This window comes from Lithobates pipiens, unplaced genomic scaffold, assembly GCF_037356315.1.
Source record: "Lithobates pipiens isolate NorthernLeopardFrog02 unplaced genomic scaffold, aLitPip1_a1.2 Scaffold_13, whole genome shotgun sequence".
NCBI classification, from domain to species: Eukaryota; Metazoa; Chordata; class Amphibia; order Anura; family Ranidae; genus Lithobates; species Lithobates pipiens.
Genome location: NW_027507718.1, coordinates 317204198 through 317276286, shown reverse-complemented (window position 1 = coordinate 317276286; position 72089 = coordinate 317204198).

The window sequence follows — 72089 nt, the reverse complement described above, 5'->3', positions numbered from 1 at the left end:
TAGCCTTTACACTTTCTTATTATTTTTTATTTTGCGTTTGTTTAGAAAAGGATGGGGCCAGTAAATTATATATTTACTAGTCCCTTCTCTCATTTTCCAGACTTGAACGAATCCCCCTGTGCACCCACAGCATATGCCAGCGGGAGGGAGAGGAGGAGAAGCCAGAAGTGCTGGGGGGACACACAGAGGGGTCAGGAAGCAAAGGGAAGGACATGATAATTGGAGCAGCAGAGAATGGGGGGAAATACTAGAATGGATCCCCTGCAGTAGCTGAAAGATGGCAGCAGAGAATGGGGGGACATACTAGAATGGATCCCCTACAGTAGCTGAAAGATGGCAAAAGAGGAGGGAAGCCTGCACTGGTAATGCTGGGGGGGGGGCACAGAGGGGGGCTGAGCAGAAGGAGGGATCAGATGCCGGACAGAAGGGGGTGATCGGTGCAGCAGGGGGGTCAATTATAATATTCAATCTCCTGTGTGTCTCTCCCTGCAGCTGAAAACTAGCGAGAGAAAGTGAAGGAGAAGCCCCCACCCAGCTGCACTGCTCACCCCCTCCTGTTCACCATCTGATTCTTCCTGCTGCCCAGCCCCCCTATGTGCCTCCCCCCCAGCACTGTGGGTTTCCCTCCTCTCCTCTTTCACTAGCTTCTGCAAGGGGATCAGTTCCAGTGTTCCCCCCTCCCCCTGCCGTATCAATCACCCCCTCCTGTCCACCATACGATTCTTCCTGTCGCCACCCTTATCTGTGGCCCTGCAGGCTTTTTATGCACTGTCAGGCCAGGACACATGGCACCACTTTCTTCTCTTCTCCACTGCCTGTCACATGGAGTACAGAGCAGTTTGGTCAGTTGCCTCCAGTTTATGTGCAGAGCTATGCAGAAAACTGAAGACATGCTGCATAATTCCACACAACTCTGCACCACACAACACATCTGCATTTTGGTGTGAACGAGACACATAAAAAACAATCGTCACATGGAAAACAATTGTTTTCTATTTGTCTTGCAGCATTTGTATTTTCCTAGTGCAGAAAAACGCAGATCTCTGCAGGTAGTGTGAGGGAGCCCTAAAGGTGCTTGTATCTTGGCAGTTCTTTCCATCAGCCAATACTGTATAAGCAAGCTGAGACCTCTGTTTTTTCTTTTATATATTAGAAAAAAGCATTTAGCTGTTGAGAAGGATTTCTGTCCATTCTGAGCTAGACCACTTTAAATCTTTATAAATATATTGCATGCATTTTATTAGTAGCACTTGAATCCTTTAAGAATTTTCAACAGGAGCTTACAGATAAATTGGTCTGCTACTTTCTGTTATGTAGCCTTGTTATGTTGCTTTCTGTTATTGTAGCCTTGAGCCAGTCCTATTAGCAACAGGCTCATTCAGTGCCATAAATATGCATTTAACTGTTCCTAATGTGGCATAATCAAACACTTCTTTTACGTATATAGTACGTGAGTTGAACTACACCTGACACAATGCTTGCATTGTAATTCCAACATTCATTGTATCATAATCTAGAGGATCATAAGTGTGAGAAGTGATAATATTTCAATGTTGGTATTTCACCATTTATCCCTAATATAGTCATATTTAACATATTGTGGCATTCAATTCAAGGTTAAAATCATTACATTACCCACAGATGGGGAACTCATCTCTTCTCTAAAGGATTGTGAAAGTACATTTTGTGCCATGTTGACCTGACCTGACAGTGCATAAAAAGCCTACTTTCCTTTTCAGTTTCCTCTAGAGAAAATCTTTTCTTTTATTAGACTTTCCTGCTGTTAGTTTGATAGAGAAGAAGATTACTTTGAAGTAAACCAATGACTTTCAAAATGGTTTCTATTAAAAATAAATGAGATCATTGATTATATTAATGCATAGATTGTCATTGGTTACCACTGCATTTTTCACATGACAGTTAAATATTTCAAGCAATCTAGTTCTTTTTTTTTTTTTTACAAAGGAAAATGAATGCATCTCAACAGAATTCTTAACATGAGCAATCAGAAGAAATCCTTCTGGTTGAGTAAACAACATACATTTTACTCAGCTCAAGCATTTATGAAATAGAATGTGTTACCAATGATTTACTATTGTGGTATTTGGGACCAAATGAAAAACACAACATGACTTAAAATAATTTATCAACTTGTTATGCATTCATATTTGCATTCATTTGTAACATAGCATTTAGTGCGTCCAAATGAAATTTAATGAATAAATAATACAGATCACCTATTTTCACAGTTCTAAATAACTGGTAAATGATTGCTTATTAACAGGAGCTGACATTAGAACTAGCTATTAATCAGGAAAAAAGACATAGCAAAATAAATCATTTATTTCTTTTGGTCTATTTAGAAGTTCTACAATGTCTAGAAGAAGTTCAGATCTACATAAACAAACAAATAAAATATATTCAGACTCCAGATATGTGTTTCTTTCATTTTTTTCCAAATAACTTTTTATTCAAAGTTTTGCAATGTTTACAAAAAAGAAAAAGAAAAAAATACAAAAAAATACAAAACAGAACACAATATACAGTACTTTGATGGTCATACATTTCTCTAGTATTATTACATATACTTGTTAGCACTATACAACAGGGATGTGCGGTGAGGTTAGTGGCTGGTGAGGCACTGACTAGTATCAGAGCCAGATACACACAAGGTATCATATTCACAACTTATGTGTTTGATTCTCATTATGTAGACAATTGCAGTTCTACTAGTTATACTCATTTAACACAAATATTTACAAAAGCTGTCCCTAAGATGTAATGTTTGGGGGTTCTGAGTAATTTTCTAGCAAAAACATGATGATTTTTTACATGTAGTAGAAAAGTGTCAGAATTGGCCTGGGTGTTAAGTGGTTAATTATCATAAGTAAGTAATATACAAATAATTATTATATATTGTTTTTAAAGTAATTTACTATATTTTCAAAAACTGTACTCAAGCAGGTGACAGGTCACATATTATTGAAGTTTGGAGTTATAACTTCAAACCAGTAATTTCACAGTAAATACTACATAAATAATAAATTATTTCTGTTATCCTATGGAATGCCCTACCCCAATCTGTCCGCCTATCTCCTACTTTATTCGCTTTTAGACGATCCCTGAAAACCCTTCTCTTCAGAGAAGCCTACCCTACCCTCACCTAACAACTGTATTTTCATTTTCTCCATCAGCTCATCCATCACAGGTATTACCTTTTGTTTCAACTTGACCCTCCCTTCTAGATTGTAAGCTCTAAGGAACAGGGCCCTCTAGTCCCTCCTGTATTGATTTGTATTGTAAGTGTACTGTCTGCCCTCATGTTGTAAAGCGCGGCACAAACTGTTGGCACTATATAAATCCTGTATAATAATAATAGTAATAATAATATAACATATAACATATAGCATAATAATATATTATTTAGTTTGATTGAAAAAGTACTTTTTCAGCAGCAGCAGCAGATTCTCCCTCATAACTGCATGGGAAAAACATGGGATTATGGGTAAACCTATTTTTTCCTTGTAGTTAAGAGGGCTAGGCTGGAAAGGAACATGTGTCTTTCCTGTTGAAAATCCCCCTCCTCATTGCAGATCTTGCGCACCTTGAGGAATTGGCCAACTAGTATGCCTGGTGTCCCATGACCTGAGTGCCCAGAGTCTGTACGTAGGAGGAGAGGTATGATGTGTTCTAGGTTTCTTGATAGGAGTTATCAGCCCAATTTTATAAATAGGGCAATCAAGATAGCAGAATCTACCCTTAGGGAGAAGTTGTTATGAGACAAGAGACGTGAACAAACATCAATGAGTACCCCTATTTTTTCAACTTCATACAGTTTGGAATACAATAAGATTAGAAATATAGTAGAACAATATGTACCAATCCTGTACGAAGATTGCTATGATAAAATCTTGTCTGGGGGGATAAAATCTGTGTCACAGCAGGCACCGACATTGGCAAATTCTTTTTTCCTTAGTGAGTTTAGTTCAAGTAAGCAAACTCGAACATGACTGGATTTTGTCGGCATGTATAAGTGTGGTGCCTATCTTTGTCCATGCTGTTCTCGGGTTATAAAAAGTGACCAATTTTGCTCAACAGTAAATGGTAGAAGTTTTAAAATTAAGAGTTTCATCAATTGAAACACTAGGAAGTGATCTATCTGATCACTTGTAAAATGTGTGTAGTATGTGATTCGCACAACTACAAGGTTACGGTATTGCCTACATGATCATGTTTATGACACAGAAAAGGAACACGATACTAGCGTTGCTAGACACGTTAATGAGTTATATGGAGGTGACACCACCTATTACAAAGTTGAGAAGGTAGTCATCCTCAGGAGAGGTAGAGACAACTTCAGAATTCTCGGTAAAAGGGAAGTCTTTTGGATATATTCCCTTCAAACGAGGATTCCAGGAGGTTTAACCACTTCGCGCCCAGGCCAATTCTGACATTTCTCTCCTACATGTAAATTTCCTTGCTAGAAAATTACATAGAACCCCCAAACATTATATATGTTTTTTTTTTAGCAAAGACCCTAGAGAATACAATGGTGGTCGTTGCAACTTTTTATCTCGCACGGTATTTGCGCAGCAATTTTTCGAACACGTTTTTTTCAGAAAAAAAAACTGTTTCATGCTTAAAAAAAAACTGTAAAGTTAGCCCAATTTTTTTGCATTATGTGAAAGAGCAGGATATGCAGAGTAAATAGATAACCAACATGTCACGCTTCAAAATTGCACGCGCTCGTGAAATGGCGCCAAACTTTGGTATTTAAAAATCCCCATAGGTGACGCTTTAAATTTTTTTATTGGTTACATGTTTTGGGTTACATATGTGGGTGGGACTTATGTATGCGTTTGCTTCTGTGTACGAACTTACCGGGACAGGGGCGCTTTACATTTTTTTTTTGTTAATTTTATTTTTATTTTTTTAGTTTGACACTTAAAAAAAAAAAAAAAAAATTGATGACTTTTATTCCTATTAAAAGTAATATAAACATACCTTGTAATAGGAATATGGCACGATCGGACATATTTACAGTGAGATATGGGGTCAATAAGACCCCCTATCTCACCTCTAGGCTGGTAAGAATAAAATAAAAAAAACAAAAAAACGATCCTGGCTTCCTAGCCAGATCGGCATCGTTAATTTGAATACAGAGGCCGGGCATGACGTCATAACATTGCGCCCAGCTTCCGAACGATCATAGAGACTCCGGGGACGATCTGGTCCACCGTAAATCTCTATGGTAACTTGTGGGGGGACGGCAGATCCTGTGACCGACTCCCGCCGCCTGTAAGAACACAGACAGTAAAGTAAAATGATAATATATATCTCTATTATAGGGGATTTTTTTTATGAGTATACATACATTTTTTGCTGTACTGAAAACGTAGAGGGTACTGTCTTTACTAAATATTTTGTTTCATTGGTGTGTAGGTTCCTAGAAATAAGACAAAAAATTTAGTTTTCACCTCTACTTGTCTTTATTTATATTTTGGAAGAATAAAAAAATCTTTATATGCATAACTGTATATATATTTCTGTGGGATATGCATATGGTTCTGCTTTGTGCGGGACACACAAACCACCCCCCACCCCTTTTTTTTTGTTTTATTTTATATTTTGAAATATATGTTGCATAATTTATTTATTAATTTATTGATTTTTGTTATTATCTTTCAGTTTTCATCATTTTTGGTTTTCTCCTCACGTTCAAGTGGGAACAGCTGATTCATGTTATCAGACTTCACTGCCCTCATTAGCTACACCTGTGTAACTATGAGATATTGTGTATATATGTGTGTATGGTTTTGACAAATTTTGCAGCCGTTCAAATCTTCTTTCTCTACATGGTGCAGTAGTCTACTTAGCTTGTGCTGAGAGCATATGATGAAGCTGAAGGAAGTGAAAGAATATCTGAGAGGGTATATCAAATCACTGCTGTAAATCTTGAAATGATTTCAGTTGACCATTGGTATATAATTGGTAAAGGAATTGAACCCATCTGGAATACTATCCCTCAAAGCCCTATAACTTCTGCACTTCTTGCAAATGCCCCTTCTCCCAGATAGGCTAATACCGTGTAATCCCATCACATCTCATATCTGCCTCATCTCATCTCATATGTTGGATATAAGAATTAATGTGGGATAATGGGTATCTTCTCAAAATCCCCCTGGCTCTAGTTGAGTCATCAAAGAGTATTTACTGTACATGATATAGATACCAAAATGGCCTGATTGGGGTCTTTATCATTTGCAACGCCCCAACCCCACAAAGTTATGCAGTTGAGCTGCTAGAAAATATAGTTTCACAGAGGGGAACAGAGAGGCTCCTTTCATCTTTGGGCAATTGCAGAATAGGTAAGTGAATTCTAGGATTTTTACCTTTCCAGATTAAGACTCTAAAAAATAAATCGTTTTTTTTAAACTATTGCACAATAATCCATTCTGGTGAATTATGCATGATGTAGAGCAATTGTGGGTTGTAAATTATTTTAATTTATACGTTGGTACTTTGAAGGAGCATATCGTTGTTATAGCAGCAGCTAGCTGCCATAGCCCTGGTATCCTCTTCTTCAGTGAGCGGTCCAGTTTAAGATAAAAGTGGTCTCTGCAGTGGATTCACCGCAAGATCACTTTTATTAGCGGCGGGAGAGGGCCACCCCTCTGCCGCTTACTGGAGCCATCGGCAGCAGTGGAGGTGATCAGGTCTGGCCCCCACGCATCTCCATATCACTGCAGGGTGGAAGCAATGTCAAAACTCACTTCCGACCATAGCTCTTAAAGGGAATTTTTTTGTATGACAATTTTTTTTTGTTATTGCATTTTTTTGTAAATAAGAGATCTGAGGTCTTTTTGACCCCAGATATCATATTTAAGAGGTCATGTCATGTTTTTTTCTATTACAAGGGATTTTTACATTCCTTGTAATTGGAATAAAAGTGACAAAGTGATTTTTAAAAAAAAAACTGTGTAAAAATGTAAAAAAAAAGGTAAAATAAATAAGACTTTTTTTTAAACGTGCCTTGTCCCGACGAGCTCATGCACAGAAGTGAACACATACGTGACTAGCGCCCACATATGAAAACGGTGTTTAAACCACACATGTGAGGTATCGCCACGATCAGTAGAGCGAGAGCAATAATTATATCCCTAGACCTTCTCCGTAACTTAAAACATCCAACCTGTAGAATTTTTTAAACCTCTCATATGGAAATTTTTAAGGGTAAAAGTTTGTCGCCATTCCACGAGCAGGCACAATTTTGGGTATCAATTTACTCAGTGCAACATTCTATTTCCCAAAAAAAATTGGCTAACTTTACAGTTGTCTTATTTTTTAATTCAAAAAAGTGTATGTTTTTCCAAAAAAAATGTGCTTGTAAGACCGATGCACAAATGCGATGTGAAAGAAAGTATTGCAACAACCGCCATTTTATTCTCTAGGGTATTAGAAAAAAAAATTATAATGTTTGGGGGTTCTAAGTAATTTTCTGGCAAAAAAAACTGTTTTTAACTTGTAAACAACAAATCTCAGAAAGATGCTCTGTTTTTAAGTGGTTAAAGGAACAACATCTTTATTTAATTTTTTGGGGTTAACGAACGTTTAAATTTATCCAGGTTTTAAGTTAAATTGTAAATAATCCTCCACTTTAAGATGAACCCAGACTCCTAAATATTTAAAGGACGACGCAATTTTAATCTGACTAGCACAATGGGGAAGTAATGCAAGCTGAGTGTTTAGTGGAAGAAGAACTGATTTACAGTATCCCAGTTGATCACAAATCTAGAAAAGGACCCAAACATGTTGATAGTGGACATAACAGTGGAGAGGGACAAAACTGTATCACACATAAATAACAACACGTCATTAGCGTAAAGAGCTAATTTGTCCTCCCTATCTCTCCTTTGAAAGCAAATAATGGACTCCGATTAACAAATAGCCACAGCAAGTGGCTCAATCACCAATGCAAACAGGAAAGGTGAGAGGGTCACCCCTAAATATGTGTTTCTAGTTTTCACTAGAGAAGAAGAATATCAAAACATCTATTTTTTTGCAGTCTGTGTTTCCATTTTATTCCAATTGTGTCCTTATGACTGTATAGAGGGGATAGGGCTTTAGTGTGGAAGTAATTTAGAGGATGCCTTTATTTAACCTGACAAAACCTGACAGAAGTTATAAAGTTGATCATAAACTATACAAAATGAGTGTACAATGTCCTTTAGATTTACCATCAACTATGAAGAGCAATAACCTGCCTGATTTAAAACAAATTAAATCTAGCATCTTTTTTTAAGGTTGGGAAATCCAAGTACTGAACGAATGCAAACACAAACAAAAAGCACACTAAATTGGTGCAATACGAGAATACAAGAAGATATCTTTATTAAAAAGAATAATCTATAAAATGCACTTGCAAAATAAATGGAACAGCATGCCTGTCAGCAGTCTATCCAGTAGAGATGGTACATGAAAAAGCCTACTGTGCTCCTATGATGTGAAGTTAAACATCCAGAGCACTGCTCTTTGGCTTTCCTGGAAAATTAGCTTGAAGTGCATAGTGGCAGTGCTCTGGTGGCTAGGATACGGTGCTGTCCAGTCGTGCACACATTATTGTCACATGTAGCTTTGTTATGTGACTAATGTCAGTGCCGAGTGCAAGTGGGAGATCAGTCTGTAACTGCCCATGAAAACTCTAGCAGCTTTTGGAGTAGGTGTCTTCAAATTACACAATTTTATTCAATCCACAGCTAGGGACAGTGGCTACTCATACTCAGTTCACAGAGAGATGCTTCAGATCAGTTAGTCTTCACTTGCCCCCCCCCCCCAAAAAAAAAAAAACCTCCACAGTCTCCAGCACAGGACCTCCTTCTCTCACCACTGCACTGTATCACTGGCTACTAGAAAAAATGTTATGGAAGTGCCACGCCACTGCTAGGAGGTCCATATACAACTTTAGTTCAATACAATTTAGGGATACAATCCAAAAAGTAACCAATTTGTTTTGGGGATCCAAGAGCACCCCCTACATCAGGGCTTTACTGACAACAATGTGAGCAAACCAGAAGTGAACTGAACCTAGAATGTTTATTTTATTTTATTTACAAGCACAGGTCTTGTCAGCAGCTTGTTTGACTGCCAGGGTAATGCGATGGGGACCCTGATGTGTGAGGGGTGCTCTGATGTGATAGTGGGCTTCTGATGTGAAAGTGTGACTATGATGTTGATCCTAATATAAGAGAGAATCTGTTGTGTAAGAAGGGCTCTGATGTGATGGGGTCTTCTGATGTAAAAAGGGGGCTTTGACGTGAAGGGGGATCTGATGTAAATGCAGCTCTGATGTGATAGGGGCTTCTGAGGTGAAGGGGGGCTCTGATGTGAAAGGGGTAACTTCTGATGTGATGGGGAGCTTCAGATTGTAAGGATATTTCTTGGAGTGAGTTTATTCATGCCTTTATTTTATTCAGTCATTTATTAACCACTTGCCTAATGCCTACCAGGTACTAACACCCCCTTCCTGTCCAAGCCATTTTCAGCTTTCAGTGCTGTCGCACTTTAAATGACAATTGCGCGGTCATGCTACATTGTACCCAAACAACTTTTTTATAATTTGCTTCACACAAATAGAGTTTTATTTTGGAAGTATTTAATCACTGCTGTTTTTTTTTTTTTTTACAAAAAAAACCCCAAAAATGTTGGGAAAAAAATGTTTTTTTTTTACTTTTTTCTGTCAGTAAATTTTGTAACTATGTAATTTTTTCGCCTTCACTGATGTGCACTGATGATGCAGCACCGATGAGCACTGATAGGCTGAACTGGTGGGCATTCATGAGGTGGCACTTATGGGCACTGATGAGGAGGCACTAATATGCTGCACCTATGGGCACTGATAGGTGGCACTGATATGTGGCACTGATAAGCACTGATAGGCGGCACTGATGGGCACTGTTAGGTGGCACTGATGGACACTAAAAGGTTGCACTGGTGGGCTCTGATAGGCGGCTGTGGTGGGCACTGATAGGCAGCACTGGTGGGCACGGATAGGCGGCATGGATAGGTGATACAGATGGGCACTAATGGGCATTGATGGGTGGCACTGATGGACGACACTGATGGACATTAATGGACAGCAGTGATGGGCATTGATGGGCAGCACTGATAGGTGGCACTGATTGACAGCACTGACTGGCATGGCTAATGGGCACTGATTTGTGGCACTTGTTGCTGCCAATGGTGGGCACTGTATGCTGGCATTGGTGGGCACTGTATGCTGGCATTGGTGGACTCTGTATTGTTAATCTGTATTTGTTTATTGTAATTTGTAATCAGGGCACTTATCAAAAAAGGCTGATATACTGTAGGTTGTAATAATGTCTCTATAGTAAAATGGTTCAGTACTTTTACAAATTCTTTAAAAGGTAAAATTATAAACAGAATATTCTTTTGTTAAAGACATTGACATTATAAATACACAATTTACTAATTTGGTTTTGATTCCTTATATCCAGGAAAAAAGTGTTCCTTGCTGCAAAAAAAAGAAAAAAATATGAAGCATGTAAGCTTAATAGCTGCACAATACTGCAGAATTACATTTTGTTGTGAATGCTGTTGGGAAAATTGACTCATTAAAGTGGTTACTTTCCTTCAATGAAGAAGAAACAATTGAAAGAAGAAAATGAGATAATTGAGGTAGCTCTAAATGAAAGTGTCCTTGATTTAAAAGTCATTTGGAATCTCTCGTCTCACAATAAAGCTCCTTTGGTACATTTGGAACACAATGAAAAGGAAAGAAGAACATTCAAGTACAAAAGCTAATGGATACTATTCACTAGAATACAGCATTAGAAATTCTATTATTCAATAGGTAAAATCTGGATAATTGTAAAAGGAAAATTAATCCTGTTATTGCCATAGTAAATAAGCAGAAAAAATGGCATTTAAACAAATATTGCATGTTTCTTGTTAATAATACGGGGCATAGGATCAAGAAAATCAGAAAACAGTTTAATCTCTGTCTTCAACATGATTAATTCTACAAAGACTAACATTGCTAAATTCTAAGAGAGTAAGAGCTCACTCACACTAAAACACATATGGCAACACATGTTTAGTCAACAAGCTTTGCATTTTTATATGCATTGAATTGAATTTGTGAAGGATACAGTTTAATTTACTTAAATAAAAATGAGCAGGTCAACACACTGAACTGCAGTATGTGGGTCTATTTTCCAATTCTGCAACACAGCTTAGTGATAATAGTTGAGCATACAGAAAACAATGGCTTTCCGCTGTGCTTGCATCCTCCTGAATTAGAAATCGCAACAAAATATATAACAATTTTCCAAATAGAAATATGCCATAATATATATTGAACATGTTGTGTTTTTTATTATATTATGTAATTGTAGAATGTGCAAACTACAGTATACTAGAATTTGTTTTTATTTTTTTAAATTGTTCTGCTTAAAACTCACTCTGATAATACAGCTGGAAGATATCATAGGTTGACAGTGCGATCTTTGAGAATATAGCTACTCTTGCCCAGTGCCAGATTTATAAGAGGCAAAGGAGGAAATTGCCCTGCACCCCCCCCCCCCCCCCTGCCAGAGGGAGCCCCTGATCCCAGACATACTTTATAAAAAAAGTCCTAATTATAAAATGAGTTTGATTATTAAAAAAATAACAAAGTATGTGTGAGTGTCAAGATACAGAACAGTTACTGTAAGCTTGACTTCAGAAGCAAAGAAAGTGAAAAGGCTCTGTCGGCAGAAGGAGGGTAAAGATGGTACGCTTTGCTCAAGCTATAGGCCAATAGCCTTATTGAACGCAGACACTAAACTATATGCTAAAGTACTAGCGACCAGATTGACAGAGCGGATGACTGATTTTGTACACCCTGACCAGGAGTTGTTTATCCCAGGGAGAGAAGGGAGGGACAACGGGGTGAGAAAGTTGCTCCTCCTCCGGACTATAAAAACAAGTAAGTCCCCAGGTCTATTCCTGTCGATTGATGCTGAAAAAGCAATTGACAGGGTAGACTTGAGACTTATGATAAAAATGTTGGAAGTCTTGAGCCTGGTCCCAAGAATGATCCAATGGATCAAAGTACTGTACAACTACCCATCTGCCTTTGTAAAAGTGAATGGCGTATCATCCTATTCCTTTGAAATGGAAGATGGAACTAGACAAGGGTGTCCTCTGTCACCACTCTTGTGCTGACCACCTCCTTGCTTCTATTCATAATAACCCAAATATAAAAGGAATCAAGAGTGGGGAGGAAAAGCATAAGTTGGCAGCTTTTGCTGATGATGTGTGGTTCTATATTTCAAAATTTATTGAGGATATTAAAGCAGTATAGAGAAATATCAAACTTTCAAATTAATCTTAGTAAATCTGAGATCCTAAATATAAATATAAGCAGACAGGAAGAAGCGAACCTGCAAAAAAAAAAAATTCATTTTACATGGGGGAAGGATTTAAAATATCTGGGAATAAGATTAATCACCTCCCTCCGGAAAAAAATATATTTAACAAACTTTATCCCTTTGTTAGATGAAATTAAAAATGAAATTTAAAAAATATCAGCAAGAACCCTATCATGGCTAGGGCGTATTAACCCAGTAAAGATGGTATTGGCCCCGAAAATGTTATACAAGTTCCAAATGCTGCCATTATTACTTCCGCAAACATACTTCAAAGCTTTAAAAACTATAATAATGAAGTTAATTTGGCAAAATAAAAAAACGAGAATAGCATCCTTTGTATTAGGAAGGGGGGAAAAAAACAAGGGGGCTTAGCTGTTCCAGATTTTAAAAAGTACTATAACGCAGTGGCACTAACACGAGTGGTGGAATGGATGAAGGAAAAAAATGAAAAAAGGTGGGTCAATTTAGAAAATGAAATGAGCAGTACAGGCATACCCCACTTTAAAGTACACAATGGGGTTTATTTATTTACTAAAGCTGAAAAGTGCAAAATCAGGCTCATTTCTGCATAGACACCAATGAGCTTCTAACCCCAGCTTGTTCAATCAAGCTTTGGTAATAAAACCTGGTTTCTATGCAGAAGTGAGCCTGATTTTACACTTTCCAGCTTTAGTAAATAAACCCCATTGCATACTTAAAAGTGGGGTATGCCTGTGCACAATTAAGAAGTATAATATGGATTCCTCCACAATACAGGGCAATGGGTGTGAACACGCAACAAAATTACACAAAATGCACTAAAAATTTGGGATTGGATTCACAAACAAAATAATTGGGTATATAATTCCCCTTTGATTTTATTAAAGGAAAATTATTATTTTGCACCAGGGAAAAGGTCAATATGGGGGGAATTGGATAAAAAAAAGAAAATGCACAATTAAAAGACATAATAAATACGGGGAAAATAAGCACTTTTCAAGAGTTAAGATTTAACACTGATTTAATGGTGATTAATAGATGGTGATAAATTACCTCAACCAATAAGATCTGGGGAAAATCTAAGGCTGCTGGAATGGCTTTGTATGATGGATAAAGCAAGAAATAATATATCCCGGATATATAGAAAATAATATCAGCAAAGGAGGAGCTGGAGGTCCCACCATATATTAAAAAATGGGAAATAGAATTGGGGTCAAGAAGCAATAAGTACACTATTGGAAAGATTTTGAAATTAACACATAGTTCTGCTGTAGATATAAAGACAGCCGAGATGGACTACACATGTCCTGCAAGGTGGTATGCAATCCCAGATAAAACAAGTAAATGCCAATCAGGGAGTGTTGGAGGGGATGTAATGTAGTAGGAACAATAGCCCACTTGTGGTGGGATTGCCCTATAATTAAAAAGTATTAGAAGGAGGTCTTACAACTAATAAAATAAATCACCAATAAAACAATACCTGAAGATCCATGGACATGTTTGTTCCATGGTGTGGACGGTTCAGTCAAACAATATAGAGCATCAGTAATCCCCCTCTTAATCAATGCAGAAAAAAAGTCTTATACCTAAAAAATGGCAGGAATTAGAAAGCCCCAAAATCCAAGACTGGATACTTAGTATAGATGAAATATATAATTACGAGAGTTTTAATTATAGTGGGGAAGAGGAAGATGAGAACCGAAAGGATAAATGGGAAAGCCGGAAAGTGTTTAAAAAGACAAGGAGATATGTTGAGGTAATAAGATAATAAAAGAAGGTGGCAAATGTCGAAATGGGTGAAAATAAAAGTTTAACTGACTGTTTCTCAAAGTGCGAGGTAGGTTCGGGAAGGTAGGGGGTGGGAGGGGGTAGGGGGAGCGGGTTATATGGTAAAATGTCATATAGAATTATAGATGTTAGTAAATATGCATTTTGTATTACTGTATGATGGCATTTTTTATAAAAAAAAAAAAAGAATAAAAAAAAAAAAGAAAGTGATGAGGGCTTCTGGCAGATGTTTTACAATTGAACGTCTCATTATTTTATGATTTGAGATGTTTGTTTTAACATGACTGTTGCAGAATGGATTGCCTTGTTTTTGAGAGATGAGTGGTTGGGATAAGTAAACAATAAAAAAAAAAATACATGTTGTAAAGTGCCTGGAAACAGTCCCAACCCCATCATGAGGGAGTGAAGTTAATGACCAGCATTGATTTATTTCAGCCAGAAACATGAGAGAGAAGCTTACTTCCCTGCTTGACCTTGATTGATTCAAGGGGCAAATCCAACACTCCGCAATCTCAAATAGGGTAAAACTTTGTTAGCAAAATTTACTTGAAATTACAGGATTGGTTGAATTTAAGACAGGCATGGCCCTGGATCAGAATTCAGCCATAATGACATAGCAGAGTGTCAGACAAAATCAGCAGAAAGTAGAGGATGTTCCTTATGTGTCTTGCAAAGAGTGTAGCAGTTAAGTCAACTCCTGACCAGTTTCTTTATTTTATTTTACTGTATCTTTCTACAAGACTTCCCACAAGTGATTTTCCGTTTCCCCAATGGATCTGTACATGACACCGCCCTGTAGGACTGTCAATGCCGTCCACTCAGCAAAGAGAGAGGGAACTTGTGTTAAGCAAGGTTTTACAGAAAGGTATCAATGCTCAATGGTGCTCAATTTCTCATGTCGGGAATACTGTACATTGTTAAGTCTCTGTAGACTTGCAAACACGTCAACTCTACTCCTTAGGTTAGAATAAATGTATGTTATTTTCTCAGTCCTCAATCCCACTCCATCATTGGCAATTCCTTCCCATTATATAGACTGATTAAACATTGTTCGATCATCAAGACAATGTAGCTCGTTTAAGCACACCATCTCCATCTCATCAGGCAGTTTTATTGCAAGAGGGGTTTGCTGAAACCTTTCCAGGTGTTAATGTAGCTCATAGAATATATGTGAGCATGATGGTCACTAGTTGTTCAGGAAAAAGGTCATTCAGCAAATTGTCACTGATAAATAATTATCTGGGAACCACATAAAAGACTAAGTACTCTGTGCCTACTGGCTGCAGGGAGCAGTGTTCTCAAGATTATATAGTTTAGTTCAAGATGATATAGTTAGTTTGTACAGTCAATAAAATTGAGAATTTTTTTTAGAACAAATATGGTTTATCATTAATTTCAGTTCACTTTTTCATTGGCCATATAATTTAATATCTATGTTGAGGGCCCCCCCCCCCCCCCAAACTTAAAGTGCTCTGGGCCCTCAAAGGTCTAAATCCAGCACTACTCTTGCCATAGTGTCCACATATGTAGACCCAACATTCTCATTCAGCCTCTTTAACATCTCTCTGATGTGAGTATCTTCTACTACCTCCGACTGACTGTGCTGAGATATCTATTTCCTTAAAGCAGAACTTCGGGCAAATTTTTTTTTACATGTCCTTGTTGCTGATCTCCTACCTTCACCTACTATGTCACCCATGTTATTGTGAGCTCTGTAGTTCCTCTATAACAGGCTGCTCATCTTGATGAAAACACGGTATTGCCTGGTGACTTCCTGTTTGGCTGCTAGTCCTCCTGTATCCTCAGCCAGCAGTCTGACATGCCCAATTATAGTCCTCTGAAAGGGAGCAGGGAGACAGAGGATATGTAGTGGGCAGAAGGGGTCTCATAGCCCCGGTCTGGGCCGTCCATGGAGGAGGTGTCCTCCTTCCCCTCTATCCTACCTCTTTTGCTCCTGCCAGTCACAGCCCCTTCAATCCATCCCCACCGCACTGTCCCCCCGCCCCCACTTGCCCACCTGCTATCTCTGTGAAAACAGGGATTATTATCAGAAATCACTTGAATGACACAGCGGGGTTCTCCCACTGTGTCAGGTATTGTATATGAGAACACCGATTTCTGATGCCCTGCCTCCTGCCAGTTTTGGAACAATGGCTGTCAATCACAATACCAGCGAGAGGTGGACATCAGCGATCAGTGATTGTATCATATACAATACCTGACACAGTGGGAGATACCCGCTGTGTCATACAAGTGATTTCTGATAATAATCTACACTCTACACTGGTGGGACAGACATGTGCCACTGGTGGTCCATGACATGCAGCACTAGTGGTCCCTGACATCCTGGACAGGTGGTCTCTGACATGCAGCAATGGTGGTCCCTGACATTTGGCACTGGTGGTCCCTGACATGTGACACTGGTGGTCCCTGACATGCAGCTCTGGTGGTCTCTGACATGAAGCACTGGTGGTCCCTGACATGCGGGACTGGTGGTCCCTGATAGTCGGTACCGGTGGTCCCTGATAGTCGGTACCGGTGGTCCCTGACATTCGGCACTGGTGGTCCCTGACATTCGGCACAGGTGGTCCTTGACATTCGGCAGTGGTAGTCCCTGACATGCGGCACTGGTGGTCCCTGGGTACTGATGGTCCCTGACATGCAGCACTTGTGGTCAATGACATGCAGCACTGGTGGTCCCTGACATTTGGCACTTTTGGTCCTTGACATTCCGCACTGGTGGTCCCTGACATTGGGAACTGGTGGTCCCTGACATGCGGCACTGGTGGTCCCTGACACATTGCACTGGTTTGCATTTATATTAAATGCATTAAATTAATATTATATTAATATGTATTTATGTTAAAATGCTTTGCATTTATACGACTGTAACCTATAATACTGTGTGTTACTGAGCAGCATGGCTTGATGGCTGCAGAATGAGGGATGTGATTTATGTTAAAGTGGGCGAGTTCACATTTACATGTACAAGCCTAGTGTACCCTCCCACATTCACACCCATCCCAAGAATTCATGGGAAATGTAGTCTGATTACAGTTTAGAGAGAGAGAGAGACAAGTATATGATGCAATCCCTATTCTAACACCTCCTCCTTGCCAGAATACAGGCTGCATTTTTTGAATCACAGAGCCGACTTCCTGAAAATCAAATCAATCGTCTCTCTTAAATGGTAAGAAATTTCACAGCTGTAATAAATGTTTAGTGTCTTGTGTGGGTTTTTTTTTTTTTTTAAATCCTGGAGTTCTGCTTTAAAGCTGAAGTTTAGGTATGTTTTTTTTTTTTTAATCAACAACGAAGTTTATTGAAGAACATGACAACATTCCAAGGTACAAATATTCCAGTACATAGCATAGCATGATAATGCTATGAATAGCAAAATACAGAAAGAATCCTTGAAAAGCAAACACATGTAGTTTCAATTATACTTTCCCACACAGTTGTATAATAATATACACTCCTGCCTACTCCTGCCTACTCCTGCTTACTCAATGAACCTCCAACCACTAACCCATACAGTTAAAGCATTGTTAAACAGGATCTAATGGCTCATGATAGTAATCTATGCATCCCCAGATCTACAGGTTCTAACCGATGGGTGTTCAACCATCCACTCTGCACCTTCTCATATTTAGTTGGGCAGCCCTGAAGACTACCTTCCAGGTGTGTGTATCTTGAACTACATCATCTATGATATCTAAGACACATTGTTTGAGATTTAGTGCAATCTCAGCTTGGTTAATGGTGGTGTCAATGGTCTCCCAGTATCTATGAAGCTTGGGAAAGCGCCATGTCATTTGCATTAGGTCCCAATGTCCTTACAGCATTTGTTGCAGGTCAGGTCCTGTCTCTGGGCCATGGTGTACAGTTCAAGAGGAGTATGGTGTACACTTAGCAGAATGTGTAATTGGAAGAGCCGCTGTTATATGTTTAAAGGCCAAGAGTGCAATGACTTCAAAGCCGTCTCCCATTGGTCCCCATAATAGTGGATACATCCGCCTCCCATTTCTCCAAAGCTGTACAAAGGAAATTTTCCAAATAATTAAAAAGCAGCATAGTATAGCATCTAGAACTAGAACCTTTAGTGGAGGGGGATATTGCATTCAATTAAAGATGGGAGTGGGAGATAAATGCATAGGGACTAAGGTCTTTGAGCCTTTACTGTATTTTGGAGTTGCATGCAGATAGTAGAAATACATATTAGATGGTAAAGCAAACAGGGATTGTAGTTAAGCAAATGGGAGTAGTCTACCTCCAAAAAAATTTCAATTTGGATATCTCAGAGTAATGCCGCGTACACACGACCAGACTTTTCAACGGACTAGGTCTGACGGTCTTCCCGACTGACTTTTGGCAGAGTTCCGATGGACTTTCCGAACAAACGGACTTGGCCACACACAAGCACACCAAAGTCCGACGGATTCGAACGTGATGATGTACGACTGGACTAGAATAAGGAAGTTCATAGCCAGTAGCCAATAGCTGCCCTAGTGTCGGTTTTTGTCCGTCAGACTAGCATACAGACGAACATATTTTTCGACTTCAGTCTGTCGGAAAGATTTGAAACATGTTTTTTTTCTAGGTCCGTCTGACTTTTGGGAAAAAAAGTCTGCTGCAGCCCATGCACGATCGTAATATCCGACTGATTCATTCTGTCAGACCTAGTCCGTCGAAAAGTCCAGCCGTGGGTATACGGCATTAGAATGATTTCCCCAGATAGTGGGGTAAGCCTTTTTTAGGTTTATAGAAATGCTGTTCTTCTAATTCTTCTAGAAGAGATTGAAATTTTGTAAAATTAAGAATAACTGACAATTCAGAATCCAGAGCAACCCTTTTGCCCTCACCTGGGCAAGTCCTCCCCCCATATGCTAAAGTTGAGTTGAGCCAGATAGTACAACCAAGGATTTTGGAACGCCATACCCCCACTATATTTTGCATGTTGAAGATGCTGGATCCTGGATGATTATTTCTCCATATCATGGTTTGAAATATCAAGTTAACTAGTCTGAATATTTTGAGTGGTATACCAGCACATTGTGTAAGAAATATAAAACTCGGGGCAACAGGAACATCTTAACTAAGTCAGCCCTGCCAACCATGGATAGCCACAGCCTGTTCCAAAGCTTAACTTTCTCCCTGTACCTTGAAAGCAGTGGGCATAAATTCAGGTGACAATAATCAATCAAAATAGGGGAAATCATTATGTACAACTGGCACCGGACAAAAATATGCCAAGGGAAAGTTAATCATCTCATCAAGACGCATCAGACAGATTTCAACCAGGGCTTTTTTCTGCCGGTACATGGCGGAATGGCGTTCCACCACCTCTGGCAGCCCTGTCCTCTCCCCAGTCACTGAACACAGAAGGTGGTAGAGGAGGTTTTTGCATTACTTTCTTCCCCCACCGGCTTCTGTGTCCTATTGTCCGGACATGCGTATGTCAGTTAGTGGCCTGAATCCACCACACCACAATTGCTGCTTTTTTTTTTTTCTTTTTTTTTTTTTGAGGAGCATTGGGAGTTGGAGCTCCCAGCCGACCTTGCCCCACAACTCCCGTCCCACCCTGCCCCGTGGCTCCCATCCCACTCTGCTGTGCCTCCTTGTAGCTGAGAGCCGAGTGAAGTGATCGGCTGGAAAAAACGTGCATGCTCTATACGAACCAATGATAGCTGCACCGCAAGCTATGGAGAGGAGGTGAGTGCACTAAAAACTATGAAGGGAAGGGGGGATGGCATCTACAGGGGAGGTGACAGCTGTGGACCGCAGTGGGGGTGAATTTTGAAGAGGGATGGTGAAGAGGTTAAAGCTGGAAAGAGGAAGCGGTTGTGGAAAGTGAGAGCTGAGTAGTGGGGATGAGAGGCAGGTGATACAGTGAAAAGAGCTTGTAGGGGAGGCTGGTAGATTTTTTAAAGGTATAGTTGTGGACTGGGAGTGTAAGCTGTAGATGTGGGGGCTGCAGAGTTGAGTTATTGACAGGTGGTATAAAGGTGAGTTATGAGGGGTGCTAAGATGACATGTGGACAGGGGTGCAGAATTGAGGAGGGACAGGGGAAAGAAGAGGAGTGTTGCGGATGGAGGGAGTAGCGTATTAGGAGAAGAAGTGGTGGGTAGCAAATGGGGGAGAGAAGTGGTGAGCTACATACAGGAGAGGGAGAGAAGTGGTGATCTACGGGGGGAAGAAGAGGTGATCTGTGGACTGAGGGAAGAAGAGGTGAGCTGTGGACAGGTGGAAAGAAGAGGTGAGCTACGGGGGAAGAAAAGGTGAGCTGTGGACTGAGGAAGAAGAGGTGAGCTGTGGACAGGATGGAAGAAGAGGTGAGCCGTGGACATGAGAGAAGAAGAGGTGAGCCATGGACAGGAGGAAAAAAGAGGCGAGCCGCGGACAGGAGGGAGGAAGAGATGAGCTGTGGACAGGAGGTTGGAAGAGATGAGCTGTGGACAGGAGGTTGGAAGAGGTGAGCTGTAGATAGGGTAAAGAAGAAGTGAGCTGCAGAGGGGGGAAGAAGTGAGTTGCAGACGGACGGAAGAAGAGGTGAGCTGTGGACACTGGAAAGAGGTGAGCTGTGGACAGGGGAAAGAGGTGAGCTGTGGACAGGGGAAAGAGGTGAGCTGTGGACAGGGTAAAAAGAGGTGAGCTGTGGACAAGGTAAAAAATAGGTGAGCTGTGGACAGGGTAAAAAGAGGTGAGCTGTGGACAAGGTAAAAAAGAGGTGGGCTGTGGATAGGGTAAAGAAGAAGTGAGCTGCAGACGGGGGAAGAAGTGAGTTGCAGACAGGGGGAAGAAGAGGTGAGCTGTGGACACTGGAAAGAGGTGAGCTGTGGACAGGGGAAAGAGGTGAGCTGTGGACAAGGTAAAAAAGAGGTGAGCTGTGGACAGGGTAAAAAGAGGTGAGCTGTGGACAAGGTAAAAAAGAGGTGAGCTGTAGACAAAGGAAAGAGGTGAGCTGTGGACAGGGGAAAGAAGAGGTGAACTGTGGATGGGGGAATAAGAAGTGAGCTCCAGAGGGGGGAAGAAGAGGTGAGCTGTGAAAGGGGGGCATAGGTCATCTGTGGACAAGGTTTGCAGAGGTGAGGTTTGAATGGGGGGCTCAGAGGTGAGCAATAGTTGGTAACATAGGGGGAAATATGCAAGAACTGTCCACTGATTTTTTTTTTCTGTGCCCTGTGTGATACACACACCTAATCACTGCAGAGTACACTTTCCTGAGCCCTGTGTGTTATGCACTCCTAAGTGCTGCACTCTGTGCCTTTTGGGCCTACGTGGATTTGGTGCTGCTTCACTTCTCTCCCCGTGGAATGACAGGATTGGGGGGTGGAGAGTTGGCTGGGGAAGGTGAGTTAATGCACCTATTTTCTGGAAAAAAAGGTTTGATTTCAACCAATTAATTGTCAAACCAGAATATGTGTCAAATTTAGAGATAGTTAACATTGCTGCTTTCAAGGAGGAATCTGTATCGCCCAGGAGTATGAGCATGTCATCAGTGTACAATCTCATTTTTTCATGCATATTTGCATCCCTAAAGCCAGCAATATCTTCACTGGACTGTATTAACACTTACAGGGGTTTAATGGCCAGGGCAAACATAATGGGTGACAACAGGCATCACTACCTGCCCAACTGAAAGGGCACTGATATCCTTCCTTCCCCTCCTACGGTGGCCCAAGGTGAATAATACAAGAGATGTATCCAGAAAATAAACACCTTCTCAAAACCAAAACTTTCAAGCATTGCCCACAGGTATTCCCACCCCATCCTGTAAAATATGTTGTTACTGTCAAGGGACATCAAGGCACATGACCCTGCATTATCAAAATGCATCAGCACATTAACAATTTTCCTACAACACTATAGCCGAAAGATGGCTACAGAGTGGCTCTCCAGTTCTGAGAAGGCGTCCATGGAAGTTTCTGTGATTGCTGTGTGCTTTGGACACATTGCATCATAGATAGGGGTAAAGGGACAATCACAGTGGCCTTTACCACGTGATCATTGTGCCCAATCATTGTGCCCAATCACAAGCGATCATAAATGTAAACACAAAAGGTAATTGAGGGTTTGACAGCTTACCTATCCCTCACATAGAGACTGAGTGTGAAGAAAGGAGAGCAGATCTGTTTCTGAATAGTGAGTCATACCATTTTACAGTGTTTTACAGTGCTAAAGTGCCACTTATCAGTGTCCTGGTCATCAGTGCAGCCTAAATAGTGACTGTCAGTCCCCATCAGTGCCTATCAGTGCACAGTAGGGCCCATCAATGTTGCACCATCAGTGGAGCCTCATCATTGCCGCTTATCAGTGCCCATCAATGCCACTTCATAAGCGTCCATCAGTGCCACATGATAAGAGCTTATCAGTGCCGCCTTATCAGTGCCCATCAGTGCCCATCAGTGCAGCCCGATCAGTGCAGTCTTCTCATTGAGCTTCATTAGTATGCATCAGTGCAGCCTCATTGGTGCACACCAGAGCAGCCTCATTAGTGCACATCAGTGCTCATTGCAGCCTCATCAGTGCCCATCATTTCATCCTCAGTACTAGTGCCCATCAGTGCAGCATCATTAGTGCATATCAGAACATATAAGTACAGCCGCATCACCACCCATCAGAGTGGCCTCATTAGTGCATGTCAGTACTCATAGTGCAGCCTCATTGGTGCCCATCAGTGCAGCTTCATCAGTGCATATCAGCACACATAAGTGCAGCCTCATTACCACCCACCAGTGCAGCCTCATCAGTAAATATCAGCGCACATCAGTGCAGCCTCATCAGTGCCAATCAGTGCAGCCTCATCAGCGTCCATCAGTGCATCCAGTGTCACCATCACAGCAGTGTGTCACCACAGCCAGCATGCAAGAGACAGGCTATTTAAGGATGATTCTGCTGAAGCTTAAAGAGGAAGTAAACCCTGATGAGTTTACTTCCTCTTTCATTCCCTGCAAAGGTAAAGCAAAATGGACTACTATGCATCGCATAGTAGTCCATTATATGTCACTTACCTGACACAGGAGCCAGCGATGTCACCGCTGTCCCCTGTAGTCTGGTGCATCCATCTTCTCGGTGGGTCTCGCTGCTCCACTGCTGTCATTTGGCGAAGCCGTGATGACTTTACCCGTGCACGCGCATGCGCATGGGAGCCGCTACGCACGGCATATTCGCCGTTGGGCGCATGCACCGTATATAGCGGTGCCTGTCTTTCGGCAAATATCTCCTAAACCGTGTAGGTTTAGGAGATATTTCTTGGACCTACAGGCAAGCCTTAATCTAGGCTTACCTATAGGTCAAAGTGTGTTGACTGGTCTTTTAGCTATTCCCTGCTTCATGCCACTACTCTGCTCATTCTGGTTGTCCCCAGGGCTGGACTGGGACAAAAATGTGGCCCTGGACTTCATCCAGACTGGCCCACTTTAATTTTGAAAACATGCAAAAAAACAGTTTATAAACTATAGAAAATAAAAAAGAGGCGAGATTGACATGGACTTCTCCAACCATAAATGACCATATATTGCCCAGTGGAATCGAGGACTGTCTTGATACCCAGAAATATGAACAGAATCTAAATTGCAAAAAGATTTTTTTATTAATTTAGGAAAATGTGTTATATTAAAAACAGTTGTAGAAACTAAACCATCTTACAGTTATTGTACTTAATAACAACAAACGGATGGTACCCGGCTTCCTAAAGAAGGGAGGCTGAGGGTATGACAGCTGTACAGGACGCCAAGGTTGGGTCCTGGACGGGTACTATGTGGCGCCTATATTCGGGATGTGGTCCCTTTAAGGGAATCATGGTAGGCCTCAGGGGGTCACCCAAAAATGGGTGACAGATTCCGGGTATAGTTTTCGGGAGAAGACTGATTTGCGGTCCTCTCTATATTTTAAGAGAGGTAGTTGGGACCCGGAATTTGGGAGGCTCTAAAGTGACATTTGGGTGGGAAAGAGCCTCCCTCCCTGACCACAGGGGGTTAACGGCCTCCAGGAAGACTGACAGCCTATAAGACAGGAAGTAGACAGAGAGGTGGTGGTGAGGAGGAGAAGGAGATGAACACCTGTCTGAGGAGCTGTCTGGCTGTGTTGTTATATTTGCTGTTTGCTGTTTTGGAGGCTGCAAAAAGATCTCTGCAAGGACTCTTTTTGGTGAAGACCTATCTACAGAACTGTAGGTGCTTTTCTTTTTGTATTATTTTGTGCTTAAGATAAGCGGACTTTAATTTACGGTTTTTACATGCTGAAGAAAAGCTTTATTTTTTATTTAATTATAAATAAATATATTTTGGTTTCACCTGACAACGGTTTATGCACTTAATCCCGCAGAGCTAGTATCCCCAAACTTCACACAGCTTATGTCCAAGTTGATGAAATGTCTCTACTAGTTTCGTGACAAATGTCCCTTCTTCGGGAGATCTCTTGGTACATATCTAAAATTGAATACATATATTTGCATCATTAACATAGTACATCAATCAATACCTTGGGGTGATTCATAAACTAGTAAAATCATGGCTATGGAGTATTTTTACAAATTTTAATTATTACAGAAATGTGGCTCACCACTGGAGTCCCCAAGAAGAGGGCCAGAAATAGGCACGGGTGGCTCCCAGCATTGGGGTCTATCACCCCCGGTGTGGACACGGGAGGCACATTATACAGAGCAGGCTATAAAGAATGAATATAAGAATATATAAGTGAATTAATAAAATGGATAAAAAAAGGGGGGAGGGGGGCATATATAATCCACCTACCTCGAAAAGAAAATTACAATGGGTAGCTATCGATGGGTAGTGGTGTCAGCCACGGACCACTGTATCACACCGCAATACTTACTTGAAATTGATAATTTACGGAGTCTGGTATAATAGCCTATGGTCAATAGGGCAAGTTTGGTCAGCTGCTGCGTCTAGCCTCCAGGGAATCTAGTGGTATCACAAGATGCTACATCAATTTTTTTGTAATTTATATTCTGTTCATATTTCTGGGTATCAAGACAGTCCTCGATTCCACTGGGCGATATATGGTCATTTATGGTTGGAGTAGTCCATGTCAATCTCGCCTCTTTTTTGTTTTCTATACTAAGTAATGAGGATGAGGATGCCAATTACCCCTCTCTTTAAGACTATAAGGCACTACATCTTTTTTAAGTTTGTAAACTATACTCAATTGCGCAAAAAAATAAGTAAAAACATTTCACTTGAAGTAAATTCCTTCTGTGACCAATACTCTCCCACTTTACCCTTTCATGAAAAAGTCCCATTCCTTCTCCTGCAAAAAAGTCCAGGCATATTCTTTATTCTTACCCTCCACCCCCGCCATCAAAAATAAATTCTCCTCCTCCCAGAACAGCCCCCCCCCAAAAACAAATCTTCTTCCACTTTCCACAGCACAAGTCTCCCTCCACTATCCCCTAAATCCCCAGTCCCAACACAATCCTCCTTCTTGCTCATTCCAGCACTTAAGCCTCGTACACATGATCGGATTGTTGACCAAAAAAACTGTGGAATTTTGTCCAAAGGGCGTTGGCCCAAACTTGTCTTGCACACACAGCACACAATTGTTAGCCAACAATTACAAAGGTAGTGATGTACTAGACCTACTACGAGCCGATAAAAAGGAAGTTCAATAGTCCTGCTTCACCCTTTGGGCTCCCTCTGCTAAGCTTGTATTAGTAGAAGTTTGGTGAGTGTCGATATGCGATATTCAGCTCATGCTTTTCAGTTTGTTTCTGTTTTTCAGGTCATGCTTGTCAGTTCATTTCTGTTTTTCAGGTCGTGCTTGTCAGGTCATTTCTGATTTTTAGTGCGTGCTTGTCAGGTCGTTTCTGATTTCAAGTGCTGGCTTGTCAGTTTGTCTACTAGACATGTATCGTTCTTTTTGGAGGGAGGAGGAGGAGTTTTTGGACTAAGAATTGGTTGCCTAATCATGACCAATTCTGTCATATGCCTTTGCTTCGGAAGCTCCAGGAAAATTATTCTGATGATTTCAGGAATTATCTCCGGAAGACGGACCCCTGCTTTCACCCTCTATTGGAATTGCTGACTCCCTATATTAGTAAGCAGGACACATGCATGTGTCCTATGAGGAACCTCACCCCAGAGCAGAGGATCTGCAATTACAGGCTCTCTCATGCCAGAAGGGTTGTGCAAAACTGCCAGAAGGGTATGTGGAAATTGGCATACAATCCAGTCAGTTCAGGCTGTTTCTAACATCAAGTAACCTGGCCGAATACAAGATCAACCATGTCGTGTTGTGCTGCTGCATACTGCACAATTAATTACGGAGGAATGCAAGCAGCTACCTTGCCTCACTTCAAAGCGAGGTTGACTTTTCAGTGTCAGGTCCGGCTGATCCTGGTGTGATGACGGCTCTGGAAAGTGGTCGTGCTAAGTTTCCCTCCCAAACTGCCCGAGATGCCTGGCAACAATATATGGACTACTGTGGATAGAGGGGCAGTGGCTTTGCAGCAAAATGTTGCTGATCAGGAATAAATCTTTGATTTGATTCTAAACTCCTATTTCATTTGAACTATTGTTTGTGTTTCTTATCTGTCTCCTAGGTTCTCAAATGGCCTTAATTGTGGCCATTTTCTAGAATAGTGCAAATGTACCTTATTTTATCCATGAGGTGCAAATATCTTCTTCAGCTAACTATTATGTTGTGCTGTGGGTCTGATACACACATACAATGTTATTTTTGTTAATGTATCTAATGCATTAATGTTAAAAATTGTTGTCCTTTTCAACTCCTTTACTTTCAAAATATTTTATTTTCGAATACAGCATAGGAAACAAGATACAGGCCCACATGGCCAACAGATGACTTAATACAGCACTAGAACAATGCATAAAAATACAATTAAACAAAACAACCATATGCCTAGGTGAGTCGGATCCACCCATCAAAGGGTAAGTGAGGTCTAGTAGTCCTACCCAAACCAGTACTCCTTAAAGGGAGAGCACTGATCAAGGAAGGGCGAAAGTCGGAGATGTCCCCTGAAGATCCCTGAACATGTGGTCTGGGAAGAGCCCCAGCGGTCCCTGGGTCACTCGGCACCCCTCGCGGGATCATGCTGTGCCGAGTGAGGGACCTAACCAGAGAGCCTCCGCTCATGGGAGACCATCCCTTCCGCCCCTACAATCGCCTAACGGATCACTTCTGTCACTACAATGTATACATGTGAAAAATTTGAGGTCAACTGTCGGCCATCCGAGCCAAGCCTGAAAGTAAAGAGGGGAAAAGAAGGAGGAAGAAGGGGTAGAGAGGGGTAAAGAGGAAAGAAAGGGGGATCCAGTAGAGTGCGCCATATTTAAAACAAAGTTCCGTGCCATCTACCTAAGTGTTACTGATCTAGAGACAATTGCGAGTGATCATCGCCCCAATGGGGCATGATTCAAGGAGATGCCCATATAAAGAGCCCATGGTTCCCAAACAATGTCAAATTTAGAGCGGGAGTCAGAGATTATGCTAGCCATTTTCTCTTGTGCCATTATCCAGGAGATTTTTCTCTGAGCAGCCTTGACAGAAACAGAAGGTTGTTTCCAAGCTTTTGCAATGGTGAGTTTGGCTCCTATCAGAATAAATCGTATCAGTTTCATAGTATGTCTGGAGGTCTTGACAATTGGAGCATTAAGGAGAGCGATGGTAGGGGACCTGGGGGCTCGGAACCCAGTGATCCCATCAATAATTTTAAAGATTTTTCACCAAAAGGGGCGCAACCTGGGGCACTCCCACCATATGTGGGCCAGAGTGCCCGTGAGGCGACAACCCCTGAAGCACAGCGGGTCAGTAGAGGGGTACATGCTGGCCTGCCTAGCTGGGGTGTAGTACCAACGTAGCATAACTTTTAGACTGGCCTCTGCTAGAGACGTGTTAAGGATTCCTTTGTAGGATAATGAGATCGCCGTGTGCCAGGGCCCCAGGTCCCAATTAAACTGCAAGTCCTCCTCCCATTTGAGCATAATTGAAGTCTTAGATTTGGGCTGCGCCAGTGAAGAGTAAATGCAAGAGATACCTCCCCTCTGCTCCGGACCCTGACTACACCATGTCTCATACTCTGTGAAGCTAGGAGGGAGAGGTTTTTCGGTCCAAATGGAGTGTAGAAAGTGAGAAATTTGATGGAATCTGAATCTCTCCGTCAGTGGTAGATCTAGATTCTTAATAAAGTGTTTAAGAGGGAAGGGTCCTGACCTAGAGAAGAAATGCCCAATCCGGTACAGCCCTTTGTCCAACCACCATTTCAAAGCTGAAATATTTTGACCTGGGGGGAAAGCTGGGTTATTAAACAGGTGTGCTAACGGTGTGACCGGAGACGAGATGGAGTTCAAATTGCAAGTCTTATCCCAGAGGGCTAGAGAGTGTGATAGTGTAGGTGCTAGTATCGGGGGTCTCTCCTTTGGAGAAGACCACATTAGGAAGTCTAGAGTGTGGCGTGGAGCGGCATGTCTCTCAATCCCAACCCAGTCCGGTTTTTCAAACATAGAGTAAATGATCGAGATCTGCGATAGCCTGGCTGCTACGAAGTAGTGTTGGAGGTTGGGAAGACCGAGTCCTCCCTTCTTCCTGTGATGATATAAGATGCCTTGGGGGATCCTGTACCCCTTCTTGCCCCAAACAAACTGAAGCAGCTTACTCTGGAATGACTTCATATGCTTTCTGATGATAGGAATGGGTAGGGAACGAAATAAGTACAAGAGTCTGGGCAGGAGGGTCATTTTAATAGAATTAATCTTCCCTAACAATGAGAGATTGTGACTGGCCCAAGTGTGAAGATCTGAGGCTAACTTGGAGAACATAGGGGGGTAATTGGTGCTGTACAAGGATTCGATTTTCGGTGTTAAGTACACCCCTAGATATTTGATGGCTGTGTCATTCCATTCAAAGGGAAAGGACTGACGCAGTTGGTCAACCATTTGCGGTGGCAGAGAGATGTTCATAGCCAGGGATTTGTTATAATTCACTTGAAGTCCAGAGATCTTAGAGAAATCTCCAAGGGTTTGGAGAAGATTCGGAAGGGAGGTGATAGGGGAGGTGATGAATAAAAGGATATCATCCACATATAGCCCACATTTATGTATTTGCGGCCCACAGTTTACCCCTTTTATATTATGGTTTTCCCTCAGAGCGATGGCAAGAGTTTCAATAGCCAGGGCGAAAATCAGCGGGGAGAGAGGACACCCCTGTCTGGTCCCTCTCGCAATCTGTATAGGCTCAGAGTAATGACCCTGAAGCCTTATTCTGGCTTGGGGGGTGGAATATAGGGATTTGATCAGCCCCATGAACCTATCTCCAAAACCCCATCTTTCCATGAGCAGAAGGAGGTAGTTCCAAGAAACTGAATCAAAGGCTTTTTTTAAATCTAACGAAAGGAGCATACCTTCTTGTTTAGGACCACCGTCCCAATTTGATTGTAAGATCGAAATAATATCGATGGCCCTTCGGATTTGGTCTGGCCCTTGCCTTCCGGGGATGAATCCCACCTGATTTTTATTGACATATAGGGAAATGAAGGAAGCCAGTCTGTTTGCTAGCATTTTAGTTAGGATCTTAAGATCACAATTAATAAGGGAGATCGGGCGATAATTGTCTACAATTTCTGGGTTCTTGTCTGGTTTGGGGATCACAGAGATAAAAGCTGAGTTAAGGAGTGGGTCAAGCGGGTCCCCTTTGGTCTTGTGATTATAAAATTTGGCCAAGTGCGGGGCTAAAGTGTTTGCAAACTTTTTGTAGTAGGTGTTAGATAACCCATCTGGCCCAGGAGCTGAGTTCCCTTTTAACCCCTTAATAGTATCAAGTACTTCCTCTTCCGTAAAGGGGGCCTCAAGGACGTCCCTGTGTGCATTAGAAATACGAGGGATAGGTAGCGTATCTAAAAAGGAGTTGATGTCGTCCTGATTATCAGACTTGGGAGCAGAATAGAGATTAGCATAAAAGTTTTGGAAGGCTTCCAGGATTTTTGCTGGATTTGACGATAGGCCTGTCCCTGGAAGTCTTATATGGGGCATAAAGTGAGATCTCGGTTTGGGGGACAGTTTGGAGGCGAGCATAGTACCTATTGTATTCTTTTGAGTGTAGAATTTATTACCACTCCATCTAATACTTTTTTCTGCCCGGGTCGTGAGAACCAGGTTGAGTTCCAGCTTTATTTTATCTAATTGAGGGATGTTTTCCCTTAGAGGGTTTTTTTTTTATGTTTCGCTCTGAGATCTGCGTATTCTTTTTCTAGTCTAGCTATGTCGGAGGTTCTTTCCTTTTTCAATTGTGTGGCCAACTTTATAAATTCACCCCTAATAACGGTCTTATGCGCCGCCCAGACTGTCTCCATAGACGTGTCTTTAGTAGTGTTGAGTTTGAAGTATTCCTGTAGGGCTGATTCTATACTGGGGATTCTGCTAGGATCCGTAAGGAGGGATTCGTTAAGTCTCCAGGTTTTGAAGCCCGGGACTGGTTTGTGAGGTGTAAGTACAGTATCACTATCGCGTGATCTGAGAGGACAGTATCTTTAATCAGTGAGCGCTCAGCGGAGGGAAGTGAGTGACTTTGAATGAGAAGGTGGTCTATCCTGGCATATGTGTTATGAGGAGCCGAGTAATGCGTGTAGTCCCTGGTGGTCGGGTTCAGTTCCCTCCATGCATCCGTCAAGCCCTGAGAGTGCAACAGTTTTGCTATTCTATGGCTGACTTTGCGCGGGCGAATGAGCTGTTGTCCTGGAGGTTTAGTTCTGTCTAGTTCCTGTTCAAAAGCAACGTTAGAATCCCCTCCAAAAATCACTTTACCTTCAAGCATGGGGTTAAGGGTGTGGAAGAGTTTTGCAAAAAACTTATCTTGCCCCTTGTTCGGGGCATAGTATGACACCAAAGAGTACAATTGCCCTTCCACTAGGCCTTTCACCAAGATAAACCTGCCATCAATGTCCCTGAAAACAGAAGTCAGAGAGAAGTCGCAGTCCCTAGCAAGGAGAACCGCTACCCCTCTTGTCTTGTTCTCGGCATTCGCGAGGAAAAAATTAGGATAGTGAGCGTGCAGGAAAGATGGGCTGTACCGGATCGGGAAGTGCGTCTCCTGAAGTAATACAATATCTAATCTAAGGGATTTATACAGGCTGAACAGTTTCTTGCGTTTAAGGGGAGAATTTAGCCCTTGCGCATTATGAGAAGCCAGCTTCAATAACTTAGGAATGGTGTTAGCCATGGGAGCAGAGGATCAGATCGCAGACACATACATCTTCACTTACCATTGGTAGAAAATTTTTGGGACCGGTGGAACACCTCCCTGACTCGGAGGGAATCGGGCTGTAAGCATCTCTAGTGGAGGAGCATCTGAAAAGAACATAACAATTAATGATGGCAGTATAGCAAGCGTATAGCACTCTACCTGAGGGGGGGGGGGGGGGGAGGAGTAGAGAAAAGTCTCCCATGAAAAGCACCAACCACCGGAGGGGAGAGAGAAGCTCCGGGGTCGGATATCTCCGAAAAGGATAGAGAAATCACCGAGAGAGGACTCTCGGAAGTCCTAGCCCCTGAAAGCCCGAAGGATTACAGGGGATAGGCAAAGGCACATGTGTACCGCCCTGGACCAAGGGGCTCCTGAAAACGAAATAAGCATGGTACTAAAACGGCATGAAGAAACTAAACTTATAAAGTCCACCAGGAACAAACATAGAACAATTGGAAAAACATTGAATTGCGGCTTAAGCAATTAGCTAAGAGAGTTGCTATATATAAAAAAAAGAGAAAAAAGAGAAAAAAAAAAGTAAGAGAAAGTACACTCTCTGCTTGCACGAGGACCATAATGAATATCCAGCGTGCACAGACTTCTTTAGCTAACAGACATGAGCAGCGTAGACATATACCTTGAACCTTGTAGAAGAAAAAAAAAAAAAAAAAAATCAAAAAGAAAAAGAAAAAAAAAAAGGAGTCCCGGTGGTAGAGACGGGGACACAGGCCCCCTTCAAAAACGAGAAGCCTGTAAGGTGAGGCTACCCATGGGAAGTCAACATGAGGTGGGTCGGGTTATGCGACCATCTCCGATCAAGAATGTTGAAGAAAAAGGTCTTGTCCAGGGAACTTCAGGTGTGACCATTGTCTCCAGAGTGTCTCGATTTGGATTTGGACCAAAGCGGGATTGATGGGCTGACTGGGGGAGGTCTTTTTGCAGAGCTTGGTGGAGCCGCTGATGTATCCATTCCGGCGTCTTGGGAGATAATCTTCAAGCGAAGAAGGATTTGTTCTCCAGAGGAAAAATTTGCAAATGAGTAGTTTTGCCCCTTATGTGTGAACTTAACCGCGAAAGGAAATGCCCATTTATATTTGATGTCCTTCTGTATTAGAGCATTCAAAAGTGGTTTCAAGGCACGTCTGCGTTGAATGGTTGAAGGGGCCAGATCTGCAAATACTTGAATCGCATGGCCTTGGCATGACACCTGAGGAGCCAAACGGGCCTGCTTCATCACTTCCTCCTTAACTGCATAGTGATGCGGTTTGACTATTATGTCTCTGGGGAGGCCATCCTTCCTGGGGGGCCCCAGGGCCCTATGAGCTCTATCAAGTTCCAGACATTGAGGGTCAATATTGGGCAATAGCGATTTGATCAGGTCCTGAGTTGCAGCAGTCACGTCCGTGATTGATTCAGGGAGCCCTCTGATTCTGAAGTTATATCGTCTCGACCTGTTCTCAAGGTCGTCAATACGCGAAAGAGCAGTGTCCAACTGGTCCTGCATCGAATGGATCAAATCAGAGTTCTGATTGGCGACTGCGGCTGTAACGTCTAGCTTAGATTCTATAGCTTCAATTCTATGGCCAATGTTCTGTAGTTCTGTTCTGTTTTCGCTGCTGTAGAGGCCAGACCCCTTTCCAGTAACATAGAAAGTTTAACAAAAAGGTCCGCTGTGGATAGGTCTTGCTCCTGGGGGAACTGTTCTGTTGTGAGGGGACCCTGGAATGAAGGCCTGAAGGCCTCCGTGGGAGACAAGGCCTGGTCTGCCATGGACAGTCCTATCAGGGACTCCGTAGAGGCCGGTGATGGGGTTCCTAGCTGGGGGAAGTTCCCATGGAGGATAGGATTATACTTCAGGATGGCCGGGGATATCACTTGCCTGAGGTCAGTGGTGTGTTCAGTGCTGTGGGCTGGAGGCTGTCTGTGTGCTTCGGCCGCGGCGGCCATCTTGGTACACCCCGCTCGAGAAGCCGCTTCAAATTGCGGCACTAAATCGCGCCTAGTCGCGGCGGCAGACATTCAGGGGGATTCCCTGGGTGTTCGGGAGACAGGGGCCTCGGTGTGTCACCTTCCCAGTGCGCTGTTAGCTGCTCTGAGAGCTCCGTTGGTCCGGTGTGGTGCGGAGGATCAGGCGCTGGCGGCCATCTTGGATCCCTCGCGCATGCGCACTCCCCTTTTCAACTCCTTTAATTCATTTCTTTGAGGCCCTACAATTGCCTGAGTTTGCTCCATGTTAGAGCACATTGTCACTGTAACTACACCAATGTAAAAAATACACTGGTATTGAGCATTGAAATAAGAAGCCACACATTGTTTAGTATAAAAACATTTTACTCCAAGCCCATTCACATGTGTGTTTTAAAATATTTTTGAACAAACCAACATCTCGGTGTATAACATGTATGTTTACCATTATTTTGCCTTTTTTGGGGCTAAACAGGCATGTTTAAAAACATAAGATACACATCCCCAACTCAGGAACTTACAAAGTTCGACTTTGCTAAAGTGAAGGCCATATGAGACATAAGTATCCCAAAACTTTGTTGATGTTGCCTTCCCCAGATGGGGTGATCTCACTCCTCTAAAAGCCACATACACATAGAGGCATAACTGTTAAACTTAATTGTCCCTTATGATCCCCTGTCTAAAATGTGTGTAGGTACAAACAGGTTATTTTCTAAAGCCCTAAAACACACAATGTGTCAACATGTGAAATCGTCCATCATGGGATATCAATGTATGCGTTTTGGGGGTGCAACCTCTTCCTCAAAACTAAAGTAGGTGAGAGAAAGGGGTTGCACCTCCGAAACACGTCCATTGATACCCCATGATGGGAGCTAGCACATGTTGACACACTGGGGGTTATTTATGAAAGGAAAATCCACTTTGCACTACAAGAGCACTGGAAGTGCACTTTCAAGTACACTGGAAGTGCACTTTCAACTTGTAGTGCAAAGTGGATTGTCCTTTTGGAAATAACCCCCACTGTGTGTTTTGTGGCTTTAGCAAAGTAGATGTAGGGAAAGACACACTTTTTAGGCATGGGATCACGAGGGAAATCAGAATTTTGTGGGCCAATTTGTGTGCATCTTTAATTTTTGGCTTTGCGATTCATAAAAACACATAAAGATTACAATAAAAACATTACTTAGGTCAGTGTTTCACAACTCTCCTTCTCCAGATGCATTTCCAGGTCAGGTTTTCTAAAATTTTTGCTTTTGGCACAGGTGGTGATGTCTTTTTTTGAGGTAAGTAATTCACACATTTGTTTTTATCCTGCGGAAAATGAAGAAAACAGGACCTGATGTTGCACCTAGAGAAGTGGAGTGGCTAAACACTGACCTCATAAAGCCTCGGTTCACATTGGAGCGATTTGTCATGCAATGTGATAGATAAAATTGCGTGACAAGTCGAAGCCTATTTGAGGCAATGGCACTGTTCCAGTAGGTCCGACACTTTGCATAAGTAGTTCCTGCGCTACTTTTTCCAGTTTCGGGTGCGATTTCAAGACATCTGTGCATGAAGCCACACAATGCCTATCAAGTAGCACCTGAAATTGCACTGACCTTGCTCAAGTGAAGTAGTGTGATTTCAAAGTAGCATCAATGTGTTTTTTTTTTTTAATGGATATCATTACGGCTATAACAGACCATAGATATACCACCCTTGACCAATTATATTCCCATTTATCAGCTATAGATTTTTCTGTCCTGGTGAAACTAAATGGAAAAATATGCCATAATCTTTGCGATGGTGGGATAGGTTCTTTCTAGAAAAGTACATAGAAACAAAAATCTCTCCCAGGGGGCTATGAGTCATGAAAAACCCTCCCTCCTTTTTAAATGATATGGGGAAAAAAGAATGGGTGGGGGTGGCGGAGTTTTGCACAACAAAATGGATGGGGGTACTTATCTCCCACAGGACCGAGAAATACAACCAATTGAATCTACAGATTCAAAAAATTGCTGAGGAAATTTTAGGTCACTCAGTAAAAATTCCAGCACTCTGGTTAGATACCTTAAAGAAAAACACCAGGAAACAAGAGGACGATCTTATTAGCACTAAGATAGGTAAATTCAAATGAGACTTAGACGATTACAATATGAATCGCATCTTCTCTTGGAATCACAAAACCGGCCATCAGCAACCAGTACTCAACGCTCTTGAATCTGGCCCCCCCACTTCTCAATCTGCAATATTGACAACTAATGGTAAGAATAATCCAATCCCCAAAAAATCCTCGCTTTTTAAACAAGCTCCCCCTGCAGTTATGAGTATCAATCCATTCAGTCCAATTATTCCTTTCAAACCCCATAACCATTTGCCAAAAACTTTTAGTTCAGGCCCCAACCAATCTCAAATTATTGAGAAGCAGAATAAGACTGAAATAAAAACCTGGAGAGAATGAATGGACTAATAAAATCCATCAATCAGTTTTATAATAGACCCTCAGAGATCCTAAGAAAAAGACCAGACGCTAGTGGAGTTAGGGGAGTACAATCCCCGACCCTGGGACTAGAACCCCCCTATAATAATAATAATAATAATAAAAACAAAAATTCTCACAATGAGAATAAAACTCCACTAACCATTGCTGACCCCAAAACAAAAAATTCTATTATTTTGGAATCCTATGACACTCTACCCTCAATGAGTTATAATTCAGAAATTGTACCCTTGAGGCTAGACTGTACCACGCCGTCTTTTTTTAGCGAAAAGTCCTCCTCCGACCTCAAACCCCCGAAAAAGAAAGCTCACAGAAGAGGCTGTAGAGGAGGACGAACCAATAACCTATGCAAACATATTGAAACACTAAAAATGATAAAGGTTTTAAACCTATCCTCACATGACTTATCACCCGCCGACATCTTACTGCTTGGCCATGGACTAAACTTCACACCGATAAATAGACCCAACCTCTTTACTCTTTTTAAGGATCTGAACAATTATATACACAATTTAACTCTAAAAAGACATTTCTATATAAAACAGGAAAAGAATAAAAAAGAGTTAAAAGAACCAGCTAATTTGCCCACTACACCTCTGGTTCAGGATCCCTTTGAATCCAGTTCAGACCTGCTGATGTTCGACATTGATAACCTGGAAATTTCGAACGATGAAGAATTGACATCACAAATACTCACCCAACACCTAGTTTTGTCTCCTCCCATTACCCACACATCATTGAAACCTAAATCCATTTTTTCCCCACCCAATCAAAAGGCCCCTACATCGAAAGTTTCTATAGGGTGGTTTACGCTGATTTGATTAAACTGTGCAATACCACCTCAAAATCCAAGAATAATAATCTTACTCATTCTGAAATCCAAGCACTAGATAACCTGATACATAGAGAGGATCTAGTAATTAAGTCCGCAGATAAAGGGGGGGGGGAATAGTTTTGCTAGATAGATCTGACTATATAGCAGAATCCCTCCGTCTCCTCACGTACAACACCACATATAAAAAACACCCACAATCCAACGAACGCATTCACGAAGGAAGCCGAGGTCCTAATTAAGTCTGCCCTCCAGGAGGGCATTATCACTAAGACAGAAGGTGCTTTTTTACATAAGAACTTCTACCAGATCCCTTATTTTTACTGCTTGCCAAAAGTCTGTATATTGACCAGTTCTTACAGCCACTAGTGACACAACTCCAATCATTCATTCGGGATGGTCGCCACCTTCTCGAACTTCCAGCCCCTTACAGATGGGGATCTTCATATGTGTGGCTTTCTTTAGATGTTTGTTCATTGTATACCTCTATACCACATATCTTTGTCCTGAAGGCGACAGAGGACTACCTAACCAATGATCCTCTAGTCAACATGCTCCAGGCCAACTTTGTGTTAGAAGCAGTGAAGTTTTGCCTAACACACAACTACTTCACTTTTAATGGCGAGTTCTACCAACAAACTCTAGGAACAGCTATGGGTGCCAATTTTGCACCTTCATATGCCAACCTGGCGATGGGTTTTTGGGAGTCCCGTTTCATCTACAAAAACAACCCCTTTGCAGAAAATATAATTTTCTTTGGGAGATACATAGATGACCTGATCATCATCTGGGACGGAGCAGTTGATTTAATTTCCCCGTCCATTCAACATTGTAATGATAATCCTTATGGACTATCATTTACATTCAATATGAACCCTGACACCATGGCATTCTTAGATCTAGAATTGGGACACGAAGGCCACACCATTATTTCAAAAAATTACATAAAGCCAACCTTGGGAAACTCCTATCTACACTTTGATAGTTGCCACTACCCGAAGTGGATTAAGAACATCCCAAAAGGGCAATTTTGGCGGCTCAGACAAAATTGCACAAAACAAACTGATTATATAGAATCTAGTACAACCCTGAAAACAAAGTTTTTCAAGAAAAATTACCCTGCATCACTTATAGACGATGCTTTTGAACAATGTCTCCCGGGGAAAGCGGCCAAAACAGATCGCCCCCCACACGACTTCTCAAGCAGATTCATTACCACTTTTCACAATGCGTATAAAACTATGGAAAAAATACTATGAAAACATTGGGGAATCCTACAACAGGATCCGCACTAGCGATCTGAACTTCCAGCTCGGCCTTCTGTAACCTATCGTAGGGCCCCTAATTTTAAAAATAAAAAATAAAAATAACTAAAAATCCAAACAAACTCCTCCACGGTTTCTAAACTGATACATCTAATCGGGATGTACCAGTGCCATAAAGCACTGTGTAAAACCTGTAAGTTCGTCCATCACAGACAAAAAGAATTCACCGCCAAAGGCAAGACCTATACACTAAAAGAATTCTTCAATTGTTCCTCCGAGTTTGTAGTGTATGGATTGAGTTGTCCTTGTGGCCTTATCTATGTGGGGAGGTCCATCAGGACACTCAGACAGCGCTACGGAGAACATAGAAGACTAATTGAAGGTGGTATAGATCCTCACAGCTTCCCAAGACATTTTGCTCAATTTCACCAAGGATCCACGACAGGTTTTAAAGTGTGGATCATCGAACAGATTCCAAATCATTTCCCCCCGGCGGAGAGATTAAAAAAATTATGCGCTCGCGAAACATTCTGGATCTATACCCTGGATGTGCTCTCCCCGGGGGAATCAAGGAATGTATAGAAATCGCTACTATCCTATGTGTTCAAACACCAGGAGCATGTCATGCTATCTAAGAAGCTTACATGATATGCACCTCCATGTAATATAATTTCAATCCTAATTACCATTAGTTTCCCTCCCCTCCTCCTTCCTTCCCGCCCCCCCCCCCCCTATTTTCTTTTTCTAAAAAAAGTCAACATATATACACCTTGAGTGGAAAATGTAGTTCCACTCTAGCTTTATAATATCCAACCATAAGTTTTAGATGCAATGTATAGGTGACCATGCACGCATAAAGTACCCCCGTATGCACCTACCTCTTCTGGTGCTCTTTGGTGCACTTATTTCTAGACACTAGCCACCTAGTATGCAGATTATTTTGTGCACTTATCTGTGTATTTTTTTATTATAGGTTTGCCTTATTGAGTATTTTTTTGCTTGTTATTTTATTATCGGTATCATATTGACATCAACACCCTTCTGTGTCACATCTGCACATGATACTTGAGGAGCTTTCTGTGTCTTTAGTCCCTGTATAATGTACAAATTTTTTTTCCATATATATATATATATATATATATATATATATATATATATATATATATATATATATATATATATATATATATATATATATATATATATATATATATAACTATGCGATTAGACATTCACAAGCGTCGATCGGTCACTGTGGCAAGCAGGCCCTTTTTACCTTTACGACAATTTTTATTTTTATTTTACATTGTCCCTATTTTATATATATTTAAAATAAAAATTATGAATTTTTGATTATCTTCACTTTCGTTATTACCATTACTCCTTTGGGCTTTTCTTTCATAATAAAATTTCTTTTTAAAATAACCCCTGATATTTTATAATTTATCTATCCCTGTTTACCGACCATTACTATTGTTTGGCACCCCTGGCTCCATAAAGTCATGTTATATTCATTATTTTTTTCTCTTCACTCCTTTTTCTCTTTACTCCTTGTTTTTATCCTCCATTCATCAAGCCTACTGGTTTCTATATAAACCCGCTCCGGGCTATCCTCCCATATACTTATATCCTTTTTCTCCCCCTCCCCCTTATGTTAATAATGGTTCCTTTTTTTTCTTCACCCCCCTTTCCCCCCCTCCCCCTTTTTTACCCCCCCTGTTCTTCTCATTTATTTCCTCCATTTATTTCCTCCACACACGGTTTATCAGTTTCCATAGCAACCCTCTACGTTGCGCAGCCACACCTCTTTTTTTCCCATCTGCCCATTCCTTGTTACCGATGCCAAGCTCCACCTCATGTTTTAGCCACGCCTTATCGTTAGAATCTCCTTATTTACGTCTTGCCTTTCCCCTTGCTTCTGATTGGCCTGATGAAAGAGTGCGGTCGTCCCTCTATCATGACCCGAGCGCCCAGGAAACGTGTCGCCAGGAAAGGACGTCATAGCCCCGCGTCCTGCTTGCCACAGTATTCCAAGCCTCGCTTTGGGACTACACACTCTGCGTCCACTACAGCCGGCAAATTTGAACATCTATCAGTGGAGGTGCAAGTCTATCAGTAGAGGTGCAAGAGGACATTTTGTGGACTGGATTACAAGATATGACGGAATGAATGATCCCTACCTTTTTAATGCTCGTTTTACTCATGGAATATGTGAGTGTAAATCTTTCTGTTTACCAATAAATGTGTGAAACTTTTCTTTAAAAATCTGCACCGAGAGGCATCCCCTCTTTTCCTCTTTTGTATCTTGTAGGAACATAAAATTTGGCAAGCATGTCGACATAATCACGTATTCTTCTCTGTAAAGCAGTTGCAGCCTTCTTTATTTGCTGTAGATCAATCAAAGCCTGCATCATATCTGCACTCATATGGCCAATTATGCATCTTGGACGTTTGTGTCCTTGTAAGAAGAGAAAAGGGTTTTAAGGGAATGATAGTCAAGTGGCTGAGGCCCTACATAGTGAATTATGGTCAAGTTACTGGTCAAATTGGAGAAATACCTACCCAGTGTATTGTTGCTTGCAACCTTCTTGCTCTTCAGTAGGGATGAGCCGAACACCCCCCGGTTCGGTTCGCACCAGAACCTTCAAATGGACCAAAAATTCATACGAACTTTAGAACCCTATTAAAGTCTATGGTACTCGAACGTTTGAAATCAAAAGTGCTAAATTTAAAGGCTAATATGTAAGATATGCAACAGACAACACCAGCAATGAGGGGTATCTTCAGGTGTATACTGTGCTGTGCTGGAGGCACACAACACCCACTAACTCCTGCAGATGCCTGTATTAGAGAACACCAGCATAAAAGGGTAGATACAGGTGTATACTGTGCTGGAGGCACACAACACCCACTAACTCCTGCAGATGCCTGTATTAGAGAACACCAGCAAAAAAGGTTAGCTACAAGTGTATACTGTGCTGGAGGCACACAAAACCCACTTTAACTCCTGCAGATGCCTGAGAAAAGAACACACTGTCCCTGCCTATCTTGCTTTTTCCATGCACGCCGGAACACACTACACAAGGCTGCCACGCTGGCAGCCTTATATAGTGTGGGGCGTGTACTAAACCCCCAAGCTATAATTGGCCACAGGCATCCTGCCTGTGGCCAATTATGGCTCTCCTCGCTGCTGGCACTGTGATTGGCCAAGCATGTGGGGTCACAGTGCATGCTTGGCCAATCATGAGCCAGCAATGCACTGCGATGGCATAGTGCATTGTGGGCTGTTCGTGCCACACGAATTTGGTGCGAACGGTCCACAAAGTTCTGAATTCGCCGAACAGACAAACGGCTGATGTTCGAGTCGAACATGCGTTCGAGTCGAACACCGAGCTCATCCCTACTCTTCAGACACCTACACTACTAGGAATGTACATACTGCAACTACTCTGGAATATTGGCCCTGGTGCCTGGGTCTACAAAACTCGGGTACCTAGCAAAACTGCCAGCTCCATACTTATCTAATGTGTGGAGTGGGTGTTTTTTTTTGGACATCTAAACATTTGACATGAATAAACATTTGAAGCCAGATTCAAAGAATACTTACTTGCCTAAACAAGAGGCTTACAAATAGTTTCTTCCACTTCTGGGTCTCTCTGGCCCTCTATTTGACTGGTGTCAGGGGATGTCACATCCACAATAGGAAGATCTGTGCTGGGTCCAGGTGTCCCATCCCATGCCTCCAAACCAACATCCTGGTTCATCTGAACGCACTCACTTTACTCTAAAAACATTTGTTTCTAGCGTCCATTTTGCTGGATTATTTGACCAACCCTGCACTGGGGACAATGTTTCATGACTAGTGGACTACACCATGCTGCACTGTGGTTTTTTTTTACCCTTAAAAATGCATTTAAAAGGGAAGGTGATGTAATTTTACAGAGGGGAAACACTGGACAAGTGCCACAATTGAAAAACACATGTAGTTGCTCCCCACCCCTCTTGTCTCCTATGGGATAAGGGATATATGAGACTCATTCTAGCAGGCGTGACTCTGTGTGACTGTGATCCTGGGGCATCTCCTCTACCCATGTCTACCCTGGCAAGGCTAAATAAATGGGCACTGATGAGCCAGGCAGTGACCATAAGGTGTTATTTACCCCTTAAGTTCCCCCCTAAGTCCAGGGCCTTTGGCACACCTAGAATCACCCCTGTCAGTAGCTTTAATAAGAGTGTTATCACTTATGATTTTGATAAGATGGCCTTGTTGTCTTCCCTGTTGGGGCCCAGGCAAGGGTAGCCTCCCTTTGTCCCCTCTGGTGGCTTGTCTGTAGCCTCCTTTTTTGTACTTCCCTGTTTAAAGAGTAAAAAAAATATTTTTAACCAAAAGAATGGCAAAAAAATAACAAAATAAAATGTTCATATCTGCTTTATATTTAACTTCATGTTAAAAAAAAACAAATTCTGACAAAGATTAGAGAAAACATTATCTAGGATTTTACAAACCTACTTGGAGAAAGTACATATACAGACAGCTAATTTACACATATACATATTGTTTAGATACAAATATTGCTTAGGCCTCTTTCACACTGAGGCATTTTTCAGGCGCTAAATAGTGCCTGTATAGCACCTGAAAAAAGTGGCTCCTTTCACTCCAGTGTGAAAGCCCTCCGGCTTTCACACTGGAGCGGTGCGCTAGCAGGACGGTAAAAAAGTCTGCTAGCAGCATCTTTGGAGTGATGAAGTAGTGGTGTATTCACCACTCTTAAACTGCTCCTACCCATTGAAATCAATGGGGCAGCGCAGCTATACCGCCGGCAAAGCGCCACTGCAGCAGCGCTTTGTGGGCAGTTTTAACCCTTTTTCAGCAGCTAGCAGGGGTTAAAAACGCCCCTCTAGCAGCCGAATAGCGCCGCTAAAATGGTGGTAAAGTGCCGCTAAAAAGCCGCTTTACCGCCCATGCCCGCACCACCCCAGTGTGAAAGGGGCCTTACTTTTTTTGATTACATGATGGATGAACTCCATCTGCTCTTGCTCGCGGGGCTTTAAATCAGACCATCGCTTTCAGATTTGGTCCTTTGTTCGTTTGACCGAAAATTCGACCTCCAAAATGGTGAGGACCTTCTCTAAAATTAGGTCCTTTCGGCATTGGGCCTTTCATAGCTGTGCAGCTTGCAATCGTAGTCGTGCTTCTCAAGGATGCGCACCATCACCACCATCTCAGCCTTGCTTATGGGGTTGCTTTGTGCCTCATACAAGTATCACCACTGCGGATCTGCCTCAAATTTTCTGAATTCATCATCCTGTCACACACCCGAATCTTCCACTGTGTGTGTCGCATGCAGAAGAGAATGAAGAATGAAATATGCTGGAGTCAGAATAATAGTCTTTTCTATTTGTCAACATTCAATTTGCAACAGTCATGAGCTCAAAATTGTGTGTGATTGATGGCCAACCCCCCCCCCCCCTACAAATATGTCCCATTTTCATACAAAGGGAAGTCTCAGTCAGGACAAGCCTGTGCCCAGCAGCCAGACAGAGTCACAGATTTCTCCCCTATGCCCTTCTACTAAAAGGGCCAGTAAGACCAGAAACTTGGATAAAGCCACGGCTGACTTCCTCAGACATGCAAAAATGGCAATCAGTAAGGCCCCGGATGCACAGGAGGCATTTGGCTGTATGACAGGCAATAAGCTGAGGGATATGGAGGAGGTCCAACAGAGTATGTGTGAAGATCTGATCCTGAAGCTCCTCAACAAGGGGTGGAGGAGCCAAATTACATCTAAAACACACATCTGTGATTTAGATGACAATCCTCCACCACCTCCACGGACACCACAGAAACCCCACCCTCCAGAGCAGCATGGCGGACTGTGGCAAATACAGCCCCAACAACCCCAACAAGCCTGCCCGGCTGGGGATTTTCACCCCTACAGTGTCTCATTTTCTTTTTGTTTATTTTTTAAATTATGATTTAAGTTGTTCTACTTTTTATTTTATTTTTGTGCAAAGAATGCAGTTTTTATTTAATGTATTTTATTTTATTTGTTAAAGAATGCGCAAGAAAAAAATGGCCTCAGCTGATGTAGAAGGAAGCATTGAGAGCAATGGCCTGGGTTTCGGTCTGTTCTGACAAAAAACACAGGCTGTGGAAAGACCACAGCCTGGGGACATGTCATCAGCTGCTGCTCCCGATCTCTCGGAGTCCAGGGCCATATTGTGCTCCCTATTAAATGGACTCCTCAGGTTACCAATTTTGTACTTCACATAATTGATGTCTGCCCTGGGGGATAAAGGCTTCACCAATTCCAACTGTTTCTCCATTGCTGCTTTCCTCTTGATTTTTATATGATGATGCTCCCTATTAAAGAAAAAAATATTTTTAAAAATACTTGTCTATGTGTTTTACTTAAAAAAGGACAGTTTGTTTGTGAGTTGGCAGGTACATTTCAAAAATACAATGTCAAGGTAACAAGGGACACCAACATAGTTGTATCTTTGAGCTTAAAAACTACGAGATGTTGTGATAACTTCACCCAAAATATAAAAAAAATATTCTGGATATCACTAAAAAAAAAAAGCCTTTGGACATATGTTTGGCAAAACTTTGTCCATATCACCAGCAAAACAGCTTCATTATTATCCCATTATAAAGAAGAAGTGAATGTGAGCTGCATTGAGAGATTTCATAATTTGCCGCATCACGAATGTGATATCTCCATTATGAACTCTAGTTTTACAAGACCAACCGCTTCCGACTTGTCCTTGCTTCTGAGCATGCATGTTTGTACTTTGGACTTTTTTCCGGCGAACTTGTGTACACACACTCAGAAAATCTGACAACACACATTTGTCCGTGGAAAATTTTAAAACCTGCTAGCCAACATTTGTAGGTGGAAGATCCAACAACAGTTGTCTGATGGAGCACACACAAGGTCGGATTTTCCGCCAACAGCCTGTCATCACGCATTTCCCATTGGAAAATCTGATCGTGTGTACAAGGCTTAATCTTCACCCTCTCCTAATACAAATCATCACCTTCCCCTACCAGCACAAATCCTCCTTTCCCCAATACCCTAGGGGCTACCGACAGGGTTTACCACTGGGCCTCCCTATCACAGTCTGTGAAATCCATTTCTCCTCATCCATGCTGCTCTGATCACTGAATCACTGGAGGAAGCTGGTACAAGGATAGTAAGAGCCGCAGGGAACTCAAGTGACCTGTCAGCCTCTGATGATGGAGGCGTGGTCACAGTGTCCTAGGCTATCTGACAGGTCACTGGAGTTCCCCATGGCTCTTTGTATCCTTATATTGGCTTCCTCCAGTGAGTCAGCGAACAGAGCAGTGTATCTGATCTTCCATAATAGGATTAATTTCTCTCTTCACTTTTCCGGTGGTGTTTTGTTTGTGTGCCACTGTGGAGGAATACATTGAAGTATCACTTTCCACACATGGACTCTTTTTTTTTTTATTCCTTTTTCTCTCCCGTTAAGGATTAAATAGTGACTTTTTCACCAATTGCATTATTGTGTATTATTGAAATTTATTTTCACAGGTTAAATTTAAAAAATTTTTATGTATGAATTTTTAATTTTGTATGATATTGTGTGTGTCTTTAATGAAGTTGCAGCAGAGATTTATTTGATTTAAATTTGTTAAATCAGTGTAAAATATTTTTATTTTACAGATAGCGCAGCATTTTATTTTATTTTTGTTATACTTTATGTAGTTGTCCAATGAACCATGAAAGTGCCTGTATTATGTTGGGTTAGAACCCAATAGTCTGGCCATTTAATCCAGAGTCTATGGGGCTGTGGACAAGCTTCATGCTCATCCTCCTCTTGGGCATGAAGGCAGTAAAATCCTGAAGGAGATGCTGCTCTGGGGAACAGGAGACTCTGATGATGCCAGAAATTCCAGGCTAGGTGAGACTGACACCACTGTGATGCTTGTCCATTGCTTGCATAACATTAAACCCATTCACTTCATCAATTGCATTTGTCTTTGCCCCTACACCAGCCATGCGTCCCTGCTCATCCCACAATACAGTAGGGCTGGGCACAGTGCATCCTGGTTAGGGATGGGGCTTTTGTTCCTAGACGTGTCACTTTCAGTGTTCACAGTTTGACTAACTAAATAGGGTATAAGTCTTCATAGTGAAGCAGCTGGAAGTCATAATTTAGTGGCAGTATTAATACTGCCACTAAATGTCAACATGGGCCCTAAGTGTCTTTTGCTTTCTAGGACTCAAATAGCCATAGCAGCCAATTAGGATTAAAAAAAGAATGTGGTGTTCCCCCAAAATTATATCAGACCCTTATCCCTTATCCCGTATGTATTTAAAGGGGTCTACCAAAAAAAAAACAAGGGGGTTGCTCAAAACCCTATATCAGACCCCTATATAAGCAAGCATCTTGGCTGGTCAGAAAAGGGTGGTTTAGAAAGCATGCAACCCCCAAACCATACCAAGCCACATCCACTAAACAACGGGATGATACCTTACTAGGGTAGACATTCCTGGAAAAGCACAACTTCCCCATAACCTTAGCCTGGTGGTTGAGGTGGCCTGTGGGGCATTATCAGAACCTAGAAGCTCTTTCTGTGTGGATGGGGGAATCGGGTCAGTTTTTTTTGTACAACCTTCTGGTTGAACATAAAAAGCTGACTCATCTATAGCCAGCTTTAGATAAGGGTCTGTTACAGATAAAGGGAATTCTAACCCACTTTGTACACATACCAAAATAGCTGTGCAATGTAATTTAGTGGCCTGCAATTTATATGGTATTTTTTTATTTGAAATTGTCACTTTTTCTTGTGTACCTCCTCAGGCATGTCACTTTACAGTCAGGTTTAAATGATTCACCAGACATGTTATTTGAGGAAATTGTGCTTTTATAATATTGCCCTTTGTGTCTTATTTAAAGAGCTGCTCCTAACTGAATGATATTTTTTTTTCTTTGCATTGGTACATGTTCCCCCTACACTAAAGTCAAAGACCTCAGTCTCCATGGGTGTCCTTTTACTGTAGATAACACATGTGATGCACAGGTGTTCCATGCATGTGCATACATTCAGCCCCATTTTTGTCTACTGGGACCAGCAGCTGCAAGGACTCAACCGCTTCTCCAAATTTGATTGATGTCTAGTCATATTACCAAACATGTTTCAATACTTTTGACAGGATAAACTAAGGTTAAAAGAATATTATCCCACTGAATTGAACTACTCTATTAAAGCAGAGTTCCAATAAAAAAAAAATTGACATTGTGGGTGCCCAGCTGTGGCTTCACAGCCAGACACGCACTGCGCATGTGCGAGCCGCGCTGTGCTCTGTGACTGGCCGGGAAGTAATCTGCGACCTGGGACGTGTCCCAGATGATTTCCGAGAGGGAGGGGGAAGAGTTGATCTCCCTTACGGTGCCGCAGGGTGCCATGGAGCCCCAGGAGGAAGTGGGAACTGGAACCCTCTAAAAAGAGGGTTTCCGCTCCCACCCCAAAAAAATGACATGCCAAATGTGGCATGTCTGGGGGTCACATTCCCTAAAAGTGGAAATTCCATTTTTGGGTGGAACTCTGCTTTAAGCTATATGACAATGTTGTATTAGCTGAAAGAGACAGACTTTGTACTGTAAGCATCAAAGTAAAAAGTGAAAATACTAAGGATATGACTTAAGGTTGCTTTAACTAAAGTTCCGGAACATCTTACCTTAGGGTGAAAAGTGCTAATCTCTACCTTTGCTGATTTCATCTAGTGTACAACGACTACAGTCTTTGTGTTTTTTTTTCCTGTAATACAACAGAGGACAAGCTTTCAAAGAACATAATTATCTGTGTATTGATGCAGTGTAATACTTTTCTTTATCACAGTATCTGACAGTGCCTCTGTGTTCACACAATACATAGAATCTAGTAACACAATGATATCCTCCTGGAAGAATGTGCAATCTACCTTCAGATTCTAGTGACTGTGTTCAATAAATATTTGCTGCAATAGTTTTAATAATAATAATCACTTTTAAATCACAAAATGCTATTTGTCATAGAAAAATGTTGTTTTATTGACTAACTCAACATAGAAGCCAAAATATATTGTGTAAAAGACTGGACTACAGTAGTTTCATTTTTGACATATGAAAAATGAAAATCAGAAAAAGAAAGAAACAATATATAAAAATACAAATAAAGAAAATGTCATTACCATGCCTACAAAGAGGTACACTTAGTTTTATTTTTTTTAATTAGCACAGGTAAAATGTTTATGCTGATTCATGAGCACATTTTAGGATACATTTTACATAACAGGTTGGCTAAAGTAATGAATTTGTCAAGTAAAATGTTTAGCATTATAGAATATACCATGAATGTTGATTAGGAACATATTCCAAAACCTTAAGTTTTAAATTAGCTGCCAAGATTATGACACCATAGAAAGTACAAGCCAGCAACTCGACAGCTTCTCCATAGAAAATATTTATTTACGCATTACAGCAATAACATCATCCAAAATAACTGACGCGTTTCGGCCTTAGGCCTTCATCAAAAGCATAAAAATATGACATTAAAAACAAGTATATATAAGAGAAGCAGCCCTTCTGAGGTATGAAGGGCAAAAATCACTTGATTAAAAATCAACCCATTAATTGGTTACAGGTGGAGATGACCAGACCTGGGCCAAACAAGCATGCCCTTACATTGGTGGTCAGTAGGATACATGCCCTTACATTGGTGGTCAGTGGGATGCATGCCCTTATATTGGTTGTCAGTGGGATACATGCCCTTACATTGGTGGTCAGTGGGATACATGCCCTTACATTGGTGGTCAGTGGGATACATGCCCTTACATTGGTGGTCAGAGGGATTTGTGGTCAGTGGGCTGCATATAAAGTTTTACAAATTATTTTTATATTCGGGTATATGGCTGTCCTATATATATGGCCTGTCACGGACAAGTCTGACAAGCTCCTCATTTTTAATGTTGTTCCAACATTGGGGGGCCATCTTATCTGTTTGCATATGGATATGAGACAGGAAACAGGAAGTGATGTGGCAGTACTGAGAGGAGGAGCTGGAGGTGCCGAAATTCGCACATATGTGGACCATCAATGCGATTCAAGAATGATTTACATTGATGTCTATGGAAACTAAATTTGCAACGCAGTGAACTCGCACAAGACCATTTTTTTCCATCTTATTCTTCCTCCACTCTTCTCATCTGGCATCTTCCTCCGGCTTCTTCTCCACTCCGTCCGCACAATATGCCTCAGTGGGAGTCTTCCGCCGTGTGATGCTTCTGTTCTTCTGACACTTCTTATATAACGGAGGGTGGGGCCACACTGTGACCCCGCCCTCCTCTGATGCACGGGGATGTCACGGAGACTTCCCTATGGCTTTCCCCGTGTTGTAAGAGAGGGCAGGGTCACCCGTTTATGTAAAAGGGGTGACCCCGCCCCCTCCGACATCACTGAGAAAGCCATATGAAGAATAAGAATATGGAGGAAGAAGAAGAGCACCAAAGGAAGACCAGAAGAAAGAAGATGGAAGAAGCGGGGAAAGAATAAGAAATTAATAAAGGACTTGTTTTAACCTTTTTGACACTTTTTTTGTGAAATGGTAGGGGTACATTTGTACCCCATTATTAATTCTCACAGGGAGGGCTGGGACCTGTGGGTCCCCTTGTTAAAGGAGGCTTCTATATTCGGATAAGCCCCCTGCCCACAGACCCCCACAACCACCGGGCAAGGGTTGTGGGGATGAGGCCCTTCTCCCCATCAACATGGGGGCAAGGTGCTTTGGGGCTACCCCAAAGCACCCTCCCAATGTTGAGGGCATGTGGCCTGGTATGGTTTGGGGGGGCACTCTCTCACCCCCTCTTTTTCTGTGGCCTGCTAGGCTGCGTGCTCGGATAAGGGTCTGGTATGGATTTTTGGGGGAACCCCGCGCCATTTCTTTTTACATTTTGGCATGGAATTTCCCTTAAAATCCATACTAGACCTGAAGATTCTGATATGGATTTTGAGGGGGACCCCCACGCTATTATTTTTTTTCATTTTGGCGCAGGGTTCCCCTTAAAATCCATACCAGACCTGAGGGGCCTGGTATGGAATTTAGGGGGACCCCACACATTTTTTTTGAATTTTGGTTCGGGGTTCCCCTGTTGGGAAATTCCATGCCATTTTTATCAATTAACTTTTACGTGTATTGTCGGACCGTCAATATAGCCACGAGTAGCCCCTGGGGCAGGACTCAGGTCCCCAAACACTTTTTAAGACAATACCATGCATATAAGCCTTTAAAATTAGCACTTTTGATTTCTCCCATAGACTTTTAAAGGGTGTTCCACGGCTTTTGAATTTGCTGCGAACACCCCAAATTGTACGCTATTCGGCGAACAGCCAATGTTCGAGTCAAACTCATGTTCGACCCGAACATAAAGCCCATCCCTATTTAATGCCATATAGTTTTGTGTGTTAATGCCAGTTTAACGCCATATAGTTCTGTGCGTCACTGTACATTTGGCGCATTATATTGCTGTATATATATATATACATATATATATATATATATATTTTTTTTTTTTTTTTATATATATTTTATTAACAATTAAGTAAAGTACAAGTTGACAAATGGATCAATTACAATAAAGGTTCTTGTAGGATCTACAAATAACAGACTAAGTCTATACAACTTATGCCAAAATAGGCTATGATACATTTAGGGGAGGTTAATAAGGAAGAGGGAGTAGGGAAAGTTAACCACTTCAATACAGGGCACTTTCGCCCCCTTCCTTCCCAGCCCAATTTTCAGCTTTCAGCGCTCTAGCGCTTTCAGTGACAATTGCGCGGTCATGCTACACTGTACCCAAATGAAATTTTTATCATTTTGTTCGCACAAATAGAGCTTTATTTTGGTGGTATTTATTCACGACTCCGTTTTTTATTTTATAAGCGCAAAAAAGCGGAAATTTGGAAAAAAAAAACAATATTTTCTTTTTTCTACTTCAATAAAAATCCAATAAAATCAAATTTTGTCATAAATTTAAGCCAAAATGTATTCTGCTACATGTTTTTGGTAAAAAAAAATCCGTTAAGTGTATAATAATTGGTTTGTGTGATCACGGACATATGTACGCAAATGATCATGTACATATGTGTGCAGGTGATCACGTACATATGTGTGCAGATAATCATTGGGACATGTGATTTTAGTGGGACATATGTGGGGGACATGTTTTTATTATTAGGGACATGTGTTTTTATTATTTGGGGACATGTATGTTTTGGGGACATGTGTGGGGACATTGTGTTTATACTGTGTGATGTGTTTACTGTGTGGTGTGTTTACTGTGTACACTAGACTGGTGATCAGTGAGTAAAAGCTGTAAAAAGCAGCTCATACTCACTGATCAGCAGCCGGCTGCAGCGATCTGCTCTCCTCTCCACAGCGATGACTTCTGTGTGAGGAGAGGAGGAGCCGATTGCCTAGCAACCGGCTGTTTGTTTACATCACATGACGGCCGTGATTGGACACGGCCGTCATGTGATCAGGAGGGCCAATCACAGAGCCCTCCTGCCGATCTGAGATGCGCCGTGTCCGGGTGACACGGGCGCATCGGGATCGCGCCGCTGCGCGGGCGCGCGCGCGCGCGATCCCGCTACTTCTGAATGACGTTCCTGAATGTCATATCAGGAGTAGGCGGCTCCCACCCGGCCGTATATGTGCATTGGCCGGGTGGGAAGTGGTTAAAGGGGTGAGGCTAGAGGGGGTGATCATCAGAGCCCCCCAAGGATGCGGAGCCCGACGGTGGTCCCCGGAAACAGGAAATGCGAGGAAGCATCTGAGAGGGTGACAGTAAAATTAACTCAAGAGGCAGAGGCTAGAGGCCAATAACAGTACAGAAGTTACAGTAACCCAACATCGGTAAGGGGTCATCCTGGAACGTGGAGTAGGGGCGTATATGACTTTATAAGTACCATTACCAGTACCAGGAGAACAAGTATGGCCAGTGAGGAGAGCTAAGGGTGAAAAGACATTACTGAACATTGGTTGTTTAGTTGCTGGTGACGGATAGCTGGTCTTGTTCCTGAGAAGTTAGGCATTGCGATACAAAGGAGGTCCATTTTAGGGGCAGTAATGATGATGAGCCACCCTGGGCGCCGACGCTGGCCACTAGCTGTTCCCTGAAAAGGGCTGATTTGAGTTAATTTATAATTTCAGAGATTCCAGGGGGTGAACTTGAGATCCAGTGGTGGAAGATAGCTCGTCTGGCCATGAGTAGTGTCAGAAGCACCCACTCGAGAAGCTGCTTTGGGATCTTGTTGGTTGTCGACAGCGCGTTACAGCCGTGTGGTGCGAAGCCGAATAGCAGTAGCATAGGTTCTCTGTCAATGTTGCAACAGGAGACAGACTTGATAAATTGTAGTACAGATGACCAGTAAGTATCTATGCGGGGACACGATCATAGCCTGTGTAGTAAAGTAGATTTGTTTTGTAGGCACCACGGGCAGAAGGGACCCGCCGGTGGTGGGTGAGTAGTGGAAAAAGGGAAATACGCTCTATGCATCAGCCAAATTGTGTCTCCCTCCAGCGCTCACATCTGGAGATCCGCCTGGTTGTTTGATATCCCTTAAGGATGTTGGTCAAGTCTACCTGACCTAGAAAGTCTGACAACCAAGAAGACATCGAGGTGGCATGGAGAGGTTTAGTATAGTATGTGTTGAGGTGGTGATATATGTCCGAGATGGCATATTTGTGCTTAGCGATCAGAGAGTCCAGGAAGGAAGACTGGAAACGTTTAACCTTATTCGGGCAGGTTTTGGCAATGAAGTCCGAGTATTGTAGGACATGGAATACATGTTGCGGTGGAAGGCCATATTCTGTAGCCAATTGGGCGTAAGGTTTCAGGGTTGTACATTCCGCTCCCTGGTAGAGGGAGTGGGCCAGGACGAGGCCCTTGTCTCTCCATTTGGAGAAAGGTTCGTATTGCATGCTTAGCAGGAACATGAGATTGTTCAGGATTGGCAAGAATTTGGAGACAAAAGGGGAGAGAACCAGTTTTTTCCCACCAGGCCACAATTGTATCCCGTATGAGAATGTTCCATCTAAGATGAGTAGGGATGCTCCTGAGATTGCTATGTAAAAGTGCAGCCAGGTCCCAGGGATGTACTACAGCCGTCTCCAGCGTAAAGTTAGAATACCTGGAGGACCCGAGGAGCCAGTCTATCCCATTTCTGAGCAAACAGGCAATATTATATGCTCTAATGTTGGGAAGGCCAACCCCGCCATCACTCTTCCGAAGATATAATTTTGATAATGCAATTCTAGGTTTGGCCCCTTTCCAAAGAAAGTTTGTGAGGGCCTTGTTAATAGTCTGGACATCTTTATGCCACAGTAGTAGTGGTAACGTTTGGAGTGGATATAAGATCCTTGCAAAACTAACCATCTTGAACAAGGCACATCTCCCAAAGAGCGATAGCAGCAGCCGCGCCCATACGTCCAACTCACCTTGAAGCTTAACAATTAGCGGGGGATAGTTTAATGAATAGAGAGAGGAAGGTTCTTTGCCTATGTGAATGCCCAAATATGATATGTGGGTCTGGCTGATACGGAAAGATGATGTAGGGATGTGCGATGGAAAGATGGGTTTCCCTAGCGGTAGGATAAGGCCACTCGTAATTCCTCCGAGCCAAAAGGGATTCCATGCAATCTAGGTGAATTAAGGAGGTGGCGTGAGAAGGGCTCAATGGCTAGGTTGAAAAGCAGGGGAGACAGGGGGCAGCCTTGTCTCGTGCCTTTATATAGACAAATGGGAGTGGACTGCATGCCAGCGGCGACTACCGTGGCCATAGGTGCGGAGTATAAAGCCTGTATGAAAGTCAAGAAGGGTCCCAAAATTCCGGATCTCCGCATCACAAGTGATAGCCATTGAAAGCTTACATTATCAAAGGCCTTCTCGGTGTCTAATGATAAAATGGCTATAGTGTCAGAAGGTCTTTGATAAGCATACTCCAATGTGGCAAGCACTTTCCTGATGTTAGATGCTGCAGAGCGGCCTTTAGTAAAGCCTGCTTGTGCTGGGTGGATAAGTGAAGGCATTATGGAAGCTAGGCGGGTAGCCAGCAGTTTGGACAAGATTTTGGAATCTACGTTAAGTAGAGAGATGGGTCGGTAGGATCCCGGATCTTGCGGGTCCTTACCCTTCTTGGCTATCAGTTTTATGTGGGCTTGGTGACCTGTCGGAAAGTAAGGACCTTCTTGCCAAATGGCGTTATTCACTGACAATAGGGTAGGGGTTACCTGGTTAAGCATTCATTTATAAAACTCAGAAGTGTAGCCATCGGGGCCTGGGGATTTACCATTAGACAGTCCTCTAATTATGTGGTGAATCTCGCTCTCGGTGATTGGGGCATTGAGCAATTCTAAGTCTTTAGGAGCTATGCGTGGAAGGGAGTCAGCATCTAGCCATTGGGAGGCTACAGTCTGGTCTATAGGTTCGAGGGCATACAGAGAGGCGTAGAAGCGTTCTAGAGTGTGGATGATGTCTTTAGGGGGATGTAGATAAGGTACTGTCGGGGTTATGTAGGGATCCAATGTGAGTGGGAGTATGAATGCCCTTTGAGAGTCTGACTAGCAATTTTCCTGCTTTGTTCCCATGATTGTGAGATTCTAATTGAATAAAAGATATTTTCAGATGTTCAACATTGTTGGCCCAAGTGTCGAAAAGGTTTCTGGCATGAAGCCAAGCTTTGCAGTTGTCTTTTGTAGGGTGAGCGCAAAACAGCGCGTGAGCCTGTCTCACCGAAGTGCTGGCCTCCTGGTAGTTTTTGAGGGTTTTCCGTCTGTGAGCGGCGGAGAAGGCTATGATCCACCCGTGGATATATACCTTGCCCGCCTCCTAGAACAGGTTTGGGTCCTCTACGTGGGAACTGTTGTTGTGGGAATAATCTTCCCATTCTTCCACAAGGAATTTGTGGAAGGCAGTGTTCTTTGTCAAATAGGATGGGAATCTCCAGTGCCTATGGTCAGGTTTATGTCGTAAAGTGTCCAGGGTGACTGATATTGGGGAGTGGTCTGAAATGACTAGGTCATGGATGGAGGTATCCGCCACCTTGGAGAGTAAAGATGGTGTGCAAAAGAAATAGTCGAGCCTGGCAAACGATTTGTGGGCAGGGGAATAGAATGTGAATTCCCTTTCCAAGGGGTGAGACAATCTCCACATATCTATTAGTCCCAGGGCTTGAGTCATGGTGTGGAGGTGTGTGTCTGAGGGAGAACCGGGTGAGATGCGTCGGTTGGATGTATGCATTCTGTTCTCGCCGTCACAACAGGTCGAGTTAAAATCACCTCCAATGAGGTGAGGAGTGTCAGTGTTGATAGTTAATTTGGCTGTCAGGCCGCTAAAATATGATGCGCTTGGGGAGTTGGGTGCATATATATTGGTGATCTGGAGCTCGCCAGATGTGAGTCTAAGATGTATGGAGATGTATCTACCTTCTGTATCGTGATCAATGGATAACACCTCACACGTCAGATTTTAGTGAATAAGAACAATGACACCAGCTTTCCGGTTTTGGGAGGCAGAGCCTAGCATCTTGCCTACCCAAAGCTTCCGCATGCGAGGGAAGTCTTGCTCTTCCAGATGTGTCTCCTGGAGTAGTGCAATATCAGCCCTGTGCCTCTTTAGATGTCTCAAAATTATTGATCGTTTCTCAGGAGATCACAATCCCTTTACTATCCAGGACAGAACGCGAAGGGATTGCATTGTAGTTGAAGGGGGGAAGGTGAAGGGGATGAGCTACTCTGTGCCTGTAAGGTAGAGAGTCCGTTAAAAGGATAGTGAGGATCGTGGAGGGGAAAGGGAGAGAGTGTGGTGAGTCAGGTTCTATGTAGCAGGAGAAATTTTCCTTTCTCTAAATAAAAAAGATATAGCAGGGTAGGTTAGGGTAGGAGGAGTAGGAAAGGAATTCTATGGGGTAAACAACTGAGACTTCTCTTTTTTCCTTATGCAACTCCAACACCCAGAGATACGCTAGCCCGCGAGTGGCGGCTTAAAAGGGAGAAGAGGGGAGAGGGCAGGGCAGGGGACCAATAATGGTATAGTTAGAGGAAACTGATTTCCTAAGACCCACGTGAAGTAGAGAAGTAGGGGATGATCTTGTGTGAGGAAGTTGCATATGGATATAGTGGAGAAGGATACAGAAACGACAACAAATCAACATTGAATGTAAGTTAACAGCGGCAAGGAGCGTAGCCGAATGAACGGAGAGGAACCAAAAGAAATATATGGTGGCAGCAAGAAAGCAGCCAGCCATGCGTTTTGAGCAATAGTTCGGTGTAGGGAGTGGTTACAAATACTGCCTCTCTGCCATCTGAGTGGCATTAAAGCCCTAGCAATCAGGGGGGTCATTCACATCACTGCAATACTCCCTACCCATACCTTGAGGCAATCCTGACCGTGAAGGCAATGGGCTCAGCGAAAGTCCTGTTGGTCGGTGGGAAAGGTGGACTTCAGACGTCTTTCCTGGGGCTGCGTTGCTCTCGTGGGCCTTGTTTTACCTTGTCTGCATAGGATTCAGGAAGAAGGTGTAGAGATGGCAACGTGCGCAGAAACGCGTGAGCTTTGGAAGGCGACTGGAAGGTGAGTTGTTCCCCCTCCAGGGGCCTGGAGTCGGAGGGTTGCCGGGTAAGCCAAGGTGAAGTGAATATCTAGTTTGAACAGTTCCGTGCAAATCGGATGGAACTCTTTTCTTTTGCGCGAGACCGCCGCCGAGTAGTCAGCGAACAACAGTAATTTGTGCCCCTCCATCACAACGGTACGTGCTTTGCGAAAGCTTTGGAGGATGTCCGTGCGGTCTATGTAATTAAGATATTTGGCAATTACCTGTCGCGGTCGTTTGTGGTGATGATGAGGCCCCGATGCGATGTGCCCTTTCCACCGTGCAGTGTCTGTTGAGGCCAAGGGCAGCTGGTATGGTAGTAGTTCACAGGGTTAGTAGCGTGTCTGGCTTGAAGGATTCCAGTAGGCCGATAACCAGCAGGTTGTTCCTCCTGGAGAGATTCTCGAGGTCCTCCATGCGATCGTGTAGGTGCTGCTGGTCTAGCACAAATTTTTCAAGTGCAGTATTCATGGAATATTGATCATCCTCCAGGGATGAGATGCGCTGCTCCGCTCTGTTAATCCTTTTGGTTTGCTCCCTTAGCTCCACCTGGAGCTGCACTATGCCCTCTGACACTGCCTTGTCCACTGCAGCTGTGAGGGTGGGCAGGAGCAAAGCCGCTACTGCCTGTGCCAGGGTGTCAGGGGGGGCTGTGGGAGTCGGGGCTCCATGACAGGATGTGTCCATCCCCTCGTTTACCTGAGCTTCTGCTGTGAGGCTTGGCGGGGCAGGCGGAGGCGTGTGTCGGGAGGCCGCATGTGATGAGGCGCAGCGGCCATCTTAGGAGTCGACCGCCCTGAAGGAGAAAGGGAGCCGTCCCGCGACCGAGATCCGGAGCGCGAGCGTGGCTGGGAGAGGTAACGGTCCATCCACAAGGATCAGCCGCTTCTTTCTTGTCTGGTGGCAGATTGATTATGGCAGTTTAGCGGTGTTAAATGCAGGTATTTGCCGCGGGCTGAGCGGAGCCTCCGGGTCCTCCTGCCTTCACATACGGCACCGGAACCGGAAGTGATATTGCAGTATATTATAGTGTATCCATGGAGTGTGTCTGTGTAGTGTGCGTACTCAAATTAAAGTGCACCAAACACCTCTTTACATTGATTAAAGTGCATCTACGTACAGATTTCAACTTCATCTTTTGCTTATAAGCACCGCTCCCTCCCAATAATGTCTGGGAGGACAACAAGGAGAGGCAGATGTTCCCTTGGCCCTGTAAGGGGGCCAGCAACAAATGTGTCCACAGGCAAAGGTGGACGTGGTCGTCAGTCCTCGGACGGGCATCATTTCCTCTGTTTAGTGAGTTTGCCTGTGCTATCCAGACACAGCATGCAGAGGAGGTGGTTGGACTGGCTTACTAAACCTTCCTCATAATCCTCATCCCCTGTCATGCAAGCAGAAGCTGAAAACTCTTTGTCCACATCTATTCCTGCCATAGCCCCAACATCAGCCATTGAGAAGTCACCTGAGTTATTTGACCACAGTGTCAGCCACTTGTGCCTTGATGATGCCCAGCCATTACTGAATTCAGATGTTGGTTTTGAGGTTGAGGATGACAGGAACATGAGCCTAGAGAGAGGGAGGAACACTGGTAGACAAATTGGCATTCATGTTCCCCAAGCTGCAGCATATTGCCATGTTGTCTCCAGTGGTAATGATGAAGATGGAGGAGATGGAGATGATGATGATGATGAGGTCACTGAGGTGACTTGGGTGCCAGATAGAGCAGAGGAGGAAACTGAAAGTGAGGCGGCACAACCCCAAGGAGGCCGACATCAAGAAAGAGTAGAGAGCAGCCACCCTATTTCATCACATTCTGCAGCTGTTATCTGCCGGCCCACTCCCCAAAGCTCAGCTGTCTGGGCCTTTTTCAGAACTTCTGCAGCAGATCTCACTGTTGTTATCTGCAATGTGTGTCTCAGGCACATCAAACAAGCCAGAAAACACCAATAATATGCATATCATTGCATTTTTTTTTTTTTGCTTTCATCAAGAGCACCTCTATAGGGTTATGGTAGAAAGGCACCCCTGACACCCAAAAAGTAATTTTTCTACACCAGTTTGACAGGTGCATATCATTGCAATTTTTTACAGCAAGGCCATTTTTTGATTTCATCAAGAGTACCTCTATTGGGTTATGGTGGAAAGGCACCACCAAGACCCAAAGACCAATTTTTACACACCTGTTACTTCAATACAATGTCAAAGTGACACCAGAATGTATCCAAAAAATCTGGAATCTTGTTCCCAGTGCAAAACATTGTAGCCTCATCATACACACTGGATCCCCAGCTGTTGCTGAGCAAAATAAAGGCAGCTATAGACCCCTATAACCATTGTATGCCCAATTACTTGTATATAAGCCTTCAAACAGTGTTTGGAAGTTCTAGTGCAAACCAAACAGGAGTCTGTTCGGCCAACCCCTAGTACAGAACCTGCTGCAGCAAAACTGACAATTATAAATGAAGCACTGACCCCCGAGGTAGCTGCTGAATTTTTCTGGGCTTACCAATTACCTCTGCCAGCTCGCACTCGTTGTTCTTGTCTAGGGGTTCCTAGGGTTGATGACCTGTAGAGACCGACAGTATTTTTATTTTGCATAAAAAAGTTGAACAAACTCAGTCTCTAAGTTGGGAATAGAGGGTATCAGGGTAAAGTTTAGCTCAGGTGCTTGGAACTGCTGACTTCAATAAAAATCGCTCTCTCTGTACACAATCCAGGGAATAGCCACTCGCAACTTGATTCTTTAACTGTTGGATAAATCCTTGAGTTTGGGTTTAGCAGCCAACAGGTAATCCTAGCTTTTCAAAGTCTCTCACACAGACTTGTTTGGAAACTTAATTATAACTGGAAGGATAGACGTAGGAACCTTTGTTACTGTACCAGAATGTTTCAGACGGTCCAGCGATACTGTAAAGAATTGTGGATTCAGTCAATGTCCATGGCAGCTCAGCTTCCAGGCTCTTACCGAGCAGCCAGCCTTGTGCGTGGCTCTCTTACTGAAGAGTCCTCCCCTGGTCACGTGTAGAGTTGCTGGGTCTCTCCAAACCCGAGACGGCACCTGAACACCTTAAAATCCTCCTTCCAGTTAGTGCGCCTCAAACTATCTGAGGCTCGGAAATGGATGGATTCTCATCCCAGGCCATGAGGGCCCCTGGGGGCTGGTCAGGAGGACCAGGACCACGGAGTCAGCAACAACTTCTGGACTGGAACCCAGAACTACATGACTTCGGCACCTTAAGCACCCTCTCCCAGATTATGCAGTGAGACAAACGCACCCACTGATTGGCTCAGAGATGAAGATTGGTACCCAATGCGTCCAACCAGACTGCATTCTAAAGCCTCCCACAGGTGTACAACCCCCACCTATGACCAAGCAGAACTTCTATACAGCCCAGCCAAACTGATGCCAAAGTACAATTTAGCACAATTAACCTCAAAACTTACTATAGTTTTGAGCAAAAAATACATAAATACATCATGCGTACTCGTTAGGAGTACCGGCGCTACATAAAGAAAGACATATTACATTTAAATTGATTTTTCTTGCAAACTTTCTAAACAACAGCTTGGGAAGCCAGTCTGTATGATGAGGCCACAATTTAGGGTACTTGGAACAAGATCAGAGATTTTTTTGGATAAATTCTGGTGTCTCTTTAGCAGACTATGGATAGAAATAACAAATTTGTGCACTACAGTGAGCTAGCCTTATGCAAAGAAGACACATTTTAGTATACTCAGGCCAAGATTAAAAAATGTTCAGATAAAGTCTGGTGTCTTTTTTGCAGACTTTGAATAGAAGTAACAGGTGCAGAAAAATTGGTCTTTGGGTGTTGGTGGTGCTTTCCCCCGAACTTTCTTAAGGTACTCTTGATGAAACCAAGACTTGGCCTTGCTGTAAAAAAATAGAAATTTGATGCCTTTGTCACACAGTTGCGAAAATATTGTTTTTTGGGTGTTGGTGGTGCTTTCGCCCAGTAACTTTCTAGAGGTACTCTTGATGAAAGCAAGAATTGGCCATGCTGTAAAAAATTTAAATTTGATGCCCCTATCACGCATTTGCATTGGTCTATGGGTGTTGGTGGTGCCTTCACCCGGTAACCTTTTACAGGTACTCTTGATGAAAGCAAGAATTGGCCTTGCTGTAAAAAATTGGATTTTGATACCCCTTTCACACAGCAGAAAAATTAGTCTTTGGGTGTTGTTGGTGCCTTCACCCTGTAACAATCTAGAAGTACTCTTGATGAAACCAAGAATTGGCCTTGCTTTAAAAACTTAAATTTAATGCTCATGTCACACTGTTGAGGAAAATGTATCTTTTGGTGTTGGTGGTGCCTTCAACCCCTAACCTTTTAGAGGTGCTCTTTCTGAAAGCAGGAAATGGCCTTGTTGTTAAAAAAAAAGAAAAAAATGATGCCCCTGCCACACAGTTGCAGAAAAATTGGTCTTTGGGTGTTGGTGGTGCTTTCACTCTGTAACCTTCTAGAGGTACTCTTTATGAAAGAAAGCTTTGCCCTTGATGCAAAAAATTTAAATTAGACACCCATGTCACACAGTTGCAGAGAAATAGTTTTTTTGGGTGTTGGTGGTGCCTTTACCCTTTAACCTTCTAGAGGTTGTCTTGATGAAAGCAAGAATTGGCCTTGCTGTAAAAAAATAAATAAATGAAAGTTAACACCCATGTCACACAGTTTCAGAAAAATTGGTCTTTGGGTGTTGGTGGTGCCTTCACCCTGTAACCTTCTAGAGGTATTCTTTATGAAAGAAAGATTTGGGCTTGATGCAAAAAATTGAAATTTGACACCCATATCACACAGTTGCAGAAAAATAGTTTTTTTGGGTGTTGGTGGTGCCTTCACTCTGTAACCTTCTTGATGAAAGCAAGAATTGGCCTTGCTGTAAAAAAAATATATATATATTTGACTGCCCTGTCATACTGGTAAAAAATGGTCTTCATGTGTTGAGATTTTAAAAAGGGAAAAATAGGGACTTTGGGATTTTAAAGTCACCAGGTAAATTCAAGAGTATAGAAAGTAGTAGTTTTTTATTTTTTATATAAATTTATTCGAAATATGAAAAAACACAGATGATAGGATAGTTGAAAAAAAATTTTGACACAGGAAACTGTATCCACGCATATAAGGAACTACCACAGCATTACATCACAGATCAAATAAAATCATTCAAAATATATATATATATACAGGAGATCTTATCACCCAAAGATATATATGGATTAGCGTATGTGACCGCTATAGTGATGAGCTGATGTAGCATCCACATAACTTGCCCGACATGTTTCGCGTTATTGGATAAACGCTTCTTCTGGGGCGCGAATAAAAACACTCCCAAAACTTTCTGTAGATGGCGTTGATGGTACACGAAAAAGGATTATATTTATATGTAATGTAGTAGCTTGTTTCATGTAAATAATGCACGCTGGGGAGATACAGCCAAAACAAACCAGAAAGATGGGGGATATACTGATGTCTTTTTTGTGCAGCAGGTAGAACTGCACAGACCAGATCTCTTGTATGTGTAGTGGCGTGGAATACCTGCCAAATACACGTGTAGTCTGTGAGGAGTGAGGACATTGAGGAGTTGATGTCCTCACTCCTCACAGACTACACGTGTATCACAGAAGAAGCGTTTATCCAATAACGCGAAACATGTCGGGCAAGTTATGTGGATGCTACATCAGCTCATCACTATAGCGGTCACATACGCTAATCCATATATATCTTTGGGTGATAAGATCTCCTGTATATATATATATATTTTGAATGATTTTATTTGATCTGTGATGTAATGCTGTGGTAGTTCCTTATATGTGTGGATACAGTTTCCTGTGTCAAAATTTTTTTTTAACTATCCTATCATCTATGTTTTTTCATATTTCGAATAAATTTATATAAAAAATAAAAAACTACTACTTTCTATACTCTTGAATTTACCTGGTGCCTTTAAAATCCCAAAGTCCCTATTTTTCCCTTTTTAAAATCTCTATTCATTAAGGATGATGGCACCCCCTTACAATGATACATTTGAGATATCCACTACCTAGCCACAAAGTGTTTTTTTGATATCTCTCTTATTCCCATATCTCTATCTAGGTCTTCATGTGTTGGTGGTGTCCTCACCCTGTAACCTCCTAGAGGTACTCAAGAATTGGCCTTGCTTTAAAAAAAATTAAATTTGACACCCCTGAACCACTTTCAGACCGGACCATTTTGCTGGTAAATGACCAGAGGTCTTTTTACAATTTGGCACTGCGCTGCTTTAACTGGTAATTGCGCGGTCATGCAATGTTGTACCCAAACAAAATTTGCGTCCTTTTCTTCCCACAAATAGAGCTTTCTTTTTATGGTATTTGATTGCCTCTGCGATTTTTATTTTTTGCGATATAAACGTAAAAAGACCGCAAATTTTGAAAAAAAATGATATTTTCTACTTTTTGTTATTAGAAAAATCCAATAAACTCAAATTTAGTCATACATTTAGGCCAAAATGTATTCAGCCACATGTCTTTGGTAAAAAAAAAGTCAATAATTGTATATTTATTGGTTTGCGCAAAAGTTGTCACATCTACAAACTAAGGTACGTTTTCTGGAATTTACGCAGCTTTTAGTTTACGACTGCCTATCTCATTTCTTGAGGTGCTAAAATGGCAGGGCAGTACAAACCCCCCCCAAATGACCCCATTTTGGAAAGTAGACCCCCTAAGGAAATTGATAAGTGGCATGTTGAGCCCATTGAATATTTTATTTTTTTGCCTCAAGCGATTGAATAATGACAAAAAAAAAATTATTTTTATTTTTTTACACAAAGTTGTCACTAAATGATATATTGCTCACACATGCTATGGGCATATGTGAAATGACACCCCAAAATAAATTCTGCTGCTTCTCCTGAGTACGAGGATACCACATATGTGGGACTTTTTGGGAGCCTAGCCGTGTACGGGGCCCCGAAAACCAAGCACCGCCTTCAGGCTTTCTAAGGGCGTAAATTTTTGATTTCACTTCTCACTACCTATTACAGTTTTGAAGGCCATAAAATGCCAAGATGGCACAAAACCCCCACAAATGACCCCATTTTAGAAAGTAGACACCCCAAGCTATTTGCTGAGAGGCATTTTGAGTCCATGAAATATTTTATATTTTTCCACAAGTTGCGGGAAAATTACAAACTTTAATTTTTTTTTTATTTTCTTTTCACAAAGTTGTCACTAAATGATATATTGCTCACACATGCTATGGGCATATGTGAAATGACACCCCAAAATAAATTTTGCTGCTTCTCCTGAGTACGGGGATACCACATATGTGGGACTTTTTGGGAGCCTAGCCGCGTACGGGGCCCCGAAAACCAAGAACCGCCTTCAGGTTTTCTAAGGGCGTAAATATTTGACTTCACTCCTCACTACCTATTACAGTTTTGAAGGCCATAAAATGCCAAGATGGCACAAAACCCCCACAAATGACCCCATTTTAGAAAGTAGACACCCCTAAATTTAGGGGTACACTAGTGAGACTAGGTAATAAATGGCGGGTGCCCTGAAACTATAAAAAAATAACTAACCAACCAGCGTCACCTGTGATGCCCCGTACACACGAGCGGACTTTTCGACATCCAAACTCCGACGGACTGAGTCCGGCGGACTATCCGATCGTGTGTGGGCTGCAACGGACTTTAGCGAAGCTAAAGTCTGACGGACTTTAGAAATGAAGCATGCTTTAAATTTTCCCGACGGAACTCCGCCGGACCCGGTCCCCTTTGAAAAATCCGCTCGTGTGTGTGCTACTCCGACAGACTAAAACCGACGCTAGGGCAGCTATTGGCTACTGTCTATGAACTTCCTACGTCGAATCCAGTCGTACGTCATCACGTTCGACTCCGTCGGAGTTTGGTGTGATGGTGTGTGGTCAAGTCCGTTCGGTCGAAAAGTCCGCCAGAACTCCGTCGGAACTCCAGCGGAACTCCGGCGGAACTCCTTTGGAGGTCTGTCAGACTTAATTCCTCTCGTGTGTACGGGGCATAACAGTTATATGGTGATCACTGGTGAAAGGGTTAACTAGGGGGCAATCAGGGGGCTTTATGCGGTAGTATATGGGGGTCCCTGGCGCTATAAAAAGCTGCGGTGAACCTAAATACCTACCTGCCTAACTAGCGTCACCTGTGACACTAATACAGCGATCAGAAAAACGATCGCTTATTAGGCTGGGTTCACACTGGAGCGATGCGGGAACGCCACGAATCCGCGGCGGGTTCCCGCATCACATGCCTCCCGGCGGCAGTTCACACTGCCCTATGCGAACTGCTGGGAGTGTCAGTGAAATGTTAATGACACCCCCAGATCAGTTCGCATATCGCAGTGCGATCTGCAAACTCGGATCGCATGGTGTGAACACCCATGCGATCCGATTCTGCTGCGGACCAAAAAAAGGGTCCCGTGCGAGTTTGCGGCGGGTGCGACACGAATTCAGCCATACTATCTGTATGGCTGAACTCGAATCGCACAGAGATCGGATGTGATTTGCACTGCAGTGCGGTGCGAATCACATTCGTTCTCATAAACCGCTGCAATGTGAACCCAGCCTTAGTGACACTGGCGACGGGGGGTGATCACGGGGTTAAACCTTTATTGGGGGGGTTAGGGGGGTACATTAGAACTAAAGGGGGCTAACCCTAACTGCCCTAACAGTTATTACAGTCACAAATGACACCAATGCAAAAAAAAAAAAAAAAAAATGACATTGGTGTCACTGTGACTGGGGGGCAGGGGTAATTGGGTGGGTGATCGGGGGGTGAAGGGGGGTGTGAGTGTGCCTGGCATGTTCTACTGTGTAGTGTCGTGTTGGTGCAACTCACCGATCCTCTCTCCTCGGTGTCGGAACGAAAAATACCGACACGGAGGAGAGATTACATCACTTCCTCTCCTGTGTTTACATTACAGGAGAGGAAGTGATGTGACGAAGGATTTCTATTCGTCGGGAGCGATCGCGAGGGGGTGGCCATGAATGAATGGCCGTCCCCTCATCCAGGATCGCTCCCGAACGAATACCGACCGCCGCAGGCACCGGGCGGGGGCCCGATCGGGCCCCCGACCGGCGGGAAGGCAAGGACGTACATGAAGCCCTTATGCCTGCCCGTGCCATTCTGTCGACGTACATCGTCGTGCGGTGGTCGGGAAGTGGTTAAACACAGTTGTGGGAAAATTGGTATTTGGGTGTTAGAGGTGCCTTCACCCTGTAAACTTATAGAGGTACTCTTAATGAAAGCAAGATTTGGCTTTGCTGTAAAAAAAAAAAAATGATGCCCATGCCACACAGTTGTGGAAAAATTGGTCTTTGGGTGTTGGTGGTGCCTTCAACCTGTAATCTTCTAGAGTTACTCTTGATGAAAGCAAGAATTGGCCTTGCTGTAAAAAAATTGGTCTTTGGGTGTTAATTGTGCCAATAAAACCTACACCAAACATTACTTCAAGATAAAATCAACACCCACAAATCTAGGCAGCCTAGACAGTCTCGCAGAGATTTGAGATCCCAATAACACGTTATCAGCGACATTGGCATCAGGGGCTTGATAGCTGCTGCTAATTCAGGACTGATTCATTTTGACAAATTTCAGCTGGTCAACAGAGTCTGTGGACAGACACCTTCTTTTATCTGTCACAAAACCACCGGCAGCACTGAATGCCCATTCGGAAAGCACACTAGAGGGAGGGCAGTCCATCACCTCAATTGCATACTGGGCATGTTCTGGCCAGTGGTCTATTCTCATGACCCAGAAACCCAGTGGATCATCTACTGGAAAGCTCTTCATGTCTGTTTTGTCCCCTAGATAATCTTCCACCATATGATTCAGATGCTGAAAATAGGACGTGGAAGCTGACAGCCCTGAGTGCTGAGGACTAAAAAAAAATTGAAATGCATCACTGAGGTGGCCCCCTTCACCACTCCTCCATTGGCCAACAGAAGCCTCAAAGCTAGCTTTTCCCTTAGACTGTAACCCATTAGAGTTTGGAAAGGCATTACTCCTCTTTAAGCTGTCCTCAAGATATTTCATCCTGTGCGCCCTCAGCAAGGGCAGGATAATTTCAGAGACTTTCTCCTTGTAACGGTGGTAATGGAGGGTTGCCAACCATTAATTATCCTTCTTGATGCCACAAATTCTCTGGTCCTTTCACAGCTTTAAAGAATAAGGGCGCCCATGCAAGTTTGTGAAGGCATGAGAAGCAGAGTCCTAGAGGTCACTGAGGAATACAGTATCTGGAACTGCCTCCTCCCAGCCCCATACTACTTCTAAGGTTTCTGGTGGCTGAAAATCCTTGCTTAAGGTAGGGGTGCCTGACCGCTGGCCTGCGGGCCACATGTGGCCGGAGGCACCCTCTGATGTGGCTCCCCACCTCCTGCTTATCGTGTGAATGAAGCCGTGCTAGAGGAAGCATCCGGCTGCAGTAAAGAGCAAAGCCGATGCTTCCTTTAGATCGCTGGCTCCAGTCACAGGTGGAGTGATACCAAATGCACTCTGCCTTGGACACCAGCCACCAGGGATAACCACCAGCAGTACAAGCAGTACCCTCCAGTAGTACAAGCAGTACCCATCAGCAGCACCAGCAGTACCCAGCAGCAGTACCCACCAGCAGTACCAGCACCCACCAGCAGCAAGTATCATCAGTACCCACCAGCCATACTCATGCAGGTGGACAGCCAGCAGTACTTGCCAGCCATACCCTCCCTGGAGGACAGCCAGCAGCAGCTGCCACTAGAAATACCCACCTTGAGGGACAATCAGCAGCAGCCACCCGCCATACCCACCCTGGGGGACAGCCAGCAGCAGCCGCAAGCCATACCTGTCCTGGGGGACAGCCAGCAGCAGCCGCCTGCCATACCCGCCCTGGAGGACAGCCAGTAGCAACTACCAACCATACCCGCCCTGGGGGACAGACAGCAGCAGCTGCCATCCATACCCACCCTGGGGTATAGTGAGCAGCAGCCACCAGTCATACCCACCCTGGGGGAAAGGCAGTAGCAACTGTCAGCCATACCCACCCTGGTGGAAAGCCAGCAGCAACCGCCAGAAATACCCACCCTAGAAGACAACCAGCAGCAGCTACAAGAAAAACCCACCCTGGGGGACAGCCATCAGCAGCCACCAGCCATACCTGCCCTGGGGGACAGTCAGCAGCAGCCGCCAGCCATACCCTTCTGGGGAGAGAAGCAGCCACCAACCATACCCACCGATGGGACAGCAGCCACCAGCGGTACCTGCAGGAATCATGAGGGAGAAGTGAATATTGAGATCAGTTTTTAATTAAAATCAAACAGCAATGAGCATATCTGTTCTCTACACTGGTACATTAGCTACACTGGGCTGCTTTAAAATGAATCTGCGGGTGCAGTGCAGTGCACCTGTGGGTTACCTGCACTGAGGCATAGACTTCTATTATTACCTGCAGGTTTGGTGTGCTTTCTAAAAGTGCACCAAAACTCCTGATTGCAGGAGTTTTGGTGTGCTTTCAGAAAGTGCACCACACATGCAAGATATAATAGAATTCCATGGAACAGTGAAGCTAACCCACAGGAGCCCTGCGCTGCTTCCACGGTGCAGGTGAACTGCAGTGCATCAGTGTGAAAGCAGCCTTAGGCCCCATTTACAAGATCAATCCGATCAGGTCCACCTATCCATTTTTCAGGGAGACCCAATGAGACCCTCCATTGACCTCCATTCACCTATATGGAGCAGATGATATAAACAGACCTGTGTCCTTTTACACCCACCTACCTCCAATCCGATCCACTTAAAAAAACAGAAGAGGATCTGCCCCTTTCCATCTGGGCGGATGGGATTGGAGGGCCCATATTGTAGATCAGGCTGTGGCAGCGTCTGCCCTGCATATGCAGAATTGACACAAACTTGTCATCTCTCCGCTCCACTCACTGTGTGGTTACCAATTTGCTAAAGTGGCCGTTGCTCTTCAAAAGGTTGGGCACCCCTTCCATAGGGTTTGACATGTGTCTTCCTGTGTTTTTATGCCTCCAAAACTGCCAGAATCCTCCTTCTTCTTCCTCTCCTCTTGCTCATTGTATGGCGGTGCAAGAATGGTGTCTGCATAAAGTGGGCCTTGAGAGGAAAGGAAGTCCTCCTCTTCCTCCCGCTGCTCTGCCTCAAGTGCCCTGTCCATAATACCATGCAGAATATGCTCCAGCAAGATAAATTGTGTCACTGATGAATGAATTGTCATGGCTCACCATCCTTGTTGCCTCCTCAAATGGTAACAGTACAGCAGCCATTTGCATGGAGAAAAAAAGCGGAGCTACCTTGAGCCTGTCCTTGTGCCACACAGGTACTCTTCGATGGCCCTCTGCTGCATGTGCAGCCACTGCAGCATTCCCAAACTTGAGTTCCACGTGGTGGGCATGGCACAAATCAGGTGGTTTATGGGCCGGGGGAATTCCCGATGAATTTCAACCAACCAAACACTGGCGGTGTATGACTGCCTGAAATGGCTACAGACTCTTCTGGCCTGCCTTAGAAGATCTTGCAAACCTGGGTACCTGTTTAAGAAACATTGAACCATGAAATTTAAGATATGTGCCAGTTATGGCATATGTGTCAATGATCCCCGTTGAAGGGCGGACAGAAGGTTCGTGTCATACACCACCATTCCTGGCTAAAGCTTCCATGACGTGAACCACCGCTGGGCCTGCCCCTGCAGAGCTGAATTAATCTCTGCTCCAGTGCGGCGCCTGTCCCTAGATAGACCAGTGAAAGCACTGCATGGCATCTTTTAGCCTGACTCATTGTATGGCCCCTTGAATGCTTAAGGGGTACTGGTGGTTCATAGGACAATTCAGCAGAGGTGGGCATGGAGGAGAAGGAGGAGGGGGGGTGGAGCTGACAGATCTCACATCATCACCACCAGCTGTGTGCATACATGGCAGCAAAACAAGCAGAGTTACTCAGTGTGCTATGAGCAAACTATATCATTCCTGACCATGCTTACTGGACCACATGTTAGTAGTAATATAGACCTTTTGGCTGACTGCCTTGCCCAACGATGCCAAAACATTGCCTTCCATGGGATAGTACAGAAGTGGAATTAGGTACAAAAACATGGTGTCTGGGAACCTGCCATTGTGGTACAGCACATTCTGCAAATTCATAGAAGGGGGCAGAATCCCCCAGAGTTGTAAAGCTGGCAATTTGTACAAGCTGCAATTTAGATGCTGGGCATGTGGGTGGCAGGGAGTATATTTTATTTTTCAATGTAGCAGCTGGGGCAGAGAAATTTGCCTACTATACTCTACAGCTGGTGGTGTGCTGCTGGAAGAGGTGTGACACCCTATGCCATCATCTCTGTCATTGGAGGCTGCTGAGAGGCCAGGAGATATAGTGGGGTAGACATGAAAGATGAGGCGTGAGGAGGATAAGAATTGTGTCCCTTGTGTGTGGCTTTCAGGTGCTCCTGCAAACGGTGCCAATGAGTAGTGGGATGTTAAATGCCTTGTCAAGCATGTGGTAGCCAAATGGCTGGTGTTTTTGCCATGCTTGATCTGCATGTGACAGAGATTACACATTGCAACAGTGCAATCAGCTGCACATGTGATAAAAAAGCGTAATGCCGCGTACACACAAGCGGACTGTATGGCGTACTTAGTTCGTCATACAATCCGACGGACAGTCCATCGTACTTTCGACTGAACGGACTTGACCACACACGGATGCACAAACAGTCCGTCGAAAGCTTGCGCGATGACGTGTACGACGGGACTAGAAATAGGAAGTCCAAGACACAGCAAAGCACCCTTCCGCCGTGTAAATCCTTTCTGGGCATGCGTCATTCTTAGTCCGTCGAACTAGCATACTGACGAGCGGATTGTCCGCTGAAACCAAAGTACGACAAACAGAATTTCGAAAAATCCAAAATTCTTAGTACGCCGGACTGCATGCTGAAAAAGTCCGCTGAAGCCCACACACGAGCGGATTGTCCGCTGAAATGTGTTTCGACGGACTAAGTACGCCATACAGTCCGCTCGTGTGTACGCGGCATAAGGTTACCGGCCTGACCATCACAGACGAGGAGTGGAACCAACCCTTAAAGAGTGACCGCTCTTCAAAAAACGTTAACCCCGTGGCATTTGGTTCACATAAGCCTGACTGACTCATCACCAAATGGTTAGAGAGTCCACCATATCCGGTAAGATTATTCATCTTATACCTCTTATTAAGTTTCTTCACAACTGCACAGTCATTTGCACAACATTTGTGTCACCCATGTCTAATCGAGGACTTGCTAACAGCTTGGGATGGACAAATTCTTGAATTTTTTCTTAAAAACCCTCTTCAGTAAATTTTGGACTTTTTATGTGTTTATTCACCATTATTTTATAAAACTTCACTGTTCATTACGTATTATTTTTTTCACTTATAGCGCTACATTGTATATATTTTTTATTTTTATTTATTTCTGGAGAAGTCCTTAGTTTCCTTATGTAACGGAAACCTGCATTACATCAGAGGGGGCAGGGTCACCCATACGTGATTTTTTTTTAATTTGACACAGGGTTCCCCTTAACCACTTGCTTACTGGGCACTTAAACCCCCCTCAGTCCCAGACCAATTTTCAGCTTTCAGCGCTGATGCACTTTGAATGACAATTGCGCGGGCATACAACACTGTACCCAAATGAAATTTTTATCATTTTTTTCCCACAAATAGAGCTTTCTTTTGGTGGTATTTAGTTACAGCTCGGAGTTTTATTTTTTGCTAAACAAACAAAAAAAGATGCAAAAAAATAAAAATAAATAAATCATGTTTTAATAGTTTGTTATAAAATTTTGCAAACGGGTCATTTTTCTCCTTCATTGAAGTGCGCTGATTAGGCGGCACTGATGGCTGCATTGGTGGGCACTGATGGGCTGCATTGGTGGGCACTGATGGGCTGCATTGGTGGGCACTGATGGGCTGCACTGGTGGGCACTGATAGGCATAGTTAAGGCGGCACTAATAGGCACAGATAAGGCGGCACCGATGGGCACAGATAAGGCGGCACTGATGGGCAAAGATGGGCACAGATAAGATGGCATGGATGGGTGGCACGGATAAGTGGCACGGATGGGCACTGATAGGTACCACTGATAGATGGGACTGATGGGCACTGATAGGTGGCTCTGATAGGTGGCACTGCTGGGCACTGATGGGCGGCACTGCTGGGCACTGATGGGCGGCACTGCTGGGCACTGATGGGCGGCACTGGGTCGTAGCACCTTTGAGGCAGATTGTGGGCACTGTGGGTGGCACTGTTGGTGGCACTGCTGGATGGCACTGTGGGTGGCATTGTGGGTGGCACTGTAGGTGGCACTGTGGGCACTATGGGCACTGATGGGGGGCACTGATGGGGGGCACTTACTTTTATTCAGGATGGCACGGCGGTGGGCAGGTGGGCACTGGCAGGGGGCAGGTGGTCAGC